The sequence below is a fragment of the Sinohyriopsis cumingii genome, chromosome 14 (genome assembly GCF_028554795.1).
Source record: "Sinohyriopsis cumingii isolate HCF-2022 chromosome 14, ASM2855479v2, whole genome shotgun sequence".
NCBI lineage: Eukaryota > Metazoa > Mollusca > Bivalvia > Unionida > Unionidae > Sinohyriopsis > Sinohyriopsis cumingii.
The window spans coordinates 73,819,652-73,891,740 of record NC_142974.1 but is presented as its reverse complement, the minus strand read 5'-3'; the positions used below and the strand labels follow the sequence as shown (position 1 = coordinate 73,891,740).

General features: G+C 35.6%; 2 long non-coding RNA genes across 3 annotated transcripts; both read left to right on the top strand.

Annotated features, from left to right (window-relative positions):
* Nucleotides 1–6,686: 6,686 nt before the first annotated feature.
* Nucleotides 6,687–10,263, top strand: LOC149784153 (uncharacterized). The gene is made up of 3 exons (XR_016414103.1): nucleotides 6,687–6,947; nucleotides 8,998–9,091; nucleotides 9,800–10,263. It is a non-coding gene; the product is annotated as an uncharacterized LOC149784153 (long non-coding RNA).
* A 16,342-nt stretch (nucleotides 10,264–26,605) lies between these two features.
* On the top strand, nucleotides 26,606–46,456 carry LOC149784152 (uncharacterized). Of its 2 annotated transcripts, none has more exons than XR_016413768.1 (3): nucleotides 26,606–26,778; nucleotides 43,903–44,011; nucleotides 45,235–46,456. It is a non-coding gene; the product is annotated as an uncharacterized LOC149784152 (long non-coding RNA). The 2 variants fall into 2 exon arrangements; XR_016413767.1 differs by lacking the exon at nucleotides 26,606–26,778 and adding an exon at nucleotides 29,770–30,389.
* Nucleotides 46,457–72,089: the final 25,633 nt, after the last annotated feature.

The following is a 72,089-nucleotide window of genomic DNA, read 5'->3' as shown; positions in this document are numbered from 1 at the left end:
ATAGATAAATAGATAGATAGATAAATATGTGTATATATATATATATATATATATATATATATATATATATATATAGACAGATAGATAGATAGATATAGATACATACATGCATGCATATATATATATATAGAGAGAGAGAGAGAAATAGGTATATATACATATATATGAAGTTATGTATGCATACATATGTTTGCATGCATACATACATACATACATACATACATACATACCCCTTATGATGCATTCCTTAACCAGCTCATAGTCGGCACTTTGCTGTACTGGCAGGTATGCCAAGATATCTCGGGCCAAGCCAAAAAGTGCACACTGTAATAATTGCGTCCGATGCTTCCATTGCCGTTTCAGATTTTCAGCAACTTTTCAAAGTAAGGAAAATGTGTCTACTTTTTTCTCTAAAAGAGGGCACTATCGTAAAATTCTTAGTAACATCAGAAAAGCTTTTGCCTTGAGAAAGATCATATTTTCCGGCAAATTCAATTAATTCATATTTTCTCAAACAGGACAACTGCTCATGGGAAGTATTGAAAGAGAGATTCCCACTTTTGATGACATTGTAAAAAGGCATGTTAATTTCACTTAAGATTTAAAGAATGTTTAAAGAAATATTTTTGAAATATGTTAACCAAACTTAATATATCCCTATGACGAGCAACCCAATTTTCTTGTTACGTGGTATGTCTCTTACATAAAGTAACAAGAAAATTGAGAAAACAACAAGCTTTGTAAAAGGAAACGGATACATTAATTCCCTAGAAAAGTAAGGTAAAAATTAGGAAATAAAATTACGATTTTACAAATCAAGTACCAAAATAATCCAAGGGTTAAAGCATATTTATAAAAAAGTCCTAACAGGAGTCTTGATCAAATCCAAAAGGAAGACAATGACGTTAGTTTTAACCCTGTGAAGTGCTGCAGTGTCAACGGTCTCCAGTTTTAGAATCCTGAATAAATTTCGAATAAATGTCAGTCAAACATTTAATTTAGAACACTAGTATTTCCAGGGAAAAGAATCACTTTTCTCTAAAATTATTTGAAGGAAATTATAAAATTAGTCCAAACTGGACACAGCATAAAACAAATGGATCTCTCAAGTGTTAAAGAACTAAAGACAATTCTTTCTCATAACAATATTAATAAATCTAACTACAACGCAAACCCGAATAAAGGTCAAGAGTTTATCATTCTGGGAAAACCAAAATATTGTAACAATATACAAATGGTGTTTTTCACTTACTCCTAGCATGGCATCAATGCTATTTAATTTTTCTTACTCTGAGAAAGAAAAACGAAATAAGTTGTTTACTACAAGTTCTTTATCAAGGTCAGGAACTAGGTCAGCATTAGATACAAAGTTTCTATTAATTGTTATTTACTTTGAAAACTACCCCCAAACATAAGTCAGAACTGAACTATATTCCAGAAAATAATGTTACATTACAATAGCATGTAATGGAATATTTATAAAAAAAGCAACAAAATTAATTTAAATCAAACATAAATTAACACAGTTCACCGTCTCTACATAAGTAAATAATGACCCTTTAAAGATTCCTGTCACGTATTATTGTACAGCTGTTATAAATATTTATTTGCCTGTGAATATGGTATGCTGACATAGATAAAACGATAAATATGATTCATTAATTCTTGATATGTCAGGTATAATGGCAAGCTGCTATTTAAGGATAGTTTAGCTATATTACATATTTTATTACATTGCTTGTTGGAAGTGCTGCTTTTATTTACATGTTAGCAGAAGGGTAAATCCGGTCTTGGTGTTTCGTTAATTTTCATCAGGGAGTTATTCAAATAGATTCACTAGCTATTCTTTGAAAGTAGATGAATTCACACTTTATGCTTTCATAGAGAATATATATTATATGTTGCTAGACTGTATATCAGCCTTGTTTAATGCAGGATATGAGCCCCTAAAGGTCTAAGTTATGAGCGTTTCGTGCGGCGTTAATCATATATTCCGTGCTAAAATGCAACGACCTCTTTATTTCGTGTGGACAGTTAAAGTCTCTTGTTTGGCTTACTTCGATGTTTATGCTTCGTTTTGCTAGTGACCAGTCTCGACGTCCGGCCTTCAGTAGTACATTCGATCGTACAGTTTAGATGCATTCCTGATTTTATTCGTTTCGATCTGAACAGCATTTATGAAAGTGGTCTGAGGTAAAGATCTTACATCCTGAAGTATTTCAGAACGTTTGCGTTTGGAGCTGACCATACTGCCATTTATGGTTTGAAACGAGTTCCTGACTATTTCTGACTGATACAGGTTGATGCACGACTGATCGCATTTGAATGATTTCGGAAAATGACATTATTTCATTTTATATATTTTACTGGCGTTGTTTCTCAAGTACTTTATCTAACATATGACCATATCATCCAACTGTTTGATATGCCTCTCATCCGAAATATGCTCGTTCATGACGGTAATAATTTCGATTATTTCACGGTAGCGCCTAATGATAATCTCTTAGGGTATTTAGATACAGTATAGAATGATGTGAAATAACCAAATGAGAGGTACACCTATAATTATGCATTTGTCGTTTTGCTATTTTGTTCCAGTTGTTTAAGGAGAATCATATTTTTAAATGAAAAGCACAATTTAGGTTTATATCTTACTCTCGGATTTTGTGTGGAAAAAGTGCATTTGATTACAGCGGTGTCCGTACAGATTTTCCACATGACCCGGACGTAAAAAAATGTAGAATGTATTATTAAATGTAAAATAATAGTAAATCTGCAGCAATTATTAATTGTAGACAAGTCAATAATCTGGTACATATTTATCCAGATCAGTTATGCATACGTTCTATCCCTTGTTGACACATATACAAGGACATTTGTATTGAAATTCATGCAACCGCTGTGAAAGGCAAATGGATCAGTGCCCTGTTAAAACCGGTTTTAAGAGCGAAAACATGTAAAACTATATAATGACGCATAAGCGATATTTTCAGTACACCTGCAAAAATGTACCTTGAATTTATTGCACACGGGTCTTATCTTCAACTCAACTCTATCACGAATTACATTTGCAATTGAGCATCTATTTGTGTTCAAAACCCCATATACTATTATAGTTTGTTGCTTGTAAATAACAAAACTGTACCGAAGCCAAATTGCTCTAATCATTATATTATATTACCATACGTTTCAAAAATGACTATCAAGCGAACACAAAATCTGTTTTAGGGCATAATATAGCCGGTATTGTTTAAGTCTTGTTTAAAAGAGTCGAAATCAGGAAAATCGCGATTTCATATTCATAATTGTGCGCTGTTATCTAAGTATATGACATTGAAAGAAGATAGAAAATGGAAGTAGTTCAAACTGTTACTATTTCAATTATGTTCATTATAATTTTTATATTCAAAACGAATATGAGTAGGTTTGTCAGATAATTGGCGTCAGGTAAGCTGTGAAAGTGTTGATGCTATCTTAGTAATCATACATAAAGCAACTGTCTCACTTACATAAAGCTTAGTAAGTTATTGCAAAACGTTGGATATATTGAACAATATGCACATTAGTATCCAAGGTCATATCACTCATGTCAAAAAGCAAACCAAAACTAGTATCCACTGCAAACAGGGTAAACAAGATTCATTGGTTTCTCAGATTTTAATTGCCAAATTCATCTGCATCCCCAAAACGACGGTGTATTTTCTCTATGCGTTACTTGTTTTCAAAAATTACACTCGATGCGACTTTTAGAAAGAATATATTAATAATATCATATTTAAGACAAGACCATGACATCGTGTTGCATTTAAATATGTGTTCCTAATGGGAAAAAAAGTATACAGGCTCTACGAAGCACGTTTGCCGCGTTCCACGACCAACCGCTTAATAAATATACTTACGATTGCTGGTTCGGTCATTTGACGAGATTATATATAATATTATAAACAGGAGGCGTGTGATGAAAATAGAGTAATCACTTAAATAGTTTCTGTAGGGGTTGGAAGCATATGCATACTTTTTAATTCACGGCGATTTTCTTTATTTAGCAAGTACATTAGTTCAATCTACATGACAAATATTGGAAACTACAAGTACCCCAGGTTGTATCTGCAAAGTTTGTGAAGATCTATCATTTTCTGTTTATCATTGACAACTTCATATGCATTATAAGGACATTGATAATAACACAACCACGACGTGTTTCACAGTCCATGTTATAAGTTCAATATTTTCTACACAACCAACTTAACAATAAGGGTGCGCGTTCAGAAGTTAATGTTTCTTTTGAAAACAATAGCGATGCCCAATACCTCCCTGATTAATCATTGTTAAGAATCGTAGATACATACTTCAAAGTAAAGTGTCCCTTCTCGGCTGTTGCTTGATTATAATTTCATGAAAAAGCGACGTAGATAGTTACCTTTTTCATAAACAACACTTCGTCTATTGCATGAACAGCTATTGTTAGACAGCAGACTTCAATGCATTGTAGACGAATTGTCTGCATTAAAAATATCATGCTCTCAAACCGTCAGACATATACTGCAAAATTTAGTTGTTCATCATGGTCATCATACCTTTTGGGAAATTCAAGTTTAACGGCTAGTCTCATATCCAGTAAACTTGCACAACATTATGATGATTGTCAATTTTCAAGTGACAAGTGTCTGTACGTCTGAGTGTATGTGTGTGTACGCTATGCTCTGAAGTGAGGGTCTGGGATCCCCCATACGGCCATGATATTCATTTGTTAATATAATGCTAGGGACCCGTTTTACGCGATAATATGAAAACGTTACATTAAACGTGTACTCGGTCAAGTTACTTAACAACCAACATCTGCTTATTTTATGTTGCGTAATTTTGGAATATTTTTATTCAATATTCAATGTACATCTAAGCGTAACATGTTCATGTTCGAACTGTCCTGAATGATTGATGTTGACTTGATAGAGGAAATTACAGTTAAAGGCTAGGGGCAGATTTCAGACTAAGACACTTCTTAAACCATCTCATAGAGATGCTTGTAGATTTCATGGACAATGTGAATGCAATCATAACTTTGCATTCTTCGTTGGTATTAGTTAGAGTGAAACAGTCAATATTGTGTACATAATTCCGTCCGTTTAATATAAATGTCGTTCTTTCTCATACTGCTTTCAAAGTGTACGTGACAAAGGACAGAAAATACTTTCAATATTATATCTCGTGCATCTCCTTTTTAAATACATGGCATAAACACCATCTTATCATTACAGTATGAACAATGAAAAGATGTATGACATGTTTGTACGCTTGGCGTCGGCATGAAGAGGTTAGTGTTAGGACTGGTCGTTCTGCTGTCAGGATAATGTGACTCGGTGGGACATCATGCTACATGTCCGAGGCATGATCCGCCAGTATAGACATCACTATAAACTGTCACACTGCAGACATCGCAGCGATATGATTGAAACATTGTTAAAGCTACGTTAAAAATCCAAACCCCACACATGCACACGTTTGTTCATGTATGTCATGATGTTCCAGTGTTTGTGATTGTACATGTCCTATATAAATAATGACGTCACTGTCGGTATTGAATATAGCATTGAACTCGAAGAAAGCATATGACAAATTTCTAACTAGCGCATACAAATTAATGAAATGTCATTTATTGAAAATGAAAATGGAATGTAATACTTGATGCAGAATAGTATGCAAATATAACCTGTAACTATGCATTTTCTTGTGCGTACGTTACATAATGGAGAGGGTTGGAAGATATCGATGAAATCCAGATCCTCATGTATCTACGTTGCTCGGGTTTGCCGTTATGTATTCCTAGCTAGACCACTGTGTATAACGAAACGATCCCACTCTATAGTTTCTACAGGTAAAGGTATTAAACTGGAATCAGTCATGGTTTAGGCTCCGCTCTCGGGGTGTCTCCCATTTGTTTTTATAATGTCAACTCGCAAAGAGAATACAATGTAATCAATGAGGAATACAATAAAAGACACTACAGCTTCAATACAACCCATAATGGACTTCTACTTGATTGACTGTATTTCTACTAGATTGGGTGAAATGTATACCAGTATGAGTGGCAGTCCACTACTCACTAAGGGCACATACTCCCCTGCCTCTCTATCCAGGTCCATATGATTGAACTGGGATCAATAAAACAAGATGCTGTACTGTATGCAGTAAATTCGTTTCTTATTTTGAGTGCTTTCATTAGTCAAAAATATAATAATACTGAACATGTAATTTACCGAGTCTTTCTAGCAGTGCCAAATATTGTAGAACTAGCGTTTTATGTAGAAATAGAGGAAAGTACTCAAGACCGTTTTAACGTTTCTAACAACGTCACTTTGCCTCCACCTCAGTTAGAGATTTTATTTCGACACTAGAGTACTGAGATCTGTACTTCTGTCCTTCAATGGTCCTGAGAAGTAATGTGCTCGGCAATGGATGTATTATTATTATAATCAACATAGAATCATCGCAAAAATAAATACGTTCACGTGTTATTGCTGATTTGTCTGTACTCTCCTTGATAAGAAACACTCCTTAAAAATCAATTCGTTTGAAGCTCCTTGATAACTTAAATGTAGCTAGGTTAAAATAGTGTTATCAAGCGCAACTTTACAAGCGCGTGACGCTACAAATAACATATAAATTGCTTTGAATTATAATATTTTTTTCTCCGAGCACAAATCTCGTCAGCCATGCTTCGGTTCAAGTGTTTTGGGGGATGTCGTTTGATTACAATATTTTCGTATTGGTATGCTGTGACAACCAATACCTACAAAACCTGGGAACACGTACAAATAGTGAACTTTTGATCCACCCAACATTTCGAATACAAGCTGCCAACTGGTGGAGAGTCATTTTCCGAAAATGAAGGATCTCACTTTGTTTGCTGCTGCTTCTGGTTCTGTGTGCACTGGCCTTATCTAAAGGTATGTATTTGTTTTATATTGTCATTTTATTTTCTGTATTCCTGTCTTTCTTTCTATCCGTGGCTCATTCTATCTTTCTTTTCTTTCTTTTTCATTTCTTCACAGTTCCAGAATTTTGTTGTTTCTACGTATTTGAGCATACAGGAGAGTTAAAAGTTAGCCTGTGTCGATCTTTTTCGCCCATAGTTATTTTCTTTAAACTTATTTATTGGAAGTATGAAATGCATTCCAATTATTTCGTATTCAAACTATATTCAAAGCCGTCTCCCTGCCTACGCCTTCCGGTAAAAACGTGTGGCTCTTGGACATAATATATTGGTCAAGCTTAGCTATAAATAAACTCAAAAATGTCCAAACAAATGCGAGACATTATGTTTTCTTTGACTTACAATGAAATATTTTCTTAAAGCGAGCTCAATATCTCTATTTCATATTACGTCAGTTTTCAATAAGACGTACATCAGTAAAGTCATTGCCAAACACAGATGTAAATACTACAGAACGACGCCCTTAAACTGAGAATTCATTCTCGTTGAGATTATAGTTGTTTGATCAGATATAGATGTATTTAATGAAACATAGAGACCTATATACCAATTAAAAACTCAATGATTAGTGTGCATTGTTGAGCAAACGATTGAGAACAGTAAGGTACTTAAAATGTTGTTGACAAGGCGCATCATGGTATGTCACATCAGAGTACTAGAGGCACGAATATTTCTTGAAGGATGATGGTCACTGGGTGATAATGAAGGAAACGAAAAGTTAGACATGCAATATGACTTACTTGAGACTAATATCACGTTATTGAATGCAAATGAAGATGATAGACTAAACGTGTATAATTATAACAATATGTATCATTGATATGGGTCTCCTAAGTTAATTATGGGAGAGCACAATGAAGTCAATTATCCATAACGTATATATGCCTAATTATGATCAACGTTTATAGGAACGTTTGGATAAACTCTCTTATGTATGTATGAATGTAAACTCATTGCCATGCCTCGGTGTAAAAGTTACATAACAATGCGTTTAAACCTCGTCCGTGTAAAGAATACAGTTATTTGATAAGATGAGGTATCTTTAAAAAGAATTTAAGACCAATATTCGAAATCAAAATCCACTGATTATTGCAGATTTTGGCGCGAACCATTGGAGAAACTATTGGGTTTTTAAAAAATGAAGATGTGACAACGCGTCATGCTATATATCACATAGCTGTAGTGGCATGGGGATGTCTTGAAAGATTATAGTCGCTCTCGTACAATTATTGCTTTACCGGAAATCCTAGTGGGCTAAATGTTAAAGGTTGTGTGAAGAGACAAACACACATAAATATAGAGACACAATAGCTTGCCCAATTGTAAGAATGAAAGACCCTAAGTAAGAGAAAGAGCTGACTCATTCTTTTTACACGCGCAATTATGATGATAGAAATAAATTAATTTCTAACCTCATCGATGTTAATTTGTTTCCTCTTTTATGAGTTAAGGAATTTTCAAGTCAGATACAATTTATATACAAAGGTTCATAGCTGTTATCATGCACCGAATGCCTCATTTACTTTTCAAACATAATCCTCTCTTCATTAAACATTCTTTTGGAAAATAGTTTTTCTGGCACATTTATTTCCGAAATAAAATGGTACCTGCTATTTATAGTCCGTTTATAATGATGCGGTTTTTCAAATTAGTCTATGTTAGATGATTATGCATAAACTGACACATTCGTATAATTGAGTAAAACATCCTGAGTATGACGTATAATTACGCTTTCGACAAAATAATCAAACCATTGTGAAGTTTAGAAGAAATCGAACCTTATATCAATACAATATTATTTTTATCTTGGAAATCGAATATAAACTATGTAAAGCTGTCATACTCCTATACATAATTAGCTCACTCGCACAAGAAACGGACTTTGGAACTGAAAATTCGAGGCCCATATTTCTTGTTTACATTTTAATCATCCTTTTTTAAAATCAATCTCTATATTAATTATCTAATGCGTGTGGGCACCAATAAATTTGTTTTATCCACAGATCATCGAAAACGGAGAAGTTACTCGGCCGAGGATGCTGATACGTTGGAAGCTCTATTAAGGGCCATTGAGAATGAAGAAGTTGACCTTTATCAGTAAGTCTATGCAAATACTGTACTTTTCTGTAAACTCTTCCATCTTAATATTTTACGGATCTATAAGCAAAAAAAAAACAACAACAGAAAAAAACCAACAGAAAATCAATGGTTGAAATTGCGCATGTTTCACGGTCTCTGAACATAAACATTTTGATCATAAGACGCTCAATGTTCATATTGATTATGCAATACTTCTATACTAGCAATAAATAAAAGAGAGGGAGGAAATTAGCTACAGTATAGGTGATTGACTATCAAACTAGATATATGGGCGGTCGTGAGCATTGAAGACAGGTTGTAGGTGAATTGGTTAGTCGGTTAGTAAGAAGGTACATTCATGTTTTAATAAACTAACTGATTTATAAACAAACATAAAAGTAGGGAGAGAAAAACCAATATAGAAATAATAAAGCTAGACATAAAGAACAATAACTCCGAAGACAGACATGCACACATATATGATATAATAACATTCAGGCATACACACAGATAGATAGATAGATAGATAGATAGATAGATAGATAGATAGACAGATGGATAGATAGCATATATATATATATATAGATAGATAGATAGATAGATAGATAGATAGATAGATAGATAGATAGATATATAGATAGATATATATATAGATAGATGGATAGACCTTAGAGAAATTTATTAGGTTTCAAAATTTCCCTGAATAAAGTTTTCCTTTTCTTACAGAGTCCTCAAAAATGACGCCAGTGAGCCAGGTCGCCAACTCTTGAGCAGATGGAGATGGACTTGGCGATTCGGCAAAAAATGAGCTATTCACAGTAATAACCACTCAGATCTTCTGGTCTAGACATATTGTAGAATTTATTATACACAATTTCGTGAACTCACTTTGGACGACTTCTCTGTAATTTGTTTATAAAATAATTGTTCAACATTTGATCTTGTTTATTATGTTAGTGATGAAAGTCAAATAAATCTGATCTAATGAATATATAAGTGTGTAATCTGCATAGATATCGCACCAACAGAATCAAGATAACCTGCAAAATCAGCCTGCCCAACCCTATTTACTTTACTCTGGTGGTATTCCTTGCCCAGAACAGAGCTTTTGAGGACGATATAGTACTGTCCATAACAAATTGTAGATATATTTTATAACTGTCTAATTTAATAATAATATTCTGAGTGCATACTATGATCATTTGTTTTTCTTCATATTTTATTACATGTAACTAATACCATATCTTACTTATTTAATTATGTTTGTGTATCTATTGCTCAACCTGCAATCAACAAATACATTGATTTGGCAGATCCATCTGTAAGGTATTTACTATTTAGTCAGTTAGGTTTCAGTAATGTGAATATCTTCGTCACACGAACGTTTGAAGTTATTGGTTTATGTACTTCTTAATATACAGTCAATGTTTGGTTTGATTGTGCAGATATTTTCGGTTACACGCTTTTTTGAAACAGGAAACCATTAGTAAAGTGCACAGCTGCCTGACAAAACCTATGTTGATTTGTGGCCATGTATGTTGTCTTCCCTGGAGTTCTAGTCTGCCTTCTAGGTCTGCGATAGAAACAGTAACGCTATATAATATGAAGAATCAAAACCATCTAGTTTTCTGGAACTAAACAAACAATTTAATTATCAACCTTATCAATTTGATATTTAGGAGGCCGTTACAATATTATGATACTAATCCAGTATAATAAAAATAGATATATTAAACTCCTAAAGAACACAATGTGTCGTATAAAGTTTAGGTCATGGAATGTATTGGTCTACCAAAACATTCTAATGTGTAATAATAACTCCATAACTCCTTTTGTATTATTCACCAAAGTCCCGGATATAATTTTAGTCCATTGAACACTTGCAGTTCCACGAGTTGAACACATGTTTATCCTCACAAATACTATCTAAATACAAGCCAAAGTGTTTCTTTGTACTTATAATACACGCATACTATCAGAATAAGGAACGAATTCATTGACCAAACCAAGACAGTGTCAAGTGTAAGATATGAGAACGCCTTTAGCTACTATTCCTAGCTACAATATGCAAATATTCCACATCCTCAGAGAACCTACCTGTCCTAAAGTAATTTTATTCAGAGAATCCACCTTATCGAGCTCCCTATCGGGAAACAAACCTGAACCTCTAAAGAAGTTCAGGTTTTACAATTAATATTATTATCAATAATGTATCACACGTACGTTAACATTTATAGATCCAATATAGTCTTATATTCTTAATGTTTTTCATAGACCATATACCAGTATACAAATTTTAACCAACACACAGGCACTATGATTTATAGTCATGAGTGAAAATACATGTTTTGATTATATATATATATATATATATATATATATATATATATATATATATATATATATATATATATATATGTGTGTGTGTGTGTGTGTGTGTGTGTGTGTGTGTGTGTGTGTAAATTCTTAACGTGATCTATATGAAGACAGTTGCAGAAAAAAACTCAATTGAACATAGCTCATCTCTTCTATACTATATTCTGGCTTTAAAGACTGACTTACTATCTAGACGTTACGGGTAACAACGATTCGATCGTTATATATATATATATATATATATATATATATATATATATATATATATATATATATATATATATATATATATATATATATCAGTTTTCCCTCTTGTCTTGTCGATCAGATATCAAAATGGATATCAACTCTGACATATAAATATATACGATGAATTTGGAATTTTCGCCTCGATTCGGAAACTATACGGTTGCAAAGTCAACGCCAAATGCAGCAATCTTGCGTTGGCGTTGGCGTCCTTTGCATTTTTCAAGTACTTGAGCGGCTAATGGTCCGTTTGTATGGTAAACTCCATTCCAAAAAGGTACGTATGGAATTTTCATACCCCCCCCCCATATTAAGACTAGGCAATCCTTCTCAATCACGGAGTAGTTTTGCTCCATAGAAAGGAATTTACTACTTGCATAAGCAATGGACAATTTCACCCCTTCTCGCTTCTGTAGCAAAACAGACGCAATACCGATATCAGACGTATCAGTCCACATCACAAACGTTTTGTTCAATTCTGGCAACTTTCGGATTGGTGCACTTACCAGTTTCTGTTTTAGAGGCTTAAATGCTTTTTTCCTGTCACACCATGGAACCTTATTAAGTTGCCTTTTCCTAGTCAAATATGTTAATGGGCTGGTAATAGCCGTAAAATTGGGAACAAAAATCGTATCAAACCTAGGAAAGATCTTCTAGTTTGTTAGTTGCTAGACAAGGTGCATCTCTGATTGCTCCTATTTTATATTGACTTTGTATGGCCCTTTCCATTGGAGAAGCAGCTTTCTTTGTCTCCGTAAGGATAAGCACGAACACTTGATCGCTAACATCAAACTTCTTGCTCCGTGTTTCTCGGTTGTAGTATTGCGCGTCCTTACGACCAGATTATGCGATTTCTTCGTTAGCCATTCGACATGTACTCCATAGCCTTTCGCACGAATCTACCACGTATTGGTATGTGGTCTTAACTTCTACGTTCGCTACATCGCCTGACCACAGCTCGCCTAGGATACGCATATGACCACGAACTGTCCCACCGTACAATAGTTCAGACTTGGATAAGCTTAAACTATCGCGAGGAACCTCACGATACGCGAACAGCATTACGTTTAGGTACCTATCCCAATCTATTGTACTTTCCGCTCACATCCGTCTCAACTTTTGCTTCAACGTTCCGTTGAATTTCTCTACCATCCAATTGCATATAGGGTGGTAGGGTGTTGTGCGCAACTGTTAAAGAAACAACAACCTACTTAAAATTTATTGCATGAGAACTGCGCTCCACAATCAGTAAGAACCTCTTCGGGCACTCCGACCCTACTTAACATGTCTACGAGCGCTTAGGCTACACGTTCGGTTTCGATTGATGGGAAAGCTATGGCTTCGTGGTACCTAGTGGCGTAATCAACCAGCGTTATAATGTATCAGATTTCCGTTCTGTATGTGGAAATATAGGTCCTACAATGTCAACGGCCTATCTTTTAAACTTAGTTATAATAAGGGGATCTGATCTAACGGTACTGTAGTTACCCTGTCCTTAGAGACCATCTTCTGGCAAACAGTCCACAAGCTACGAAACCTCGCTACATTACTATTGCCACCAGGCGGATATAATTCGCTTAATACCCTATCTGTTGTTTTCTTCGTATCGAAATATCCCGCCATACTTGATTCGTTCGCCACCTTGAGTACATACGGCCTTAATTGCTCTAAAAACACCAGTTGCAAGAACTTCCTATTACGTGTACATTAATCTTTATCGAGTTAGAAGTTTAAAGGAACACCCGTTGTTATACGCCCTCACGGTACCCGATAATGCTTTCTTCGCTATCGCACGTAAAGACGCGTCACGTTCGTCCTCATTCAGAAATTCTTCGCGGGAGATATCAATAGTGGGTTCCGGTATCTTTAATGTACGTAGCGGTTTCTTATCCCCCTTTACATGAGTTCTGGTTTTGCACTGCTTGGATAATAGAGGATCGGAACTCGTGCATTTTTGAGCGTATAGGTCCCTGTACATTGCTAATCCTAAGTTCACATATCGGGTTGGTATGCACAACACTTCCAAGGTTGACCTGCATTAGAGACCATCAACTGGCAAACATTCCATGAGCTACAAAACCTCGCTACATTACTATTGCCAGCAGCCCATAACCCCTCATATCTAACCTGCATGATATTATTTGTGTTAAAATATTATTTCTGCTTTGTATTATCAAACATGCTTCTATAGGAATCCAGGGTTAGCACTTTCCGTTCTGTCTGGTGTACATTTATAATTCTCTATAATTAGTTATGTATACTTTGATTTATTTCATAGGAATCCGAAATGACTATGTCAATACACGACAATTAATAACTGGGTCGTGATGCGAGTGTGTCTATTTCACAGGAGTGGATATAACGCCGATTGAGTAAGATCATTTTTGGTGATGTGTGGTTAGTGATGAGGGAATATGGGCTCGTGTTTATAGGCAAAGCGATGGGTGCCGTTTAGACGCGGACCTGATTTCGAATCTATGTAGAGTACGAATTAAAATGTCTAAACTGCTTGATATTATTATTTGTATCTCAAATATATATATATATATATATATATATATATATATATATATATGTGTGTGTGTGTGTGTGTGTGTGTGTGTGTGTGTGTGTGTGTGTCAGAGCTGGGATGAGTGTGCTGTGTGGGACATGAGAGACGACAGCATCGTAAACCTGTACAAGAACAAGGGCGGCATAAGCGACTGCAACAACTATAGTGACATATCCCTTCTCAGCATCGTGGGTACAGTTTTCGCACGCGTCATCCTGAACAGACTGGAGATGATTACTGACAAAGTGTATCCAGATTCGCAGTGCGCATTCCGCGCAGAGAGGTCCACAATCGACATGATCAACTCCTTCAAGCAACTGCAGTAAAAATGCAGAGAACAACTAAGACCCCTCTTCCTGGCTGTTGTCGACCTCACCAAGTCGTTCGATCTGGTCAGCAGAGACGGACTCTTCAAAATCCTGGCGAAAATTGGATGACCTACAAAAGCTTCTAACCACGATCCAGTCCTTCCACGACGACATGAAAGGCACAGTGATGTACGATGGCTCACCAACCGACCACATTGGCATCCGCAATGGTGTGAAACAGGGCTGCATCCCTTTCACCACGCTCTTCGGCATCTTCTTCTCAGTACTGCTCAAGCACACCTTTGGGACGGCCACAGAATGGATCTACCTGCACAAGCGATCAGACGGCAGACTGTTCAACCTGACACGACTGAAGGGAAAGAGCAAAGAGCGTGAAGTCACCATCAGGGACATGCTCTTCGCAGTCGATGCTGCTTTAGCCACCCACACAGAAGCTGAGCTAAGCGCCTGATGGACCGCTTTGCTAAAGCAAGCGATGAGTTTGGGTTGATCATAAGCCTAAAGAAAACAAACGTGATGGTTCAGGATGCTGATCACCCAAGCATCATCATCAACAACTGCGAACTTAAGGTTGTCAGTTAGTTCATGTACCTCGGTTTTACCATCAACAACAACCTCTCGCCAATATACACACACACACATACACACACACACACAATTTACTACAGAACACTTTTGATGGTGATACAAATACAATGTTTACTGATTAATGAGAACAGAATAATGATTAATACGTGCGTATAATTTCCAAATATTAAATCAGTTAACATAGTCCGAAAAAAATTAAATAAAAGATACAAATAAATGACTTTACACCATACAATCGCAAAGGGGTGGATGATGCACGGTGATTTCACAATAAAATAATGATGTTTTTGACTCATAACGTAAAAATCTGTATTTTACTCATATAGTAAAAGTGTGCGCACTCAGTGAAACTTATGAAAACAAAGGGACAGATGTACAAAATATATTTTCAGTCCCAAAAACACACTGGGTATTACAAACCCCAAAGAGCAGCCCACGACTATAAGATGACATGTATGGAGTTACTCACTCCATCACCAGCACAATTAGCTACCAGTCACACTGGTCAGTCAAACAGACATTATTCCAAGCTGGTTAATCAAACAATCAGCGCCCACCAATCTTGGTCCTCAACGCCCGATCTATCATCGAGGTTTTCGTGAATATGTGTGCGATTGTGGTGCATTAGTTCTCTTTCGTTGCAGTTATTTTGTTTCTGCGGAGTTGTCTTCTTTTTCTGAGATAATGTGTGTATTCGGTATCAAACTATTTGTTGTGTCTGTTCTTTATGTAGGTAGTATAGCAATCTTAACAACACTATTACGATCTCAAGTCAACGAACAATAACACAGACTAGCATTTTACTTCAAAAAGATGTCGGGATGGTTTGTGATTTTTTTTTTTTTTTTTTTTGAATATCACTGGCAGATCATCTTGGTGAGTTTATGCTTAGGTATCTTGCGTTTTGTTTCCTAATCAAATCGTAATGCGCACAAGAACGTGAGATTTCTGTCTGGTATATTTAAACAGCTTACCTTAATTAGTACTAGGCCTGTTTGTGCGATGCTCTTTTCGTACGCGAAATTAGTTTTGTGTAACATAATAATACTATATTACGTTGACATTCTTCTGGTAGGACCAACGTTTAATTTCGTCTGTTATATTCCTAACGTTTCATTGAAGATGGCTAACTGCGTTTTACTAGAGTCGATATGATCTCAAAATCTTCCTAATTAAATAAACCCTGCCAACGAAATGCATTTTAATTAACTTATTTGCAGCAATGTTGAAGCCGATTGCCACACTTCGTAATACGCCAAAATGTGTTGTGTTAAAGGAACAAACAAATGTGACTAGAGTTCGATCAGACGTTTGTCTGCATCACGCGGCCGAACAATGAGCATGTTAATGTGATGTCGAAAATATAATGGCTCCAAACTTTTCCATAACAAATATGAGAAAAGAGGATGCAGCCATAACTTTATTTTAGTTTGGACTATTATAAAACAATTACAAAGAATAACGTTTTTTTTTTTCGGCCATGATGCAATAGAAAAATAGTCACAGTATAAAAACAAATATTGATGTTTGTTTCATGGTCCAACATACACAGTTACATTTCGGACACCAATGAGTATGTATTCGTCATGGTGCAGCAGATCAATTGTTAGGTTTCAAAACAAATAATTCAAAGTTTCATTTATAGTGCAAGTAAATGCACATGTTAAAAGCAACGTTCGTGTATTTCGTTCGTGATGCAGTAAATCATTATACTTCAGAAACCAATTTTAAATTTCCTTTATTGTTCAGAAAGAAACGAAGCTTTTAAATTTAAAAAATGAAAGTGCACGCTCTCCTTCTTTAATCATTGGCACATTAGGCATTTTGGCATAATTACCAATCTCATGTTTTCAAGTGTCGAATCGAATATGTATCAAATCGCATATGTCATTGGTATTCTTGATATCATGGCCCATAGTGGTAAGTATGGAAAGTAGATGAAGTCGAATGTCGTATTCACACAGGGGTAGATACGTATTATTCATCACTAATCACATCACTATTGGCACACTCACCTCATTTATGTATATATATATATATAGTTCAAATGTAATGTACTGTGTGTGCTGTTCATAATTGTGCTATAAAAATTTGTTGTCAAACGAAATACAAGAAATTCAATCGCAAATATCCGCACAAGATGCAAATCAAAACTTCAAAAGATCTTCAGTAATCAGTTAAGTGTGCGCTTAGTAATCGTTAAATCTTGAATAATGTCATGGACCTTCCTACATGGAATTGTGTTTAACACTGGTGATATAAGTCGTGTCAACATCAAATAATGTGTTCGCCGAAGAGTATTGCCATATCCTGGGATAGTTTATTTTGCCAAATATACTACAGCCGTCTTCATTTTATTGGCTTATAGAATACAGACGACAATTGTTATATTTTGGTCTTCTAAGTAACTTATATTTGCGTTTCACCTATGCAACAATGTGTTGTCAGCTTGTCTTCTCGTCTATGTAGGTATATTATGAAACGGCTTTTCTTAAGTTGACGTTTAAGATAAATGCATTTTATTTATAAGTTTCCATGAAGCTTTAGAGACTTGAAAAAAGCACTTATGTTACAAGTTTTGTTAATCATGTAAGACGTGGAACATTCCTGAACATCCTCATTTGAACTACGTGTATCGCTTCACCATATATGTGTAGGTTGTGACACAGAAAGTCTTACACGATTTGTATAGCCGTTCAATGTCTTCAAGAATTTGAACATTTAGAACATGACTAACATGGGAATACTATTCAAATACCACTGTTTACAATGTGTGAATGCGTGTGTGTGTGGTAAAGGAAGCAATCGTTATTTGTTTTAACTGCCCTTCAGTTGAATCTTGACAAAATTGGTGAAAAGGCATGCTTTCATTTCCGAAGGCAGAATCTCAATGGCTCTCTTCTGAAAATAGACGGGGACTCAAATACTGGATAACAAATCGATAGTACGAAGACCATCTGATCCTTTGAAGCTGAATATTTATGCGTTTATTCATGAATTTTTCATTTCAGACCTAACTGTTATTAGTCTCTTAGACCTGGCTAGAAATATCCGTAAATTGCTATTTATTCAAGAGTAGGTACTTCCATCTTCCTGAATATGTTAAACGATATACTTAACAGTCGTTGGTTGCATTGTTTCACCCAAGTATGGCCCGAAAGTCATTTCCTTCATTATGTAAGAGATTCATACTTCAGTCAGTGTTAACGTTGCTAGAAACTGGTGGTCGGAGTGAATCAAGGAACCTAAGTTGTGCTTGCTTAAACTAGTTTGAAAATCAAAACTGACGGATGCATGCAAACTATCTTTTCCTTTTTCTTCGAACCTATGAATAAAAAACAGCCCATAAACAAGTTAAATCAACTGATATCCTGAAAACAAGCAATAAGAACAACTGCAAATAAATTGTTGACACCTACATGTTTTCATGATAGGGTAAATCTACAAACCATTGAATAAAGATTATATTGTAGTAAGAATATATGTATATTACTATTCCTTAGGTGGACCTAAATCAAAGCCAGCTACAAAATGTACAATCGGAAGTATATTCCGGAAAAGTTATGCCTGTAGGTAAAAAAGGAAACAAATGAAAAGAAGGTTGCATGTGTATAGTTGAAAATACTACTACTACTACTAATACTACTACTAATAATAATAATAACAACAACAATAAAAATAATAATAACAATACTACTACTAATAATATCGTAATACTTACAATGATAAAACGGATAACTATTTACAGAAAATAGACAAAGGCGAATGATTTTGCAAATATTGCATACGTCTGATAAACTGAAGCCCGATTTGATGTTTCATCAGATTGCATACACATGCACGACATTTCAGTTTAGTACCTAATGCACGTGAGATTCTGATATTAAAATTAAGTCTCATTCCTTATGTGTGCGTTCTATATAAGAATCGACACAGCTACCGTTATGGACAAAGATTTACCAAAAGAGCCTTAATTTACCATTATAAAGTTAGCAAGATTCATTCAAAAGCATACTTTAGGAAAGACAGTGGACTACTCCTCCTATCGAGATAATGGTCAAGATACTTGCTATATAACCGCAGAAGGACGTTGGGCCCCAGAATGCCAACAACTTCAAAGCAAATGAGCCACTGGAGAAAACAGACAAAGGTCAAGATACTTGTTATCATGGTCGGGAGATAGGACATTCGTCTTCAAAGTTCTCTTAAAAATTTCAGAACAAACAAACTAAGCAAGATTTATAAGATGAGAGGTATTTAGAAGATAAATACCCCATCCCCGTCTAAAAGTCCAATAAATATAGATTGCGATAAGAAACTCAAGACGACGAAGGTATGTCAGTGGCGAAATTAAAAAAGAGAGAGACAGATAGTGACAGTGGTAAATCGACTTTTGTGTTGTATTGCGAACTTATGATCGTGATTGACAAAGGAAAAATAATAAAGAAGACGTGTATATTTTTCTTGATTTTTAATATTATGTAATTTTATACTGTGTTTTAAACAAAAATGTAATGACGCGTATACATTCAACTATGATGGAGCAAAAGGGTTTGATTAGTGTATACGGGGTATTGATGAGTGTAAGTAGCTTGATGGACTTATACATAACCAATTTTCTACTGCCGGCTCGTGTTTGTACAAATATATGATTTCCCTCAAACACATCTGCAATGGTTTACATCTAGTATAATGTCACACTTTATATGTTACGAAGTCTCCAACTGAAGTAAATTGTTTACACCATATTTGGCAGAAGTACAATGGACTTCAGTTACACGCAGTTGGTTAGCTGGCTTTTCGTACTAAGAAAGACAACTAATGAACTCCGATTGATGTCGCCATGACAAAGCTCTGAAATAGCTGAGCGATCTGCAGAGGTGTAGATAGTGTTAACACAATGGAACTTTGGCTGGCGCAGATGCATAATCCCATCCCCAGATTAAATCTATGTGACTTTTTATCATGTGATATATCGTACTTACCTACAGTGGGAATTATTGAAGTCAGCAGAAACAGTGTTACTAAATCACGGCTATTGAGGAAAAAATCTCAACCATACCTTTTACCCCTGTCACGAGCCTCCTACTCTATTATTTATTACACCGCAGAATGTACACAATTAAGATTTAAATAGGTCCGAACCCCAAGTAAACAAAGTCCGATGGCCTGGGTGTATAAAAGCCTCATGGTGAAGGGTTTAACAATTTAATAAAATATCAACGGTTTCAACTATATCATCAAAAATTTCTCAACCGCACTTTCGTTCGACAAATACAAGCATTAACCTTTTCGCAGTTGCCGATTACTATCCTCGTATGAAATTACAGTCTGAAGAAAGACTGGTTCCCTTCGGATTCTCTTACTAATCTCTCTGCCTTTCCTTTCTCTCTTTTGTTACTTCTTGTTCCCTCGACTCAGTGCTCTCCGTGCACATCAGTGACTCTCTTCCACGCGTCCTTCCCGCACTACGCCTCCACCAAAATCCCTTACGTCACAGTAGATTCGCACGTGTTCTCAACATAACGTTACTCTCTCCGATCACCTCTCACTCCCACCCGGAACGCTTTCTAGGAAATTAGAAGGAACGTATAATCTGGTATATTTGTTCTAATCTCAGGAGAATTAAAATATCGTTAGGTCAACTGATGCACCCGCATCCAAATGTTCCATGCAAGATATATCTTACATTAAATTTGTTATAACAATAACGATATTATCAAGGACTTCTCATACATATATAAACATCCCTAATTCTTAACTTATCGATAGAGTACACTATCATCTTATACACATATCATACGCATTTCGCACCTTACGAGTTATTAAGCACACATAACACTATACAAATACCTAATCAGATGTGAACAAGTCCAACAATGACTAACTTTGCATAATCCATAACATCTATATCTCTCTCTTTAATTATACATTACCGTGAACGGGTCATTGCGTAATGGTTATACAACATAACGGCAGTTGATTTGTCCAGAATCGGGTATATTGTCGAAATCTAGCACAATACATATTAACATTATCTGGGCATTCTTAGCCTCAAACTGGCTAATGAAATATATTTATATACATGAATAATTAGCAAACGTTCCCCACAATGTGACAATGCCTAAGTACCGCCCGCATGTTAAACATAGGGACTAAGATTTCTAGTATGACCCGCTAGTTGCTATATTGACTCTCAAGTGGGTCATTTTACTAACCTCTCTCTCTCTCTCTCTCTCTCTCTCTCTCTCTCTCTCGTTTCCACGTAAATATTTTGAGAACAAGCACAATTTACTCAAGGACAAGTCATATTTTCGAGCCAGTAAGCTTAGTTTCCATTTTTATATCGATATATATATATATATATATATATATATATATATATATATATATATATATATATATATATATATATATATATAAGCTTACATATGAAATATGCAATGTAATTGGTGAAATAGTGTTAATTTCTCTATTTCCACATATGAGAATTATATCTTTATATTTTCACACTTGAAAGCATAAGATTTCCAACCATGCCATGCGATGCTGAATTATGTGTGCCTACAAAATGTGTTCCTCTAACAACAACAAAATAGTACCTTGTGAGCTACAACCATAAGTAGACACTGCGCCTAATTGCAGACATGGAAATTTATCTTTGATAACGAAATTTCGAAATTTCGCTGTTCGCGTCTCTGTCACGTTATATACCCTAATTGTCTTGACAAGGATGAAAAATACCCGCTGTGATGCATTGCTGAATCTGATTTGCACTGTTTACAGATAGGGCCATTTTTGTTTTAATAAGAAAAGACTAATGTAATTTAATGTGACAGATTAGACCCTCCAATCGTATCGCGTTCTTAAGTCACGTATATGTATATGATCAGTCTATGAAAGTGAGGTGAATTTACGAAGTGGAGGTGGAGGTTAGCATTTTATGTCTAAGAGTGAGCTTACTCTTCAAAACGTCGATTCTGGAGTAACTTTGGTATACAATAAATTGATGAGAATTATTTAAATGGTAAATACGTAAAAAAAATAAGATAATAGAGCTTGTCATGTTACGAATTTAATCTAATGGTATCCGATTGAATCATTGATTATAATAAACTGTCAAACAACTAATTTAGTAGAAGTATACAAATGTTCCATCATCATCATCATCATCATCATCATCATCATCAACTGAGCACTACTTTCCTACATATACACATTATAAATGCATTTGATTCATCAGTTAAAGATAAATCACAATTTCATTCTCACGATTGTAACGTTTCTCGACACTTCCGACCCTATGAGTCCGACCCTATGAGTATCGCGCAGTCTGAAACAATTTTTTTAACAGACTATGTGCTGTTATTTACTTCTAATTATAATCGATAAAAGCAACTAAAAATATGCATATATCGAAAACAAAAGACAAATAGAAATAGGCGATACATCTAAACAAGAGCTTAATCTTGAACTTCAACTACTGCATATAATTATACCTAGAAATTCCGCTATAACAAGAACTGTGACTATAACTATATGTTACATCAACTCTAATTATAATCACAGGTACAACACTTATCAGATGTAACTAAATATATACATACAACAATAACATCTGTATCCACCACATGCCACTATATGATAGTAACATGTTGACATTAATCCATAGTAATATGGCACCCATGTGCATTATCCAGGACATACCGACATACAGACAGACAGACATAGCTACGGAAACATAATTCGTTTAAAGCAGTCATTAAATCCATGTCGCTATTAACTCCGATTACACACTAGCTCTAATATATTGTACGATGTTTTCATATTTACACACCCAAGTTGAAAATGAATTTGTAAGTGCCCTAGTGATTAAACACAGGCTGTCGTTGCTCGTTTAATACAATAATTCCATCGAAACTATTGTTACCTGTTATATCACTTGGTCTGGGTGATGTTCGATGTAAAATGTAAACCGCACGTTCAGATGTTGAACACGTCACTAAAGAAACAATATAATAGCGTGTATGAGTTCATATATTTTACGGTTCTTCAGAAAGAATGTACAATTTGTTTGTCTTGATCATGTATGCTCCGATTGAAATATTACAAAATTTAAGATTTAAGAATGTCGATGTCATTGATGAATAATCCCCGTGTTTCCAAATACAACAGGTATACGTTTTCTGTCTGCATCTTGCATCTGATCTATATTTAACATATATGCAACACAAATCGTGATCACGTGTAATATCTTTCTCAAATTACATTTGATTTAGATTAAATGTCAAGGAGAAAATATTCATATCATGTACGTAGGGATACAAACATGCTCACCTATTTGTTTGGTATGCCGATCCCAATATATGATTAAAAATTAAATCGTCTGCTTGTCTTCATAACACAATTAAAAGAGTATAAAACTATGAAGGGCACAACATATGACAAATGGCTATGTTGGAGGCAAAAGTCTACACAGTTCATGTATACATGTATTTCACTAAGCCTCCGAAATATTATGTGTGTGCCCTGGGTGGTGCTTTTTAAATGTGGTTAAAATGTCAACAAAATAGTTTAACACCAAAATGTTGAAAAATGAGTAAAATCTAACGAGGTCATTTGCAACTACGTAGGAATGTCGTTTTCAATTTTTATCTAAGTACCGTTTACATGCTGTGTGCTATCTTGCTGAAACATTATTGAAACGTGCGGATAGACACAGATACATACGAACTGAAGTGCGTGACCTGATCTGGAAACCACTGTTTCAAGGAATGGTAATTGAGAAAACCCATTTGCAAATTATAGTGCACACAGCACACAAAACTATGATTATGTCGTATATTTTCATAGAATTATTACTAACGAATGAATGTAATAATTAGACATAATCATCTCAATATATACATCTTAATATATCCAAGCTAATAAGTTCAACGCTAATGTCCACGGCAAGCACTTTGCCGAGTGTATGTTACAAATATTTGAATATAAACATCTGTATTACTTTTGAACTGATTTTGATGATTTCGAGTAGCCGTGCTTATCATCGTATACAAATGTGTATGCAAATCACAACACCTTCTCCCATCTGACACCGATTCAAAGTAACAGCTGATATGCATGTCCGACTTTGCTCCTTTATCTAAAATGAGTTTGTCTAATGCCTTATATACATGTCTTTATGCGAGTGTGTCTGCTTCAGCGTGAGTGAATATAACACCGATTGACTAAAATCCATTGTTTGTGATGAAGGCTTTGTCGAGAGGGATTATGCCTCGTGTATGCAGGTACGGCAATGGGTGCCGTTTACTCGCGGAACTGTATTAAACTTTCCGCAGATTGTGAATTAAAAAATTATCTAACCTGCATTATAGTATTATTTGTAATAACATTTTAATTCTGCCTACTTTTATTAAGCAATCGTCTTTAGAATCCATGGATATCACTTTTTGTTATGTTTAGCATATATATATATATATATATATATATATATATATATATATATATATATATATATATATACATATATATATATATATATTACAAAGATAATTATAAACAACTATAATAGGAAACAGGAACAGTTATTGTGCAGCTATGTCTGACACATGTTAATATCATAAACATTTGATAAACATTATAGAACGCACTTTGTGCGCCTTGTATGATGTACAACTTGCAAGCCTTCGGTTCTTCATCTAGCTTGATCCTGGCGGTCTTATATTTGTACCAGTCTTTAGACCATTGCAAGATCTGACAAGGTCACACACTCAATAAGTTTTCGTAAGCGTTGGACCATTGTAAGATCCGATAAGTTCATACACTCGATAAGTTTTGTCAAGTATTACACCAATGTACGATTTGACAGGATCACACACTCAGTAAGATATATTAGTGATTTTGTTTCCATTGTTAGCATTTTTTAAAAAAGTCTAACTGCATAAAATCATACACAGATGAAGTGACATAATTACACACGAGATCGAACAGTTCATTAGTGTTTCCTATCTAAGGGAAGTAATAAGTAGAGGGTGATATTATAGACATCGAATTGAAATCGACTTTCAAAAAATGCATGTGACGTGAAACAATTTCTGTGTTCAGCTCTGTAATATCTTGTTATGTATTGAGGAATAGGTGACGGTCTTAATTATCTGTACGTAATTATGTGTAATCGTGGATTGTTATTGTGATGTGTATTTCTATATAATTTATGTATCTATTGACCAGCACGTTATTTAGACTCTGCTGTGAGGGATATATTTATATTTCTTGCAAATACTGGCATTATGCACAAACAATAACCTCATTTTTTAAAAATCACAACCGTACAAGTTTTTTGAACTAATTTCGTTTTTGTTGGAATATAATATTTGAAAGTCACCAGCAAAACATATCGTCAAAAGATGATAAAATTATATCAGTCTGACATGTCGTTGACATTATTTTATGCAATACAATATATAGTTACTATTATCATATGCAGTGTCATACAACGTATATATTTGTCGATGCAAGCACACATATAGTTTATATCTTTTTATGCAATCTCATACATTGTTCATATTAAGCTACGCAACTCCATATATTATAGATTTATTAAATGCATTCAAATAGATCGTTGATATTATGTTACGAAATCTCATTTATTGTTGATTAACGATATGCATTCCTAAATATCGTTGATATTCGTATATGAATCACCTATATCGATTATATTATTCTATGCAAACCCATATATCGTTGATCTTGGGCTTTGCAGGCACAAGTATCGTTGATATGATTCTATGCAAAATCATATATCGTTGACATTATTATATGCACCCCCATATATCGTTATTTTATTATATACATTCATATGCATCGTTCATATTATTCTGTGAAATCCCATATATTATTGACATTATTCTATGCAATCAAATATGTCGTTGACATTAATCTATGCAATAAAGTATATCGTTGATATTCCATTGATCATAATTATAATTAGTTATCATAGCACTAATAATCATAGGCATTCATCTTCATACTTGGAATTTCGTATTGTTCATGATTTAGTTGAATATATGGTTACCGGGCGAGTTTAATAAACACAATAACATAATTAGAATACTGCAAGTAAAGCACAATGACCTAGATTGCATTGCTCAATGTACAATAATAACGTAGGGTCGTTGTTATTAACGGTGGATCTGGTTACAGTCGTGTGCATGATAATCTGTATTAGTTCTGCGTAATGTTAATTTTATCGAACGTTCACATTTGTATTTAAGGTCATGTGGTTGTTGTGAACAAGTAAATCAGATATACGCCCTATGAAAACCAGTTTTAGGAAAGAAAGCATATAACACTAAAATAGAAACAACATGTGACAAGTTTAGTACTCCAAGGTAAAGACATTTTAAATATATGCATACAGAATGCATCAACCTACCCATTACACGAATGACATGTGCAAATACATCGTCTGCTTGTCTTCATAACACAAGATAAACTTAACGTTTGCAAGGTGTGAAAATACAAAGGAACTGGAATGATAATTATGGTGGCCAATGGATTATGTTAAAATAACAAAGACAACAATGACAACACACCAACTATATTAAATCACGGTAAAGTATGAATGCTATATGTTTAGTATAAAGAGATGGAAAAAGGAAACGCACGATTTTGACAGTTGAAATTTGCTCAAATATAGTATTACTATCTCGCACGGAAGTAAGGAAGAAAATGAAATGAATGTAAACTGGTTCTATTTCACTAATATTCATAAGCATCTTTGTATTTAAGGTGTATATGAGTACATGTATATGGTCGTGAGTAGTGTAGGCATGGTTGATTTCCTATTAATATTAGATCATGCATTAATCTTAAACACGTTACGCTTCGTCGGGTTTGCATATCTGTATATATAATTAGCCACATACACTTTTTCATGTAACGTCATATGATTCACGTTAGCAAGCAAATCAGGACCATTCTGTATCAAAAAGGTTAAACAAGGACGGTCGCCATTGTTAGATGTGAATAAAAGCTTAAAAGTAGTAAATGTAGGCTTATATATGCCCTGCATAAAAGAGTTAACACGAGTTACATAACGACCCATATTATCGCTTGCTACCACTACTGTTGGGACGGAAGGATGGACGATAAAATGCATTGGTAACTTGTTTCCTTTATGTAACATCATCATAATATGTTGGATTCAGTATAAAATAGATGCATTTTATTAAAGGGAAGTTTATGGTGGCAATATCCACGAATATTATCCTCAATGTTTCAAAGATTACAACATTGCTAGTTTTCTTAGCCAGTTTAGTTTTTGTTGGAAGGTACACTTTGAAACTCATACTAACAACATGTATCATCAACAATGATAACATGATATGAAGTCTCATATATAGGTGATATTATTATATTCAATCAAATATTTCGTTGATATTATTATATTCAATCAAATATTTCGTTTATATTATTCTATTCAATGCCATATGTCGTTGATATTATTATATTCAATCCTATATATCGTTGATATTATTATATTCAATCCCATATATCGTTGATACTATTATATTCAATCCTATATATCATTGACATTCCTCTATGCAATCACTTATATCGTTGGTATAATTATCTGCAATACAAATATTTCGTACATATTATATTTAATCTCATATATTTGACATTATTCTGTTCAAGCAAAAATATCGTTGATATTCCATTTATCATTTGAGAAGTAATCACCTTCGCACTCATAATCATAAGTACTGATCTTAACATTTGTAACTTGTTAATATTATTTGATCTAGTTGAAGATATGGTTAGTAGGCTATGATAATAAACTTGCCTCTTTCGCAAATGACATGTGCAATGCATGGTCTATTTTTATTCATATTTACGGTTTGTTAGGAGTGAAATTATGTATTGGAAGGAACATCATGGTCACAATTGAAATATGTTAACTTACGTTTATAAAAATGAAAATAAACATAAAGCAACAAATGTTTTAGAACAATATACAGCACATATGATACCACTCTTTTTAAACTAAGCGAAAATAAGAAATTGAAAGATTTCATATTAAAGCTTGCCCTGCTCTGATCCTACTATATGTCACGGAAGGAAGGAAGAAATTCAAGAACTTTAAACTGGTTATATTTCAATAATATCCAGTAGCATTTTGTGTTCACGGCCAATATACACATATGGTCGTGAGCGTCGTGTAGATGATGGTGCTGTCTTATTAATATTAACTATGCATTACTCGTAAACACGTTAAGCTTCGTACCTCTTGCATACATTTGAATATCTTTAGCCAGAGACACATTTGTGTTCAAGGTCATTTGACTCACGCTAGTAAAAAGGGTAAACAAGTTCGGTCGTCATTGTTCAATGTTATATGAAGCTTAAAAAGTGATATAGCTAGACTTGCCTACACTGTGATTTAATACAGTGATCATCACGACACATTTTGTCGTTGTTGTGCTCTATCATTAGTGTTGGGAAGAAAGTAAGTTTGAGACAACGCAACAGTGCTAACTTGGTTTCGTTCTTTTTCAGAATAAAAGAGCAGTATTTTATCAGTAAAGAGAAGAACATGGTGCCGACTATAATTACACAGGTTATCAGGAGCATGCACCTACTCTCAGTGATGTATTCAAACTAGTTTCATGTCAAATGTAAAAAAGAGTCTAGCGTGTTTTTAAAATCGATTGTGCTGCCTCCCATTATGTCGCGGCCATCAACTAGAAAGTGACGCCCCTTTCCCAATGTCATAGTAATTTTAGCGCCGATAAATTTCTTGTCATATTCCCTCTTACAAAAATTGACTTGTTTATAGAAAATATCAAAATGGAGAAACGTAGATTATTCTGATGAAACATCTTCTCAAAGTAGGAACATTTCTTATGTAACTATATTCATCATTTCCACTATTAATTTTGTTTTATAGGTTCGTACGTATTGAAGATTTTACAAATGCATTGAAAAGAAAATGACTAAGACTACAGACAACCATAATTGCTGAATTTGTGTATTTCATTAGAAAACTTAACTCTTAATTAATCTTTTTCATAACGTGTGACAACATACACTATATATATCTCAAGGTTTATATACAATCATCCAACAATCTCCAACAAGGTTTCCTTATAATCTTGAACTCGATAAATAATATGTCAAACCAGGTTTTGCATAATCTAAAGAAACAAACTATTTGCTTTAGTTTGAAGCTCGGCAACAATCACGTTAAATATCCTACAGGACATGATCCTTATTCCTTTACGCTTTATTGGCATGTAATTACATCCACAATGCAGACATATCCGATGTCCGGCGTAACACAAGCACCACAATTTCATCATTGCTGGATTTTTCATCCTTGCTTCACCTTAGTCGTGCGTTCGCCAAAATAGTCTTTTTGGTGTTATGGAAAATATGCAGGAAAGTTTCACTTATTTTGAGTGCTTTTTGGTTATCTGATAAGATAATACTTTACACGGGACTTACCAAGTATCTATATGAGTGCAAACTATTCTAGAAATTAACCTTTTTTGAACGAAATTATTATATATTTTTAAGTGTAAAAATAGTGGTAAGCATGTAAAGCTTTAATGTCTCTAAACAAGTCACTAAGCCCCAACGACAGTTATAAATGTTGTATTTATATTTGAATATATTTAAATATTACCCCAGGACATCGTCAATGATGTTATTCACGAAGGATGTTTACAAGAATCATCCAAGACAATGCATGACTGATTTTTTAACATGACTACAGTATATCCCAATTGATATCAACCTCATTCAAGCATCATATCAGTAAGCAGATTAGCTCATATGTTAATGTTGGCTTTGCCTGCACTCTTGTTACTAAAGAAGAGTCATTATTTATCAGTCAGTCTGAGGCTTCATGATGCATTATTGAAAATGTCTTCGCTCACAAGTGGTAACAAGCACAGCCTTACCAAGAGCGTGACAAATTTACGGATTAAATCAAAGTACTTAGAACCACAAAAAGGTTTCTCGGTGTTACTTCGCATCAGTCTTATTTGCGGGTTTCATTGGACCTTTATGTCCATAAATTAGTATCATATTGGTCTGTTGTGACACTCGATAATTATATCACTTGAAGAACCTGTTCAAATAGCGTGGGTATAGTCAACACAACATTGCGAGGCCAGATAAGGAAGAGTGTAAGATTCCAAATATGAGGTCCTTGGTCGTGAGAATTGCAGTGTTTTCTCAATATATGTATATTTTCCTTTTGCCATCCCTTTCTTCTGTCTTTTAATTGTCCTTTCAATTTGTTCTTTCTTTTCTTGTTTCGTTCAATCATTCGATTTTTACCGTTTTTCACGTTGACACCATTGGTATACGTTCGTAAGTTCTTCAACATGTAGAGGCCCTGAAAGCAGAATAATTAATATGGGGAGAACACCCAATTAGTGTAAACTACCTCTGTTCACCTCATTTTCCGATCTATTTTAAATCATATAAACCTTATTTGTGGTTCAGCAGCAGAACGGCTGACCAGGCAAATATGTAGAAGTACTTCTTAATATAGACCTGATTTGGACAGATGACTTGTATGTATGTATGTATGTATCTATGTATGTATGTATGTTTGTTTGTTTTTAAAGATCATCATTATAACTCATTGCGTTTTGATTTAGCGAGGAATATACAGGTGATATATACCTAAAAACGATTATATCATTTATGTGTTTAGAAAGATATAAGGACTTGCACTTTACTATATATTACTGATTTAACTATTTTACTAACATTACATTTCGGAATACATGAAACCTCGGGCAATATGTTTTATTGGCCGAAACATATTACACCACATGTATTTCCTGTTCTCCCATGCAGAATTAATTTAACAAGAATAATCTTTTGAAGAACTGAAGACTCAAAACGGCCTATTATAAATTTTTAAAAAAATTATGATGAGCTTAAAGGTAAAGGATGTATGGAGAGAGAGAGAGAGAGAGAGAGAGAGAGAGAGAGAGAGGTGATGTAGCCCTAATGTAGAAACAAATATCCCCCAATGGAATGTAAAAATTAGAAAAGAATTTAATATGTTTAACTTTTCTAAAAGTAAATAGATAGTTCTGTCTTTTTGTTGCAACTGAGCAATCAGCATGATACACATACACCTCTTTCTTGCGGTGGAATCCACCTCATCAATGTTTATGTTCTTGCTGTGTTGTTTAAATTTGATAAACAATTGACAAGTCTTTTACAATGAGTATAAATGAGTTAATGACTGTTTTCATTTACGGAATGCTATATTTTCTTCCCAGGTTCAATTTTTCTGCCACATTACTTCCCGGATAAAATGTTACTCGACATGTATAGTTTATATAAAATGCTGCGAGGTGTACATCGACCTTTTTTGTTAATTTTTATTAGGCGTAGATGTATTGATTGCAACACTTATAGTGGTTGTTAAGTTACCATGATATAACGTCCGAAAGGTAAGATTCACCTTAAAACAAAATATTGAAATCGTATTGAAGCTTTGCAAACATTTCTCCACATATCAAAAGGATTTGACCGTTATCTTGAAACTGAAATGGATAATTTACAACGGGTACATTCATGTGCGTAATTAGATAATTTGAACAAAGATGTTTTTGTTTTTGTTTTTCTAAACTGCTAGCTTGAGTTTCTTGTTTATTTACACTGACCTTGCCTTTTGCAAAGTCACACTCAAGAATTTTCTGCCGGATATGAACGAACACCAATATGGTTTCTGTTTTCCCTTGATGATCGAAAACGCATGACCAAATCGGTGGATGAAACGGCTATGTTAGAAGCTGTATTAAAGGATGTTGGAGATGGAAAAGCTAAACTTAACAAGTACGTCTCTTACAACATTGTTCAGTTCCTGTACATTGCTTGATACCTTAACCTTACTAGTCAACAAAACTTGATTTCTGAAATATTAAAATTCCGCATTATCTTTTTTATGGAATTGCAATGATTACAATTGTTCGTTTTTCACGCAATCTGAATAAATATGTTTCTATCTTTCTTCGCTCAACATTTACTCAAGTAACTTTGATTGTGCAATAAACGATAAAAGAAGATTTGCACATTTAAGGTGATTGACAGGCGGGAGTAGTGATGACAAGTTGAAGATGGCGAGTTGATAGTTTGATACATTGATATACAAAAGAAAAACTTACTGAAATAAAAGATGTTGAGGTGAAACCGGGATAAATGCAAACAAAACGTCTTAGACATAATGGTAATTAACTCAAGATATAAAATGACCTACATAGACCCACACATAGATTTGTCTTTCAAAGGATATGCCTTAAAATTATTATTAAGTTTTACAAAAATCACACTGAGCAATTTTTTCCACTTTCAAAGACTGCACAGAGATGATACCAGAGTCATTCAAGTCGGTAGTGGTGTATTCTGTGGATCGGATGGCTTGGCCTTCACCCACAAAATTGGATAGGCTTTTCACCTCATTCTTTATACATCTTTTAAATTTGCAACATATACATATATATATATATATATATATATATATATATATATATATATATATATATATATATGCATGTATTGTGTTTTGAAAAATTCCAGTTGTACAAATACAAGTCGTTGATAAGCAACAGTGAGTTGCGTTCTTAGTTTTGTGTTTACGTAAGTTCACCACGATATGTCTTGTGGTGGTTTTTTAAACTTATAGTCAAGTAGTACTATCTGTAAATACGTCTTCAGTTAAAAATAGCTTAAGTCAAATCAAGCAAAGGAAGTGTTGAGTTATTTAAATCAAATATGAGTACAAGGAGTCGACTATCGAGTAGAGAAAACTCCTTAAAAAGGACAAACTGTTTCACCATAAGAATAAACAAAATTCAGGCATAACAAAATATACAGTTTTAGTACATTGTACGCTGTTGTTCGAAATGTCCTTGCAACATAATCTACGCTGCTGTTATAAATGTTTTGAAAGTTAGCCTGCCTGCACTTTACGTCTGGGAGTAACCTATAGCACCACGTTCAATAAAGTGAGGCGATGACTTTATCATTTTCTTTCTTTCTCTTACCCTGTATTAGCTTTACGGATCCGATCACTTGCTTTTCATTCTCAAATTCATTTGAGCATTATTTCCACCCATTCTTTGAAACAAACCAAAAATGTGGGCTAAATTAACATTTTCTTCCAGAGCTACAGACAAAACAATTTTTATCTTGACAAACACAGACACTTAATGCACGATGCACAATTTCAATTTATTATAGCTTTGTCGTTTGAAAATAAAAAGTATTATCCACGCCGCCATTGATTTAAAAGTACACCAAAACTTACACCAAACCTTATGCAGATCTTGTTTGTTGCTAATTCAATGTAGCTATTGCTTTCTACAAAACAATTGGATGATTGAACCGTTTTCAGGTTAAGAGGAGTATATAAGCAATGCAAAATCCTTTACCTATCAAATATTTTTATCTCTGACGTTGCTTTGAATAAATATTGAATTGGCAAGCGGAGCCTAAGGTAATCTGGGTCCAGCATATCATCAATTACACAACAAAGTATTTCTCCAAATGAGAGCAATGTTTAATGTAAAATTACGTAGCTGCAGATTATATCCCAAATAATTAATGTCTTTCTTAATGGTCATAACACAATAATACCGGTAAGAAATAAGAGAAGAAAAGAAATTAGTGTTGCAGAGTAACGATCAAAATCAGTGATAAGCCTTGTGGCCAATATGAGTTTTACAGATAACAACTCACGGTCAAAATAGCAGACGTTGCACTAAATGTGTGTCAAATAACATTATATATCCGGTATCATTCAATAGGCGATGTTTAGTTCATAATAAATCATTGATCAATAATCTCAGTACGTATTTTAATAAAATCTTTGTGCCTTATTTAGTTCGTAACTGGTATCCCTGTTATATTTAAGAAAATAGTAACAAATGGCCACCATGTTTAGTAGGGTTTGTCTTTCGAGGTTAGTACTATTTGATCAATACCACTATTGCCACATAATGCTAATTGGAAATATAAAATCCGAATTCTGCTGGCGCATAGTTAAATCATGTATGTACAAATATCATTATCCAGCGAGTCCAACCGTAAACCTGGGAATATTTTATTTGATATAATGTATCTGCCAAAACCGGTTTTTTTATTTGCATATCCTGTGTTTTTTACATTTATACATATTTACTTTCTTAATAATTAGGTCCATTGACTTATACAAAACGATATATATGGTTCTTCATGGAAATGGTTCTACTACCAGCGTTCACCCTATGGTCTCTCGTGTTTTCTTTCAACATAGCACTTTTGATCTGTCTTTGCACCATATAATGAAGTTCAAATTTGCTTTTATTGGGAACTTTACGTCATCATCAAGATAATACTAATTCCTTAACTCTTACATGTTTAGCATGATGTAGTGTGGGGACACTACAAAAGGCGTTTTGGGTCATATGTAGTGAGTTTTATGTTATAGGTGTGCATCAATAATTCATTTGTGCGATTTCATCTGCTTTTCCACAACACCCGTATATTCTGTTAGTTGGCATGATATTAAAGATACTGCACAAGGCATTATTTATTTCATTTATGGAGTATTGGCTGGAAGAGGTGGTGTTCTGGATAGCATGTTTGTACGATTTCATCTCCGGCGTTTACACACTACCTTTTTCTATATGAGAAAACTGAAATTACAAATTTAATCCATTTTAATTATTTTAATTGTTTTTTAGTTGAGGGAAAATTAAAGGTTTAATCAACGGTATATCGCGCAACGTTTTTAATTTTAGTAATTTTTTTTTCTTTGGCTAATTAGCAACAAAAAAAAATTCGATTGCTCAGTCGACATTTATATCCGTTATAGGATTGGAATTTTAATGTGGTTGTCAATCGGCCAAACTTTTAGCAGCAGCTCTGGATAACTTAGTCTCCACCAAATTTTGGAATTTTCTGTGCCCCTTTGGTCTCAGCGATTTGAAAGTTAATGTTCCGGTTTTCACAGTCTCAGTCACCGAAAGAGCCTGAAACAGTTCCCCAGAAATGTGAAATACTACTCTATCATTGTCATTTTTGACTTTTCTATGTTGTGTGTATATGTTTGTTGGTCGAGCTACCATTATTCAATCATGTTGACCCGTCAAACACTTTTGATCCCATAAAAACTAATGACACTGTAATTCCTTGTTTTTTCTAGCCAAACATCCTACATTCAGATAGATAGGTTGTTTCAGGTTTGCAAATTTAATTTGATGTGTATGCTGAATGCTGCTAGTAAAAGATCGAGACATGGTATAAACACAGCTGTAATGGACGCATACAGAATCAATTTTCGAAGGGATAAAACTCATCAAATCCGATAGATGTCACGAGAATAAAGCTCTGAAATATTTTAATGACCCGGAAAGGTGTGAATAGTGAATAGGGTTAACATATCTGAAAATTGGCTAGCGAAGATGCATAATACAATCCCCATATCATGCCTATGATTTCCATATCTGAAAAATATATCCAAACATTTGCATATTAAACAACTATATCCTTTAATTTTTACACGTGAAAAAGGTAAAATTTCCCACCATGTCACGCGAAACTTGATTGTGTGTGCCTAAAAATGTTCCACCCGCAACAACAGAACAGGGCACCTTGTGAGCTCAAGAAAATAATTAGAAACTGCCTTACATTGCAGACATGAAAATTATACTTTGATGAGAAATTTGACCAGACGCTTGTCTTGTCTCTTAAAAGCTAGTTACCTGTACTATCTTGACAACCACGGCAAAATGTCGCTATTGATGAGTTGATGAGTCGGACTTGCATTGTTTACAGAAGAGATAAACTATTTTTTAAAAGAAGAATAATGCAATTCATGTATATTAGATAATCAGACTATGCAAATAAAATTAATTAATCCAATGGTGGTGGGAGTGGGCGTCTTGTGCCAAAGATTGAGTCTAGTCTTCTAAACAGGGATCACGTATAAACGTCCTTACTCATGTACAAAAGTCGTATACGCATATATACACATTTATATATACCCGTACACATACAATATATGTGCATCCCTGCCTGCATACACGTACGAGAAAGTGGGCGAGAGAAATAAAGTTATATTTTACACACATATTTCTACCTTGGCGCATAGAGAGAATACTTATGTGCTTTGGTTTTGATAATGTCACTGGATGCGGAGGCACGCCATTGCAGCCAATCAAAATTAAGTTGGTCAACTTTGAATATTATCTCTACGTTATTGAGACAAGGGTAGCACACAACTTGAATTACCTGAAGAAAAAAAAAATCTGTCTACTGCCGGTCAGTTTTTGTACAAATACCATTCACTCAAATTGATCTGAAATGGCTTCCCTCTGCTACATAGACATAATTTCAGTGTTAAAATTACACGGTATCCTTCATAGGTCAATATCTTCCACCATTGTCAGTCGATGTACATTGTTTAGTAGCCACTGCACACTAAAGGAGGCAACTCATGCAATCCCATACATTTCGCTCTGACAAAGCACCATTTTTTAAATTTCAACAAACATTTATATATATATTTTATTGTTATAACTTCTACCCATGCTAAAAAAATGTCCGCTCAAAAACAAACATAGAGTTTTGTATATTATGGGTATTTGCAAATCATTTAATTGAAAACATGTGCCTTAGAACAAATCGTGTCAAACTTCATATCAATAACACCTTCTGCATGTATAGATGACTCATCTCCTAAATGTGAGAAAGTTGAAACAAGATGAAATTCTAAATATGTAAGTATCTGTGTTTGTGAATGTAAACTTCGATTCTGGAGCAACACTGGTAAAAACAAAAATTCATAAAAAAGTCGACAGTTTACTTTTAAATGGGAAGTATGCTTTAAACATATGTTTGTTTCCTAAAGATTTTAGGGCTTAGGAGAATTCGTTTAGTCTTTATTTGCTTAGTTGTTGCAGTATAATATGTCTAGTTATACACTCCGAATTGTAAGGGATAAGAACAACTGTTATATAGAATAAATAAAACTGCCACAGCTACAACATACACATCAAACTTCAAATATAAATAGAATAGCACCAACTGGAAATATCTCATACAACTATATATATATATATATATATATATATATATATATATATATATATATATATATATATAAGCCTACAACAATACCAACCGCAACTACCACATGCGTCTGTATGATAGTACCAGTTTGCTGTTCATCCGTTGTTTATCCATAGCTCAGTTCACTCCTGTGAGATAAACAGGACTTTTCACACTATAACTCGATGTTTTGGTAAATACATACATTCATACGTGCCCACCTACCTACCTACCTGTATGCATGCATGCATACATACATACAGACATATATACATACATACATACATACATACATACATACATACATGCATAACAAACACAACTTAGCATAAAATCGGGCCTTCAAATAATTTTGGTGAGGCTCAAAGATTATCATTTAGTTGTGTTTTGTTTTCCTTTTCTTCGTGTGAGATTGTCACACGATAGATCAATGATCAATATGTCACATTCATGCTGCCGACTGTATATTTATAGTAGTCGTCCTTTGGTATGGAATATCAAGAGTTAACGTTGTACATTTGAATTTATGTGATTATGTTGTATTTTAGATAATGCTCAGTTCAATATGCATTTGCAATGAATATTCACTTGCACCTCTTCAATGAAGCACATTGACTGATCTCCGTATTGAAGTAGACGTTGATTGTTATAGTATGTGTAGCGTTAAAGGTTTATGTTTGGATCTATATGACTATAAACTAATTTAAATATTTCTCAATTCAAGATGCACTGGGTAAGAAAACGTCAGGTGCACTTTTTCAAAAGAAGCAAATTGACTGTTCTAAATATTGACATGTCATGAACCAAACACAATACCTACGAATAATATGATAGAATAACTTTGAATTAACCTGATTTGATTGACTGTTAAGCGAATTCAACTACACGCCTATCTATCTACCTAACTACCTTTATCCATCCATCCATCTATCCATCCATTCTTCCATCCATTCATCCATCCATCCATCCATCCGTCCGTCCATTCTCTCATCCATCCATCAAACTATCAAGCCATCATGCCATCCATCAAGCCATCAATACATCCATCAATCCTTCCATACACAGATACATACATACAAACACACACACACATACATACATACATGCATACATACATACATACATACATACTCACACACACACACACACACAAACATGCATACATACATACATACATACATACATACATACATACATACATACATACATACATATGTGTGGCATGATTTATCGAAACTCCAAACATCCCTCCTCTCGTTGATAGTCAGGAATCATTTATATATATATATATATTGTTTAATGTGTGTAGCTTTCATTCTAAATTCACTTTTTGGGGTTACCTACATATAGTTGAATGTAACATTCCGCTTCCATGGCTGATGAACTATCTTCTATATTTATTTTCTCTTATATTCGGCTTTTGCTCCGGCTATAAACACGGGGGAGCACGGTAGAGTGGACAAGGAAGCTGATACAGCAGTTTGAAGAAAGATTTATGTTCACCTTATACTTATTTTTATAAGTTTGCATAAAATAACTATTTCGTGACATGCGGATGTAAAGAGATTCGTTACGTATAATAATTTGTTTCAATCAGGAATAGAATCCGTGCTGCTAGTAACGCCAACCATTGCATAGGTTTTAGGTTTATATATTGTTAGAACGTCTGACCCGTAATACAAGCGCAGCGCCTTCGAATGCCGATCAGACTAGCTTGGCTTGTCTGGTTCCCTGCTTCGCAAATGTGAAGCAGCAGAGCGGGTAAACAGACAAATTGCTTTAAAGTTCGTTCATGAAAATAAAACCTCATACGAAAATAAATGAAACTAATTAAGGTCTATAACATAAAACCGAAGCCTCTAACCAAAACCGAGAGGTTCTCTAATTGGGTTAGCTCATTGTGTTACTTCATCTTTGTTGTTCGTGTCTTTCTAAATGTGTATGCGTGTTTTGTTTACCTTTCGGACACTCATATTTGGTCGCACCCTCTTTGCTGCTGTTAGGATAAATGATTAAAATTTTGAATTATTAAAATCTCTTAATCCCGAACGTGAATCAGGAAATGAATTTAAAACAATAATAGATGAAGCAAGAGAAAATCGTGTAAGTGATATAATACGACGAGTCGAACATGACTCTAAATCAGAGTTAGAGAGAGCTAAACGGCTTATAAAGATACTGATGATATATTTATGTTGTTGTTGTTGTTGCTGTTGTTGGGTTTAACGCCATTTTTCAGCACACGATAGGCTATACATGGCTACCAGTATTAATGGTGGAGGAATAACCCGGGAAAACCCAGGAAAGAACCACCGACCCTCGAGAAGCTACTGGTAAGCTTTCTCACATATCTACATTGGCTGAATCCGAGACTCGAACCGGCGCAGACAGAGGTGATAAGGCAGTGATCCGTAAAGCAGAGCGCTTTAGACCACTCTGCCACTCGGGGCCCCTGTGAGATATTTAAAAGCAATGGAAAACTAATGTATTTTTCTAGTCAAAGATTTTATCAAGACCTACACGATATCGTGACCGAGGATCATGCATATTTATTGTTATAAATCCTTGTAGGGGTAGCTTGTGCTATTGAAAAGAAGTTTTTGAACTTAATCATGTCCATGTCCGCAGAACACCAAGTCTGATGAATATGTCGTAGAGTATGTGCATCGACTCCATTAAAGACACATACAATATTGCAGTTATCTCTTATCACTTTAGGTATTTGTATATATCGCTTGATAACATATATAGCATCGGTATTTTTGTGTCTGCCTCGACAAAAATGCCCGAGCTGGATTTGATTGCTTCTCCAGCACAATATCATCGTATACTATGAGATTATTAATAAATCCATCGAGGTCATCCACAGTAGGGGGTTTCATCAATATTGGTGAAAATATTAATAATATCATTGCCGTCCTCGTCCAACAATTTTACATTTCCATTAAAATCTTTAAGCACATTGTAGCATTTCTGATCATCTGCGGATGGTGCCAATCAATATAACTTATCCCACTTGAGCTATCTCATTATCAGATTAAGTAATACATGCGTTTTACCAGACCCAGACAGCCTATGATAATTGCTCTGATATAATTTGGTAGCACTGGACGATGTTTTACTGGCTCTTGCTTTCGTTTCGCTGAGAAACCAATGACATTCATGTTGTACAAATATAGTAAATAATATGGATTTATATTGAGTTCGATGCAGAGTATCCACCCCACAAGTGGATCAACAATAATAATAACAAAAAATAAAAAGCGTGCTCTTACAGGTAAGTGTGTAAAATGTGGTACAAGCAAATCCAATTTTGTCTCGCTTGAAAAGCCAGGAAAACAGATGGAGATATAGTCGCTTCATTAAGAAAATTACCAGGACATCGATGGCCTAACTTTCCAGGAGTAAAAACATCTTTCCTGATATAAAAACTGTGGTCCTGGAACTCGACTTGATATCCGACTTGACGAGCGATATCAACCAAGACCTGAGAGTATCCAGTAAATGTAATTGATCAAGCGCGTCACGTACATGATGGCGCGTATAAAAATCCAGATTTCAAACAACGCATATTGCAGATGTGAAGTTGATTCACTCGTTAAATTCCATTGACAATAAAGCTTTCAGAGAATCATTAGTTGATTGATTGGTAAGACCTGCGATGAAAGGTAAACTAGTATTAGGGGCCTGTAATTAATCAACTGATTATTATTGGTATTATCATTATTATTATTATTATTATTATTGTTATTATTATTATTATTATTACTATTATTGAATCGATTTATCATAGCCCATGGGGATATTGGAGTGGTGGAGCCGTGATTAGTAAACTCGCTGATGCAGCAAATGTTTCGCGTTATGTTGATGTAAATTGGTTAGCACGACATGAATTATTGCAAATTTATCTGCCACCACCTAAAAAAATTCAGCATGCACATTTTGATGTCAGCACTCCTAATGAAGTTCATCAAGCGGATATTTATTTGTATCACACGATACTATTCAACTTAATAGACGTCAATCACGTACATACAAATACGCGTTAACTGTCGTTGATGTTGCAAGTAGATATAAATAAGCAGAACCACTATCAACTAAAATATCAGCTGAATTTGTATCTGCTTTTGAACGAATTTATTATTAAGGATCAGGATCACAAGGTGGTATACGGTGGCCACGATTACTACAGGTTGATCCGGCGTGGAATTTCTTGATGCAGTATCATCTCAGATGAAAAATTATAATGTCCAAATTAGACGAGGACATACTTCAATTCACCGTGAACAGGCAACTGTTAAACAATTTAATCGAACACTTGCCGAGCGGTTATTTGCCTGTCAATACGCGAAGGAAATAATTCAGAAAGATATGAGATCCGGAGAATGGGTTACAAGATTACCATGTGTGATAGCTGCATTAAATAAAGAATTTATTCGTGTGATTTATATGAAACCCATCTATGCGATCACAATATATATATATATATATATATATATATATATATATATATATATATATATATATATATATATATATATATATATATCAATACAATGGCATGATTCCTTTCCAACGCAATGAGTACTATGTAATGTGACTGTCATATATTTATATGAATGTTATGAACTTGAAGGTGGTAATTAATGAGCGACTGATCCTATTTTAAGTATTACGACACAATTTCCAGTGTGGTAAGATCCACTGGTAGACCCGCAATGTACAGGTTAGATTCAACAGCTCATCAACGTGGATTTGTAAGTGAACAATTACAAGTAATTCCTGAAGACACACAATTACCACCGCATTCACTTTTGTGTACTATCCCTTCGATGTTGATTACATTCAAAATAGATCATCAACATATTTTCGCGTGTATGAGAAAACTTACTATTAATTCTGTCTACGGTAAACTGTCCCGGATTATTTTTTGAATACTGCCACAACACTACTGTGTTACAGCTTGCACAATGCTTTTATTGCTGTTGTTTCAGCGTCATGATAAATTCCACATCAAGATTAAAGTCACGTTTATATTTTTTGTCACGTTGTTTATAACTCGCTAATTCGTTTCTTACTACATCATTATCAAAAACATTATCGCTAATAATAGCAGTTTATGTAAAGTCTATACTAAACCTCCGCAGCTGAGATATTCTTGTAACTCTAGACACTGCGAGGTAAACTAAATTCGACCATTCGATACGATCATCAACAATCCAAATATTAATATCAGAAATAGTTACTCCCTGAAACGAATTAATAGCTATAGCATACCTAGAGTCCAAGGAGTTTTGTCCTCGAATCCGTCAGGCGTTAACGTGCTCTCAACAATACTGACAGGAACTAAAATAATATCATTTAGTACAAGATTTCGTTTCTCCGGTGGTATCATGGCATATCTCCTTCAATATTTTGTCGTCGCGTATCTGCTTGTCAGTAACACAATGGTACAGGTAGATTTGAAAAATGTTCTTTATGTGACATAAATAATTGCTGTTGAAGTGTATCACGAACTATCTTTGTACTTGCAACCATCAAATAATCGGATCTCCATAAATTCCAAAAATTGTTAATAGGAGTTTCTGAAATTATTTTACGCATTATTTCACACTGAAATTATTTTGGTTGTAGTCTGATTAATTTCTTAAACTCTCTTAATTATGGATCAAGTGCTCTATGATCATCATTTATTTCCTTATAATAATCAACACAGTTCTTTAACTTTATCGTGTGGAGATATTCCAACAAAATTTGTTGGTTGTCCATGATCGCCGCACATAATTACAGCAGTATTTTTTGTCAATAACCAATCAATATTATGTGTATAGTGTTTCTAGCGGCACTGTACTTGTTTCATCCCGGATAATAATCGTTGGAATATAGATTTCACCCATTCGTTCAGAAGTCCATGTATTTCCCTTCCATCGAAAGAAGCTGTGATAAGGTATGAAATTTAACTCCTCATTCGTTCATTTCTCTGGCGAGACTGTGTCTATGGGTTAAAACAACCATATAACCAGAATTTGAAGAATTCTGACGAAATAACTCGATCACACGTGTCGTTTTACCACAAATGTCCGGTCCATTAAGATAAACAGTATTGTGTCTAGCTACAGGATCCTGTACCGATGGTGGTGATGATACTGTTTCTTCAATATTTTCACAATAAGTAATTTTGCACTCGACATCACCGTGTAGTTGTTCTTGTTTTATTCTCCATTCATACCATGATGATCAATTGCTATTATTTAGCTGTTTTAACAAATCTGCATGTTTCTTATGGATATAAAACGAATCTGTCGCTACTCTAACGGCAATTTAGGGAATCTGTTCACCATTGACAATTGATTTATTCAAACATAGGCGAGCATCGAAGATCTTAAATGAATATGCTATGGTGAGTCGCCATCATTTCAGATGTAGTCTGATTATGCAATAATCCCGATATTAATATAGGGACCATTGAAGATCCATCACAGTTTCTTGTCCTAAGGCAAATTAGTTACATATCATTCCAGATGCATGAAATGAGGAGAGCTCGTTTGGCTTACAATCAATTTAAAGATTGTGGACAACGTATTCAAAGAGATTATTTTTATGTCATGCAGGAATATATTCAAATTTGGAGGTGAAATTGAACACAAACGTAGGAATGTATCCTGAGGAAGATATGCAGTGGAACGTTTCTTCTTCTTTTCTTTCTTCCGCTAAATTAAGGTGAGTCTTCCTCGGCCTATTTGCCAACCGTAGTGACTAACGTACTGAACTTAGCTTCTTTATTCCCAATGATTCCAATGCATTCTCGTACTTCGAAGACAAGATGTCCGAGATGAAAAATACATTCACGATTATAATCACCAAAATAATGTTGTTGTTATTTTTGGTATAACAAGATTGATATGAGTAATGTCATGGTTAAGTGCGTTCTGAACCCTGCATTTGTCCACCTTGCTTTAAGCAACATCCCCATTCCATGAACATAACAGTGCTTACTAATTACTGATAATGTACATCAGCTGTGGACATCTTGTTTCAGCTAATAGCTAATTCTCGCATCTTTGTCCAGAAGAAAAAAAAAATGTGTCTCTTTGTCCAAGTTGTCGACTTCAGTCATTCCTTTCCAAGACATTACAATGAAAACCAGAAATGTTAAGGGACAGTTAGACTAATAATAAATAATAAATGAATGTGAATTGTATCTTGATTTTTTTCTATTTTACTCTTTGTATTCACAAAATCCCTGAATTCACATGGTTCATCGCAGTTGTGAAAAACGTATTCAAGAGGCTTTATTGTGTCACTGTCCAAGTTGTATCTCGATTCCAAAAGGACACAACATGGACCATTCTGTTGGGAACGGCAGTTGTCTTGAATTCTTTTTAGTGCAAGTTTCAATAATATCTTTTTTACTTGGAAGTAACCGCCAAATTAATAGATTTATTTGAATACGTTTCATATTAATTGGTTTATTGAGTTACATTACGATTTTGTAGATCCAGATGATGCCTTGCATAGTACGATATTTAAGTGATTTTCCTATTTTTCCTTATACCAGCAATAGATATTACACACATCATGGTGCTATGTAGGGTCTATTATCATATTTGGAAGTGTTTCATATTGTAACAAACATGGGGTGGGTGATGTGCAAATATATATATATATATATATATATATATATATATATATATATATATATATATATATATATATATATATATATATATATATATATAGTCTTCTTAGATTGTAGCGATTCTTTCTTTGATTATATGTTGTCTTTGGAGTTAATATATTTCTGAAAACTACTAATTTGTCATTTGTTAGGAGCATTCGTTATAATGTATATTCTGCGCGAGACCTGACTGTAGCAAATGCATATTCCGTAAAATGAATTATCCTTAATTTCTTAGCATATGTAAGTTCCTTGATATTTTCAGGTACAGATATGTACAGCTTGGAAAAGAGTACTGATGGGCCATGTAATTGTAAAAAGGAGAGACCATGTCAATATGAAATTATGATATATCGAGTGCTTGCGTATAGGTTGATGGGAGGAATTTATATGCTGCACTTGTGCATTAACAATCCTACATCAAAGAACGACTGTTTTCTTGACGTCCATGGAATTAACGGAAACAGTGACATCAAGCCAGACTCACACAATTGTTTCTTGATTCGCTCGGTTGTTACTAGTTACAGTTAATTAATGAGGGTATATATTACACTTGCGCATACATGTAAAACATCTCTGGTCAGTTAGCACTTGCATTTACACAGCATATTCCTAGACACTTCCATATAAAATACGAAGCCTGATACGTGGCTTTTAAACATTACACTATTTGTGTGCATCAGCTTTGTTACAAAATTAATTTCTTACTGAAATTAAAGCAATAACAGTGTTTCGAGCTAACCGAGCGTATGAACGTTTTTTTTCTAAATGTCCCAGCTCTACCGACTCGAAAATCATTTGTTTGTCCCTTGTTCGCGATGACGATTGTGGATGTAAAGTAATTGTAATGCGTATTCTATATAAAATGATCAGCTGCTTGTTTAAAATTACTGTAATACTGAAATGACGGTCACTTAAAGTTTCATCTCAAATGCATTTTGTGCTTTAAATTATTCATAAAATGCATGTTACTGGTCGGGAGTTATACAGTTAATTCGGTATTTTGTGCATCAGCATGACTCCGTAAAACTTGAAACGCCGTGTCATAGTGTCGTTTCAGGAATGCAAATCTTGCATCATATTTCTTGAGCAACATACTAATTCGGGCGACGTTTGTGTCTCTATATATCAATTTCAGTATAATGTTTCTAAAGTTATTGCTACTACGTCCTTACTGTGTGAAAGTGTGAGTAAATCTTAACATGTCTAGACATCGTGACAATGAGGCAATCATTCCTGACATAGCATGATATACAAAGTTTAAACCTATTTATTTAATTTGTCTCAGTTTGCGTAAAATGTATTAAACCTACCAATTTGACCGAATAATTGCTATTTTTGTTCGGAGCGAACAGCTTTGTTTTCTTTATTATCTTCTTGTTATTATTACCAATACATGTGTTTCCGCTTGGTTTGTTGTTCTCTGTTAAATATGGTTCATAATATGTATTATGTCTATAAATGAATTATATACATACAAAACACTAGTTATCCTTTCATAATATATGTTAACCCTATATTGATTTGTAACCTCAGCATTAGGACAATTATGAATGCGGCTTCATTAGATACATCAAGATTTCATAGCGAGAGAAACAACGACTTTCAGAGTAGAATTCATACACTTTGAACTAGCTACGAATATTAATACAAATGCATATTCATTTTATAATCTAATACCAAGATCAACATATTATATTACCGAAACGAAATCAATACAAAATCATTTACACGGACGATTAGGGTAGTGGATCATTGCATTCGTAATGCAAGGATTTGCGAACGATATGAAACATACACAAACTCATCCTTGGAATCCCAAACCATAACCAAGTCTAATTTGGCAAATATAAAGTAGACCTATTCACAAGATAACAAAGCAAATAGACGGATATATTTCTGAATCTATCTAAGTAATATTATACAAGTGTGTGTGTCTTGTTACAAATCTTTTTTAAACCAACACAGCAAATACGTTCTTATTAACAACGGGATATATAATTCAGATGATGCAATGATTTATTTCTAACTTCCATTGAATGCCTGGTATCTTGTGGGTCATGTCAGCAATTGATTCCATTAAAATGTTATTATTTTCAAGAAGCCAATGTGAGAGTAATTTTAAGCGTATCGCCAAAAATATACATACTACTTTTCTTTTATGACTCGGTCTTAAATTATGTAATATTAGCCATTAATACCGCTACAGAGACTTTGCAGACTTTGCAGATGGTATACATATATTTCCAGGGTAGGTAAATCAAACCGGAACATAAGCCGTTCAGTTATGACGCCAACGTACTGGAATTTTATAATTTAATGAAACGGACGATACGAACACAAGTCACTGGATGAGTATAGAGTGGCGTGTCAAAACATATTAACGTATTATGATGCCAGCTGTATGAATAATATTGCAGTGAGTGATTGGGGAATGATGGGGTGAGATGACTATTAGCGTCTTAGAGCACCGGGTAGTTAGGAATGGAAGGGATAAATAACTATTGAGGTGCTATGATGCCAACTGTATATTTGCTAGAACACGGGGTGAATGAGGAATGGCACGGCGAAATAAATATTAGCGTAATGTCTGTTTCGAAAATCACTGGGGAAAGCTAAAAAAAAAGTTCTTGTTCCAGTAGACAATCGTTTATGTTACAGAGAACGTTGTAGACATGTGAACTGTATTGCAGATCGGAACATTTTGGAGGATCTTGACATGTGAATCCTTTGAATGAAAACTGCAGTTCTAATTTGTGTGTATCAATGTTCACCCTAGTTCTATTTCGTAAAGATTTACATGGCAATACATATAATGCACATGTAATTTATCTAGGTCACCTGCCCGATTATGATATACGTATTTTCCGAGTCACCTGGCCGATTGTAATTGATGTATTTTTCGAAGCCATCATACGTAGTCCGATAGAGGCATGATTCAAATACACCTGTCCGGTTCTAATGGATGTATTGTTCGAAATCATCAGACCAGTACTGATAGATGCCTGTTTCAAATTCACCTGGCCGATTATGGTACATACATGTTTCAAATTCATCAGGCCGATTCTGATAGATGCATGTTTCCAGTTCAACAGGCCGGTTCTGATACCGAGTTAAAATGTGACATGAAGCTGTTGCTTGAATGATGTTAAGTAAGTCGTCCATGATATTCATCTACCTGCCAATAATGAGCCCATGTTCAGTGATATCAGTCTAACTTGCAAGATTTAGCCCGTGTTCAATGAAACAAGAATTATGCTTTTAGTTTCAAATCGAGTAAATGTCACATTATCACAGCTTTCTTCCGATGTCTCTGAATAGAGCAATTTATTAATAGTATAGCTTGGAGCAATGCATTAAAAATGTTACGTTCGAGCAGACTGCTACAAGTGTCAAATTAAAGCAGTGCGTTTCTAGATCAGAAATGAAATGCTAGTCAGATTGGAGCAGATTATTGCCAGTGTTCTCATCAGATGAATGCATTGACAATGTCAAATTAGAATAAAGTGTTGCTAGTGTTGGATAGGTGTAGTCTATTGCAATTGTCTGATCAGAGCAATGCATTGTTAGTGTCAGATTGGAACAGAGTGTTGCTAGTGTCGGATATGTGTAGTACATTGCTGGTGCCTGATCAGAGCAATGCATTGTTAGTGTCAGATTGGAACAGACTGTTGTTAGTGGCTGATATTATCAACAAGTCTTCAGTGGCAGGCATCATGGAATGAAGCAATGAAAAACAAACTTTATGCGATCAATCCACCCCTGGAGAATGAGCTCCTTTCTACGGAACAATTCGCAGGGACCATATAGTCATTGCAAGTATTATAAGTATTCTTACTTATATTATCCACTCCTGCATGCTAAAAGGTCAAAAGCCACTGGAGTGCGTTTCGTGCAATGAACGATTCACTGTTAAACACCCCATGATAGATTGTTTCACTCTCCAATCTACGCGCGAGCGGTACTACAATCTGCGCAACATGAAGCAACTTTTTGATACAATAAGCGCCTCTTGCATTTTACAAATCCTGAAAGAAGTAAACGTGTATTCTAAGATATTACTCTAATGCTATTGCCGTACAACTACAATCAGCCAATCAATCAATCAATCAAACAATCAATCAATCAATCAATCAATCAATCAGTTAGTTTATCAGTCAATCAGTCAATCAATCCATCAATCCATCAATCAATCAATTAAACAAACAAACAAAGAAACAAACGAATGAACATATCGATCGATTGATTAATCGATCGATAAACCAATAAATCGATCAATCGAACAATCAATCCAACTATCACTCAAACATTCAAACAATCAATCAACCGATCGATCGATCGATCAATCAAACAATCGACCGATCGATGGATCGATCAATCAATCAATCAATAACACCCTTGCTGTTCAGCATATCCACATTGGCAATAGATTTTTATACCTATTCAAGACTGACGTCATCGATGTTTCTATATCAAGGGTTTATCGGTTTCCGTGAGTATTCAGAGGAAAGATACACACAAAAAATAGCTCTTTTAAAACCCCATCTCTTCCTATTTCAGAACAATTCTAAATCTGTGAATTTCTTCGAGCAATCAATCCAAACCAAGAGTGTATTACCTTGCTCGGCAAGGACTTACACATTATGTTTGTTTCCAATCAGGAAATTACAGGATCACAACGTTTAGTATGAATAGTATAGCTATCAAAACCAGGTATTTAATTTTTTAAGAACAATTTAAACTTTATTTTGCCCTAAGATAGGTCACTGTTTTTTGCGGTATCATACATATAGTTTCTTCATATATATATATATATATATATATATATATATATATATATATATATATATATATATATATATATATATATATATCTTTACAATGAGATTTTTATTCTTTGGGTTTTATAAGGGTTAACGGGGAAAAATACAAGAGAAGAGTATGGAAAACTTTTGTATGCAAACGTATTGGTAACTTAAAGAAAATAGGAAACTGATTTAGTTTTTTAAACATGATACAAAATATTTAGCATATATGTTTCGGTCGGACACCCGAGAGCTAAGCTGAAGACTGAATATACGGACACCTCAGATCAGGAAGTTATCACGGAAACAGATAATACAAAAGGAGTAAACACTTCACATGTTCAGATACAACCTTTTGACAATATAACACATACAAAATAAATACACAATTGTTTATGGACAGTACTAAATGAACCTCAAGAATTCCGTACCGTACTTGTCCAAGCGTAGTGATGAACCGTTTTTCCGCAACATATCTTGATCTGGCTAAAGTAATATGTACACGATTTAAACAGGTACAGTAATATCAGATTAATTTCAATTTCATTACTGACGCACTAGAACTATTATTGAAAATTTAAGCAGGATATAATTAAGAGGAATACATCCAGTACTAATATATATATATATATATATATATATATATATATATATATATATATATATATATATATATATATATATATATATATATATATATATATATATATATATATATAGAACAGATGATCTGGGCGATTATGACTTCATGTCATTTCTGGTGTCACTTCTGAATAGTCTGTGACATTGAAAAAACTTTTGTTCATTGAGAGGACACATTTTAACACGATTATATAAGGTCTATTTGAGAGTTCTATATATATTTCCACCTTCTTATATATATATATATATATATATATATATATATATATATATATATATATATATATATATATATATATATATATATATATATATTGGCATCCGTCCCTCTACGAGAGACGATTGCGTAGCTCCACAGTAAGCTGTTGTCTATCCTTCTTTCTAGCTCTCTTTTCAGCTTGTTTTATTTTTCTCTCTTCCTCTGCGTTTTGAACTCCCTCCCTGACAGCTACACGCCAGCTGGAACGGTTGTTTGCACAGCTCTCCCAGTCGGTGACATTGATTTTTGCCGTCTTCATATCCTTCTTGCAGACATCTTTGTAGTGCAGATGTAGTCGTCCAGTTGGTCGTGCACCTTCTGCTAACTCCCCATATAACAGGTCCTTGGGAATGCGGCCTGGGTCCATTCTCTTGACATGGCCAAGCCAGTGAATGCGTCTCTCGCTGAGAATGGAGAAGATGCTGTTCATGTTGGCGCGTTCTAGAACCTCTGTGTTGGGTACTTTGTCCTGCCACTGGATGTGCAGAATGCGCAGCAGACATCTCAGGTGGAAGCTGTTGAGTTTCCTCTCGTGTCTTGCATAGGTGGTCCATGTTTCGCTGCTGTAGAGAAGTGCTCTGAGCACGCAGGCTTGGTAGACACACAGCTTGGTCTTCTCTGTGATTTTGGGGTTGTTCCAGACCCTCTGGTTAAGTCTGGCCATCACTGCTGGTGCCTTGGCAATCCTGTCATTCACCTTATAATCAATGGAGAGTGAGCTGGAGATGTTAGACCCAAGGTATGTGAAGTTCTCGACAACGTCCAAGTTGTACCCATCAATGGTGATAGAGGGAGGGGAGTCTACATCCTGCGCTATGACGTTCGTCTTCTTCAAACTGATGGTCAGTCCAAAGTCCTTACAAGCATGGGAGAGGCGGCATACCAGCTGCTGAAGTCCATCTTCCGTGTGTGATGTCAAGGCTGCATCGTCGGCGAAGAGCAATTCACGGATGAATACCTCTGTGACTTTCGTCATAGCACGGAGACGGGCGATGTTGAACAGATTGCCATCAGTCCTGGTATGGCTGTACACTCCCTCGCTGCAGTCCTTGAATGCCTACTGGAGAAGCATGGAGAAGAAGATGGCAAAGAGCGTCGGCGCAAGGACACAGCCTTATTTGACTCCGCTGATGACTGGGAATGCTTCAGATGTTGCGCCATTGAAGCACACTGTGCGGTGAATGTTTTCGTGGAACGACATGATGACAGCAAGCAGACGTGGGGGGCAGCCGATCTTCTGCAGGAGTCTGAATAGTCCTCTCCGAATAACCAGGTCAAACGCATTCGTCAGGTCTATGAAGGCAACATAGATGGGCATCTGCTGGGAACGACACTTCTCCTGCAGCTGACGTAATGAGAAGATTATGTCTACAGTTGACCTGCCGGCTGAAAATCCACACTGGGACTCTGGGTAGACGCGGGAGGCTTGGATCTGCCAGCGCGCCAAGGCAACACGGGCGAAAGCCTTTCCGACGATGCTGAGGAGGGAGATGCCCCGAGTTGTTGCAGTCGCTACGGTCTCCTTTGTTTTTGTACAAACTGACGATGTTGGCGTCACGCATGTCCTATGGGATGTATCCCTGTTCCCATCAAAGGCAGATGAGTATGTATAGGGGCTGAAGGGGCGCTGGTTTTCTGCTCTTGAGGACTTCAGACGGAATGCTGTCGCTTCCAGGAACCTTGCCACAGGCAAGGCAATCGATGGCTTTTCCGAGCTCTTCCAGGGTGGGCTGTGTGTCTAGCTCCTCCATGACAGGCAGGTCTGGAATGGCGTCCAGGGCAGTTCCAGTGACATTGTTTTCGGTTGCATATAGCTCGAGATAGTGCTCAACCCATCGCTGCAGTTGTTTCCCCTGGTCTGTGATGACTTCGCCCGTCTTGGACTTGAGGGGGGGGGGGCGGTCTTGTAGCTGGGAGGCCTGTCACCTTTTTGATACCTTCATACATTCCTCTTGTATCCCCGGTGTCGGCAGCTGTCTGTATACTGTTGCAAAGGTTCAGCCAGTAGGTGTTGGCACATCGGCGGGCGGTCTTCTGGACGTTGTTCCTTGCAATCCCGTGGGCTTGTAGTGTTCTGGTGCTAGGTGCAGCCTTGTATGCCAGGAGGGCTTTCCTCTTTGCCTCAGTCACGGGCTCCATTTCCTCCCAGTTTGTCTCATATCAGTCGACATTCTTTCGCTCCCTCTTCCCGTAAGCTGTGATGGCTGAATTGTACACAGAGTCACGGATATGGGACCACATGAAGTCAATGGTGTCCTCACTTTGGTGAGGGTTTCCTTGAGTTTGCTGATGAACTGCTGTGTTTTATCTGGCATGCTTGCACAGCAGGTGTTGATGCGTGGGTGACCCTTCTTCTTGGCATGGTGCAGCTTCTTGGGTAATATTCGCACCTTGCTGGCGACGAGGGATTGGTCCGTGTCGCAATCGGCACTGTGGTAGCTGCGGGTGCGGAGAACACTGGCCAGATCTGCACGCCTGGTGATACGAGGTCTAGCTGGTGCCAGTGGCATGAACGTCGTTGTCTCCTGGTGAATCTCCTTGCATTTGAAGAAAGTGTTGGTCACACATACGAAGTGGGAGCAGTACATAACCAGCAGTCGCTGACCATTCTAGTTGATCTTGCCCCTTCCGTAAAAGCCGAGACAGGTGGACCAGGCCTCATGGTCAGCTCCCACTCTACCATTGAAGTCTCCTAGTAAGTAAAGGCTTTCATTGTTGGAGATACTGTATATCGCCTGATTCAGAGCCTCTTAAGACTTCACTTTTTCATCGTGGGTGGAGCAGAGGGTTGGGGCGTACATGCTGAAGATGTTGACCTGGCCTAAGGATGTTGACAGACGGAGGGCAAGGATTCTCTCATTACCTGTTGATGGAGGTTCAATGAAGGCGATTAGCGTGTTCTTTACGGCAAAGCATACACCATGCTGCCTAGGTTCATCCGAGCTATCCCCTGACAAAAGAACGTGTAATTGGCTTCCCTGATGGTGCCGCTGTCAGCCAGTCGGGTGTCTTGGAGGCAGACAACGTCGATGTTCAGTCGGTAGAGTTCTTTGTCAATGACCGCAGTCTTCCGTGCATCGTCGATCTGCTGTAGGTCAGCGGTCAATCGAGGACACATGGTCCTGATATTCCAGGTTGCAAAACGACGAGTTGGAGGCTTCTTTTTTCTTCTTTTAGTCTTTCCTGGTGCGGAGTTTTGTGGCCCAACTGTCGAGATGGTTCTCTAAGCTCCACGCACACAGTGGAGCAGGCAGGCCATGGCGGGCAGCACCTTACTGAATGGGGACTGCCGAGCTTGAGGCGGGTGGTAGCTGTCCAGTGAGACCTGGTGATCTCTCCCACCGTCAGAAGTAACCCCTGGCGCCAAGCTCTACGCCAATCGAGCTTTGACTTAGAACCGGTAAACTGCTACTTCTCGTGTTGTGCCGACGCCGTACGACGACGGTGGAGTGTCCTCTCCAGTGGAGATATGAAGCCTGGGCAGGGTGGTATGGAGAACCTGCTGTTGTCCATGCAGCAGATCCTCCCTCTCAACACATCTAGTGGACCCAAGGGCCCAAGGCGGGAAACTAGCGCCTTAAAATCAGTTGCTTCGGGTAGATGTGACTCATAAACCTTGGTTGGTAGCTCATTTAGGAGAAGGAAAACTCCGATTCCAAACCTCTGCTGCCTTGTGGCTATACTCACTCATGGGAAAGAGTAAGGGAGTAAACCCCGACAGAAAATCCGGAGATGGAGTCCCTAAGGCGGCCTGACATTGACTTCAACGTCATTCCGGCAACTCCTGCGACGCCGTTGGTGCCAAGCTGTATCGGCATTCGTCGTTCCCTATATACATATGTATATATATATATATATATATATATATATATATATATATATATATATATATATATATATATATATATATATGGAGTGTACATGTGTATGTTTTTGCAAGTCATTATAATTTGTCGTTTATTTGTGTCTGTCTTTTGTGTTATGTGCCTTTATTTTAGCAAGTTGTTGTTTTGGTTATCTTCCCCTACCCAGTTGATTGTATGTGTGTGAATCAGTCTGTTATCTATCAAGGTATCTATTTACCGTTTTACCGATCAGTACACCTACAAACTGTTTTCATTACGTCCTTCTGCCCATCTAATTATCATGCCAGGGAATAAGCTATAATGTAGCTATCTTAGTTTCCCATTATATCTATCGCTTGTAACAAATAATTCATCGCCTCATCAAAGTGACCTTAACGTGCATTGGGATAAGAAAGATTAAAAATGTTTATATTCAAATCATGTGAGAAACTCAGTTTTAATCATTCATAATATATGAAACACTTGCTATTTCGATCATTCAAATTGAAACTAGCAAGATAACAACTGAAGAACATTTCTTCCCACAGACTTACTCATTAAGTTCCACATTTCCATCATCGACGTCAGGTACAAGAGCTTCCAACACAGCCGTATCATCAGTCGAATAGCCTATGCATTTCGAAGATCTAGGGGAAAGAAATAAATATATTGGCGTACATACATAAGATCATACGATCTGGAGTGTGACTTTGAAACGATAATTACACTGTGAATAAGAAGTCTTTGACTCGAACTGCAATTTGAAACAACCCAACTGCATGTTCATAATAGAATTTATATTGTGTTGATATTATGAGCAATTTATTCTAAACTTCAAAACGATTTCAATATTATTTTGTTTAGAATTGAATCGTTTCATTCGACTTTATACTCACGTTATCTTATCCAGTTTTACGACTGTCAATTCATACATAGTCGACAAACAAAAACTATGTAACACGATAACCGGAATGGAGTCGGATTATAATGAACACGTTTGATGGTGACGAAAATACAATGTCTATTTATGGGTGATTTGATGAAAACCACTGTTTGATTCGTGCGCCACATATATCAGAATATTGGATATTCAACAAATTATGCACGAACCTGATAATGTTGAAATGAAATGTGAACTGATATGCAAGACAAAATCAAAAAGAGTAAAAAGAAACAATGATTAAAGATTCAAAGTGATTCCACACAAAAACGGGAAAAAATCAAATGTGTAAACATTGACAGTTTTTTACACGAAAACGATATAGTTCACTTACATAGTGAAAAATAATGAGGTTTCGCTCAAATAGGGAAATATGATATGGAACATTGGGACATATATCTAGAAGAATCGAACACAAATCCGAAAGATCTTTCAAGCCTCAGCTCTATGTCGAATGATTGAGCAGCCACCACGAACGGTCTGCCCCATCCTGGTCTGTCTAAGGATCGGTACAATCTTTTGTTCTCTGCAGAACGATGCTCCGAAAGCCTTGGTTCTTCACCACGTTATGATCTTTATCTTCTTCCTTGACGTCGTCATCCCCGACATCAGGTATAATACAACCCAAATTAGCTCCACGGCAAAACAACACCTACAATACCATGCATGCACGGATATACATTATAACTATCACTCAGTCGCTCCGTCGCTCCTTCAGCACTACACTCTGCATTCACATATATTCAGTCATAGGCTATCAATCAGTCAATCACCGATCAGTCACTTGAAAATAAAATATCCGAATCCGTGTAATATAAATGACACGGTCATGTATAACAAACAGCACGTAATGTACACCAAACACTAAACCCGTGTACGTGTATTTAAAAAATACTTCCGTGACAGACTAACACTAGTTATCGATTTGCACTTTGTAACATAATAAAGTGACTGTAAATAGAGGGTATCATTTTATCCGGGAAATAATGTTGCACAATGATTAGGTCCTGGAACCAATATATCGTTCATTGAATTAAACCAGGGAGTACCTATTTATTTCATCTAGTGTCTGGCTTGTAAATTTTTGAACGCGACAGGAAAGACAAAACAAAACAAAACGAAACAAACATGTTCATTTCATTGTCATATCGCTGGTTAATAGTTGCAACATACGATTTTGGGACACTCTTGTTTTCTGTTTCTGTTTCCTCTCGATTTCCCCTGTATGATAGTTTTTGACACCACAGATGGGCTTAAGACCTGACCAAACCATTTAAGTTTGCTTTTCTTTACGGCGATGAACAGAGCATATGATGCAATTGCACATTGGATTCTAATGCACACATGGAAACCATGAGATTTATATGATCCTTTGATAACACCTTATCTCTAATTCATTGATTAGTCTTGTTATTTCGGCTGCCGGATTCTTCTTCTTAGTTTTACTGCCAGAGTCCATGTCTCACAGAAATATGATCATGATGAAGGTAGCATCAGCTGCCTTGCTTTGCGATCATCATTAAGAGGTTAATGATATGACTAGTCGACCTGGTATCAGGATAATGCGAAGGTTGGGACATGATGCCTAATTTTGTTGCATGATACCCCATGCTATACATCAATTTAAACTGTTACACAGCAGACATAACAGCGATATGACCGCCTTTTTTAAAGCTACGTTAAACAACCAATATCATACATCCGTGCATGCATGCATTGACACACACACACACACACACACACACACACACACAAATGTTTGTCTAAACTTTCCTGCAATACTGAGGATATAACCTAGCAAAATTACTGATATTTGAGCATATGTATAACATACGCTTTTGGTGTTAAAACAACTGTTTCATCTTGTTTATTTATTGTCGATCTGGTATACAATCCTTGAGTGTCTTAATATTATCTTACCAAATCTCTCCCTGAATTAGCTTAGCAGACCAATGACAAAGATCCGTAATGTTACCAATAACAAAAATCCATAATGTTACATCTTTCTTTGCCTCCGCTAAAACTGGTGGTAAGAACAGCTTCCTCGCTAGGCGCTCAGCATTAAGAGATTAGTGTTAGGACTGGTCGGCCTGGTGTCAGGATAACGTAACTGGGTGGAACATCATACATTATGTCTCCGGCATGGAGTCCCAGTGCTAGACATTAATTCAAACTGCTACACAGCGGACATCGTAGCGATATTTCTGAAACATTGTTAAAGCTACGTTAAAAATCTAAATGACACACACACGCGCACACTAAAAAGCAGACGTGTTTGTCCATTGTCGTATTGGGTCTCTAATATCTCATTTATTTCATTGTCACAAAATTGCATTTATCCTTCCGTAAAATGCAGTGCCTCTAGTATTGCGAACTAACATAGCATAATTCGCTTTTCTAAACAGTGGTTCTAATGCTCTTAATTTGCATATATTCTAACGCATATAATTTATTTAAATCTTAATATATATAATTTATGAAGGTAGCGGTTAGTGTAAATTATGTAGGTCCTAATGTATGTAGTTTTTATAGGTCCTATTTAATGCAATTTATACAATCTCTATTGTACACAATTTATCTAGGTGCTAATGGATGTACTTTTATATTATTAGTGTATGTAATTTACATGTACAGAAATCTTACTGTGTGCAGCTTATATAATTCCTAATATGTAATTTGTATAAATCACATTGTATTTCATTTATATAAGTTCTCGTGTATGACATTTTCATAGGTTTTAATGTTGTGTGTATATATATATGTGTGTGTGTGTGTGTGTGTGTGTGTGTGTGCCCTACTCATAAACGACAATCATATAGCTTATAGCACGCGACAACTACCAAACGCAAAACAAAGCAAAGCATAATTAAGAAAATAATGGTTATTATATACATTGTACGTACATTTTTACAATAAAAAACACATTATCTACAAAACGAGCACAGCAAATGTTTTTCTTTTCTTTAAATGTCTTGTATGGTATAAGGGAAATAACTCGATGAAACAACGAAGATATATATTAAAGAATAGTGTTTGCTTGTATTATATTAACAGACCATGCATGAATAATGCGGTTACCGCTTAGAAATGTTGGTCCTTCTTTGCGATTCCAAACGAAGCAGTTGGAGAGCTCTATATAGGAAAAATATGAAAGACAGTTGGAGATTAAACGTGAGTTTACGTAAGTGCCAATAAGAAAAGATGACTTTAAATAAATACTTTTGTCTGACGGTATTCTTACCTATTGCACAAACGCTAATGCAAAAGAACATTTTTAAAAACTGCACAATGCATTTCAAACATGAACATGTAAATGAAGGGGCACTTGTCGCATGATAATGAAACGACGTAAGGGGAAGGGTGATCATATTTATAATACATCAGCTAAATTTACTTATACCAGCAGATCCTATCTACAAGTTATCTAAAACACTTGAAGTGCCTTTATTGCATTCACTTTCCTGCTTTATAAGAACCAGACTTATATTGTTTATATATGACTTATCAGGATATGCAGGTGACGTAGTTAATAAACAGGCCACGTCATGTATGTCAAACTTAGCCTGTTGTCCACACACTCTTTTAGCTAACCCTACTGATACTATTCCGTCAGGCCAAATAAGTCTCTGTTTATCATGGCCAGCATTATATATAAAAAACAGGCCACGTCATGTATGTCAAACTTAGCCTGTTGTCCACACAATCTTTTAGCTAACCCTACTGATACTATTCCGTCAGGCCAAATAAGTCTCTGTTTATCATGGCCAGCATTATATATAAAAAACTCTTTTATATAGCCAACATGTGCTATATCGTATATATATATATATATATATATATATATATATATATATATATATATATATATACTTATCTCATAGTCTATACATTTTACCTACAGTGTGTGCAGTTACATAGTTTTGATATTATACATGTGAAAATATCCGTGTAATGGAATTGGGAAGAAAATGGTCTCGTCTATTTCAATACTGCCCATTTATTCCCACATGGCATTGTTATGTCATGTATAACATATCATAACATTAAAAATGGCAATACCCCCAAGACAGGAGCAATAGCAACAAGCAAAACTACCAGTATTGCTTAGACGCTAACAAGGATGGGGGTGGGGATGGATGGGCGGTATATATGTAGCATAAAATCAACCATATTAACCATCTTGGCTTTGATGTGAACTTTGTGAAGTAAATAAACTTACCTTTGTTCACATAAGAATGTAGACATAAAATTGTCACCCTAACTGACATAACTTTATTCAACCACAGCATATTTATGCGGTAAATATGTGATGCAAGTCCGACTCAAAACGAAATTTGTTTACGTCTTTTGTACAATTTAATATGACAAATCAAACACTGCAACTATTCGGTCACGAATACAATACAATAAATATATGCATCGGTACATGTTCTACCATCTCGATTCTATTCATACTGTGTCTGTTCATACATCTAATAATTAAGTAATAATGTACATTCAAGAAATCCAGCTGCCGAATTCGTTTGCTTATGAATGTCAGATACGCTTGAACGTCTTTGCAAAAGTCTGAGGAATCTTAACTGGTACCTTCCTAAGATCACTCAAAGATTTACGGTGTGGCTCTTTTTCAATTATGTGCCGATTATACATGTTTACATCATGTCATTCTGTTATAGCTGGAATACGTAGGAAAAGAAACTGAATTTCTTTTATCTGATTGTTTGTTCGTTTGTTTCGTATGAAAGATTGCATTTTGATTTACTTAAAAACAAATATGTTCATATGCGTTTATCAAGTATAATCAAAATAAGGAAAGTATAACGCACACACACACACACACACACACACACACACACACACACACATATATATATATATATATATATATATATATATATATATATATATATATATACTAAGATATGAATCATTCTGGCCACAAAATTTAAACGTTTGTCGTATGGTTATTAATTAACAAATGACAACCCTAATAAGTGATTGTTTTAACCACCTGATAATTTTACTTCGGAAGTAGTTTAAGAAAGGTACTTACCTTTCTCTCTATCCGTGTTGATTGTTTCATAAAACTACAGTTCTTGTACCCAGTCGTAAGTGTTGCCAGCTTAAGTTCGGGTTAACCTGACATATGTATCCCTTGTGACCACTCCGGCAACGAGGACAGTGAAATCTGGGTTTACTACCTGCTGTTTTGCCATGTTTTGCTCTAATTGGTAGCCCTACGAATCAACAGATGGCCAGCCTGCTAGAACTATAGGCTTTTCCTCATCAGGTCACATTTTTACTATATAGTTCTTTTCAGCGTTCATTGTTTAGCGATTGGTGTTTTTTTTTTTTTTTTTTTTTTTTTTTTTGTTTTTTTTTTGTAGTTTTGTAGTATTTGTTTACAGCAGACGATTCATGCTCGATATTCCTGTGTGCACACTAGTTTATTTCATTGTATCTTCTGTGGACATTTGTTTCGTTCGACATTTATATTCTTTGAAGCGTCTGAAAGAAATATCGAAAGGAGTCCTAAAACGTATAACGTTCTAAGGTAGGTAACTCGTAAAAACTTGGCAGCACATTACCAGCTGTATCTACCCTGCTCATCTCGCTTTCTTTATTGCGTCACGATTTCGGTTGTTTGAAAACTAACGAATTTCAGGTAAATTCAAAATAATCCTTCATAGCCTGAATGCACCAATATTTTTTGTTGTTTTAAATATTATTTGTGATGGACATATTATCCCTGTATAGCACAATAACGCACACAATTATCAGTGAGTGTGACCGTATTAATTTCGATTACTTAAATACCCATTTAGCGGCATTGAACATTATCATTCTGGCAAACCTCGCATTCGGTGACAAAATATCACGATCTCTTTGACAGGTAATTATAACACAATATAGTTAAGTGTTAATGTTCTCGTATCTATACACACTGTGTAACAACATAAAACGTGTGTGTTGCCTGGCTTTCTAAAACAGTTTTGTAATCATAACAGGTTTTTGTTGGTATAGGTCGTTTTGAATCATAATTGTGAATATATTCGTATATCTGCAAAACATGTTCACCATATAAAATAGATATGGTCTAGGTTTCCCCAAAATGCTAAAATTTCAAAAGGAGAAATTATATTAAGGAATTGGCTCCGGGTTTCTATGGCAAGATGATCATCACGTGTGAAAACATCAAGTAAGGTTCCTACCATATGTGGTGATGTGTATCTAAATATCACCAGCTGGAACTAAATATTTGTTCACGTCGGTATTTCTTGTGTCCGATGACGTTTAACAGTTACAATTTCTGGAAGATCGTGTACGTCGCAGAAAAGTTTAGTCTCTTTTTTATCAGTTTATGTTAGAATTCCTATTATCCCGAATAAACATACTGACAGTGTTTCTAGAGGAAATTCGTCAAGTTCTGTGCAATTGTGCCAAAACAAATCGAGCTTTATTGAGTAGTTTTTTCTGATATTCAATAAAACGTCTCATCAATTAGGGTTCATTGTATGACATTCGTTGTACACAAGCTGACTTATTTGTGTCATACCCTACAATAATATGCAGTGACTTTCTGTACTTGGTACTGGCTCTGTCCAACATATAAGATTTCATTTAAAATAAATGTTGTATGACAGCATTTTTTTAAAAAAAAATCCGATTAAAAGCTAGGACGATGCTTTTACTAAAAGCTGAAGACAAGTTCCATTTCATGGAGTATCTCTCACATACATCAAACATTTCTTGCACATGGATTGGTGTATTTGCAAACAGACTTATATCATAGGCTAACGCTGAGCTCCAGATGGGGTGGATCAAGCAGGTAGCCCTAATTTGAAACGTTTTAGCAAAAATAAGGTTTAAAACCATTACTAGAACCCCATCCCCCATAGCCGAATGTCCCGTTTTATTTGAAAATATTTGGATATATATTGTTTCGTCTCGGCAGATCTTTGTATATTTGTTTACGATTCCTTTAGTACATGTTGACTACTTCCTTGGATGCCAAACTTTCTGTGTTTTAGGAAGAGTACTGTGTATTTCACAGTCTCGAATGCAATACAAATATCAAATAAAACAACAAATAATTTTGACTGTATTTCTAAAGTTGAGACACTAGAGTAGTTAAGTGGGACACCCTAGGGACTAGGGGACTTCCATGCTAAAATGGGTATATCCACTCTGGGGACTATGTAAAATTTAACATAGGAGAAAAAAATGTCCACTCTGGGGACTATGCAATTTAACATGGGAGAAAAAAAATATCCATTCTGGGGACAAGGGGAATTTAACATGGGAATAGAGTGTGGGTCTATCTATGGACAAGGGGAAATGGAACAGGGTCGGGACCCTATTTTAATACGGTACCGACCTGATGGGTCTATGAGTAGTGAATAGGGATACCCTAGGGACAATGGGACTTACCATTAAAAACACCCTTGGATCAATCTGTGGACAATGTAAATTTAACATGGGAACAATTGCTGGGTCACTCTAGGGACACTAGGAATTTAACATGGGGAATAGAGTTTGGGTCTGTCTAGGGACAATGGGAATTTAACATGGGGAATAGATCGTGGGACTGTCTAGGGACAATGAGAAATTTAACATGGGGAATAGATCGTGGGACTGTCTAGGGACAATGGGAACTTTAGCATTACGGAAACCCCTGGGGCGATATAGCCTCAAGGGAATTTAACATATGGAAATTGAACATAGTGGGTCTGTATAGCGTCAAAGGGAATTGAACATGGTGGGACTGTCTAGGGACAATGATAGTAGAGGGTTAAACATAACAGAGACAGAGACATACATACACTAGTACAAGGTTGAGATTTATATATAAAGCATTACCAAGACCTGAAATCTTGCTGGGGTGTTCAAAAATGTGCATAACTGTAATGATGCTATAAATAGCTATAATCAAGGAAATGCTCAACGACAAAATGGATGTGACTAAAAGTAACGCTAAAATGACGAAATTGTCCCAGAATTTAAAGGAAAATAAACATATCCCCGAAAATTAAGTTACAATGGTTTAGACTAAACTGGATAAAATTAGTAACTACTTACATTATCAACTTGTGTGACGATCGTGGATAAGTACCCATGTATCTATTTATGGCTATAATCAACTGAAATTCCTATGAAATCTCACTATCTATTCATACCTACAACTTGTGGGTTATTCCTTTGGAAAATCCCACTATCTTTTTATAGCCTCAGCTTGAGTGGCGTTCCTGTTTATGAAGTCTAGTACATATGCACAGCTACAACCTGTGGAAAAATCCAAGTCCATATTTATAGTCTCAAAATTTCCAGCGTCAGTGACGTCACTGTACTGGAAATTAGGGGATAAATGACAACAGTGTTGCAAGTGGCTGACCTGAATACGCGCTACTGTAGGTAGGTAGGTAGAATGTATTTGATAGGGATAAAGGGAGTTTTATAGGGACAAACATAGACCAATACACACACACACACAAACACACACGCACACACACGCACACTACAGAGGGAAGAAGAAAAAACAAACCCAAAATATACTATTCACACAGGGAAGAGGGAAAAAACCAACAAATATACTATCCAGACGTTCTTAGACTAACACCCACACAAACACACACACACACACACACACACACACACACACACAGATCGAAGAATAAAACCAAAATTAAAATATACTATCAATACAAACGTACGGGAACGCATACAAACCCCAAATATACTATGCATACAAACGTACGCGAAGGCATACAAACCCGAAATATACTATCCACACAAACGTACGCGAACGCATGCAAGCCCCAAATATAATATCCATACAAACTTACGCGAACGTATACAAACCCCAAATATGCTATCCACACAACGTCGCTAACGCGTACAAACCCCAAATATACTATCTATGCAAACGTACGCGAACGCATACAGACTCCAAAGATACTATCCATACAAGCGTACGCAAATGCATACAAACCCCAAATATACTATTAACACAAACGTACGCGAACGCATGCAAACCCCAAATATACTATCCATACAAACTTACGCGAACCAATACAAACCCCAAATATTCTATCCACACAACGTCGCTAACGCGTACAAACCCCAAATATACTATCCATACTAACGTACGCGAACGCATACAAACCCCCAATATACTATCCATACATACATACGCGAACGCATACAAACCCCAATTATACTATGCATACAAACGTACGCGAACGCATACAAACCCCAAATATCCTATCCACACAAACACACCTGAGGCATTTCAAACCAACTAAGAAAAATGAGTGTATGGTGAGACTATTCCCACTCATGTTTAAAGCCTTTCCGTCAGGTTTTAAAGGACCAGTTAGTCCTACACCTTGAGTGGCTAAATTTAAAAGTAGTCTGTGAGTACATAAAAGCCTGGGGGATGAGGCTCTCTTCCCTTCCCCAGGAGTAATTAAAAATCACGCGGTGTGTGAATAAACAAGTGATACATGCTCCTTTGGAGCGAAAATCACTTTAATTCAAGTAAGCAAGCAAGCAAGTTCGGGTACCGTCTTTAGCACTCTTGATGACACCAACTGTCTGGGTTATTTTATTTCTTGCAAGCCCCTATGTTCCACTTCTGTTTGTGATAATAACTTGTGATACTTCACATTTTCTAACGTGGAAATCTTTACAAGCCGTACAAAATACAAAACTTATATGACTTTGGCTTTTGACACTTGCACAGACTCTTCACTTTATAAGTGTCACAAGAAAATTGTATATCCAATTTTTACCATTTTCCAAAACACGCACACACTTGCAGCTTGACCAGAAATATGTACATCTTGTTTTGTGGATAAGTCACAGACAAGTCCAAGCATATATAGGTGATTATGAACGTTAAGAATATCCCCTCATTTTTTCAGAAATAACAAAGCTTTTATGTGCATTTTCCTTTTTCCACTCTATATTAGTGCTTAGATTTGTTCCAAAAAGGAAAACAGAAAGGAAACAATTTTTAAAACAAAAATGAATTTTGAATTCAGATTTCTGTTTATATTTTTTCAAGTTGATGGTGCATGACAGATTACATTCGCCTACCTTTCCAAAGTGAGAGACATTTCTTCACATGTGGTTGCCTTTGTTAAATTCGTTTTCATTGGTTAGTTATCGTTAAACTTTAATTTTTTTATGCATTTCTTTTTGTTTGAAAATTTAAGGCTTTCTGGTGTTGTGACGGCATGTATGTTGTTTAGTCTGTTGATGAAATTATCTATAGCAAAGTGCTTAAGATTTTTCATTTTTTTTTATTTCAGGCGCTACAAAAGGAGACCAAGTTTGTCGTGAAAGAGGATTGAAACTCTAAATTACACGGGCGTGAAGGAAAACATTGTTGCGTTCATTCTAATCATTCTTAGCGTATCTCTGTGCATTAGAGGTCATATTTCTTCTTAAGTAAATACACGCATCAATAGACAGACAGATTGGATCATCATCCTTGAAGTTCACTGTACTTTCGGTTCTTTACTTCATACAAACCCCAAATTTATTAGTTTGAAGAAAAAAAAAAGATAACATGCCCCTCAATACTGTAACACGTCTGTTCTGACTCTACCGATGTGAGTGTGAGTGTTTATGTTAAAAGGTCTAAGGTCTAAGTAAGATATAAAAAAATGGTCAGCTTGAAAACGCGAACCAACACTGTGACGCTCAGTATTTTGATGTGGTAAGAAGAAATGGTACAATACACAAAGAGAACCTGTACGTTCACATTCCAGTCTGTCTGCACTGTAATGTAACAACGCAAGAGCGTAGGGATTATTATGCCACACAGTCCTAGAACAAAACAATGCATCACAATGCATCACCCGTTGTAAGCCATTTCATTGGCTATACTTATTTTCTGACCGCGTTCACTTCGAATTGACTTGAGTAGCTATTCACACAGTGACGAGAATGGCCATGCTTTACTGGGCCTATCCTATAGGCGATTTATGTAAAAAAAAATATTTAAAAAAAATAAACCAATGCACGAACAATGGTACCATGGGCGATCCCATGGAAATTGTGTCCGTCTTCTTGCAAAATACATCAACATTTAATTTAACCGTGCAGATCGCTAGAACAAACCTCTGATAATACACATTTTGAAAAGTGTTGTGTGATCGCCATTGTCGCACTACTTAAACTCATACATTTCACGTTGTAGGTGTAAGCCGTCGTTCTCAGTTTTCTGGAAGTTCGTTTTTGCGTTTCTCAGATGTGATACTATTTTTTATGGACCGAACGAAATTTCTTTTAGCGTGAATCAGGACTCGTGGTTTTGTGGCATAAACGGAGAGCATTGATCAAAGCTCAGTTATGTCGTCTTCGAAATCGCTGACACGGATTTGAGCTAACACTTCAGGTCTTGTGTGTGGCGACACGGCACGTCATTGCCTTTTACTTTCTCAATGAAATCGTTTCATCTTATTGCAAAAATTCATTTGACTAGGTTTCATACGCAGCAGGTCCCTGTATATAAGGAGAGTGTCTTAGCGTCAGAGTATTCATTCCACTCTCTAACGATCAAGAAAATGAAAGAGTCAACACAGATCGACCTGCTGGTCAAATATATGCTAAAAGTCATACGAAAGCGTAATTCATAGGCTAAAGTGGCAACAAAACTTACTGTTTTGGTCGGTGATTTGATGAGAGTCATACGAAAGTGTGTAAGTGCTGATGACGTTTGCTGTATCTGCAAAGGTAAATGGGTATTTGTCTCCAGAATACCTGCTTCGTCTAAGAAAGAGAGACAAAAGTCAAGATACCTAATATCGTTGTCAAGAGAAAGGACACTGGGGTTCAGAGTGTCCTAAGAGAAAAGAGAAGAAACAGAAACAAGACGAAAAAGGGAAGAGGGATTCAGAAGAAAAAGAAATTGAAGATGTGGAAGAATTTGTGCCAGTGAAGACATGTAAATGGAAAAATTGACAATGTGAGCCGATGCGTTGGTCCTGATGTGAAATTTCATACTACCTTCTAAAATAGAATAGACCAGAAAGAAAACGTAAGTGTCTCTTGGTTTTGACATTGCATAATAAGGATGGCGTGTTTTGTTTTTACTCACACTTTATGAAATTGTGCTCTTTCACCTCTCTCTATCCCTCTGGATCATGTTTTAGTTAGAATTGAAATGGAAGGATGTTTTCCTTCACGCACGCTCTTTAGGCATGCAAGTCGGTAAACAATAGTCAGCCTATTCATCCATCATTTTGTCTTGATGTTTCCTAAATCACACACTGATGTCATAAAATAACGGGTTAAATGGGTTTTGTAGTGTTGGGGTGGGGTGGGAGTTGGGGTGTAGGTGTTTGGCAGAGTTGGTCATTGCAGGTGAGGGCTTAGGTGCTTTCAAAAACTTTTTCTTTTTCACTCTGTGTTGCTGGAACATAATGGGTTATTTTCTTCACTCTCTGTTGATAGTATATATAGAGGGTTATTTCTTCACTCCGTGTGGATAGTGTATAATGGTTTTCTTCTTCCTCTCTGTGGTGTGTGTGTGTGTGTCTTTGTCTGTGTATGTGTGTGTGTGTGTTCGCGTACGTTGTGTAGATCGTATATTTGGTTGCTTTATTTCTTCTTCCTCCCAAGTGTGGATTGTATATTTGGGGTTTGTATGCGTTAGCGTACGTTTGTGTGGATAGTATATTTGGGGTTCGTACGCGTTAGCAACGTTGTGTGGATAGTATATTTGGGGTTTGTATGCATTCGTGTACGCTTGTATGGATGGTATATTTGGGGTTCGTATGCGTTCGCGTAAGTTTGTATGGATAGTATATTTGGTGTTTGCATGCGTTCGCGTACGTTTGTGTGGATAGTATAGTTGGTGTTTGTATGCATTCGCGTACGCTTGTATGGATAGTATATTTGGGGTTTGTATGCGTTCGCGTACGTTTGTGTGGATAGTATATATGAGGTTTGCATGCGTTCGCGTATGTTTGTGTGGATAGTATATTTGGGGTTTGTATGCATTAGCGTACGCTTGTATGGATAGTATATTTGGGGTTTGTATGCGTTCTCGTACGTTTGTGTGGATAGTATATATGAGGTTTGCATGCGCTCGCGTACATTTGTGTGAATAGTATATTTGGGGTTTGTATGCGTTCGCGTAAGTTTGTATGGATAGTATATTTAGGGTTTGCATGCGTTCGCGTACGTTTGTGTGGATAGTATATTTGGGGTTTGTATGCGTTCGCGTAAGTTTGTGTGGATAGTATATATGAGGTTTGCATGCGTTCGCGTATGTTTGTGTGGATAGTATATATGAAGTTTGCATGCGTTCGCGTACGTTTGCATGGATAGTATATTTGGGGTTTGTATCCGTTAGCGACGTTGTTTGGATAGTATCTTTGGTGTTTGTATGGGTTCGCGCAAGTTTGTGTGGATAGTATATTTGGGGTTTGTATGCATTCGCGTACGCTTGTATGGATAGTATATTTGGGGTTTGTATGCGTTCGCGTACGTTTGTGTGGATAGTATATTTGGGGTTTGTATGCGTTCGCGTACGCTTATATGGATAGTATATTTGGGGTTTGTATGCGTTCGCGTACGTTTGTATGCATAGCATATTTGGGGTTTGTATGCGTTCGCGTACGTTTGTATGGATAGTTTATTTTTGGTTTGTATAGGTCCGCGTACGTTTGTATGGATAGTATATTTTAATTATGGTTTTATTCTTCGATCTCTCTCACTCTCTCTCTCTGTGTGTGTGTGTGTGTGTGTGTGTGTGTGTGTGTGTGTGTGTCTTAGTGTAAGAACGTCTGGTTAGTATATTTGTGGTTTTTTTTTACTCTTCCCTGTGTGAATAGTATATTTTGGGTTTGTTTTTTCTTCTTCCCTCTGTAGTGTGTGTATGTGTGTGTGTGTGTGTGTATTGGTCTCTGTTTGTCCCTATAAAACTCCCTTTATCCCTATCAAATATATTCTACCTACCTTCCTTCAGTAGCGCGTATTCAGGTCAGCCACTTGCAATACATGGGTATTTATCCACGATCGTCACACAAGTTGATATTGTAAGTAGTTACTAATTTTATCCATTTTAGTCTAATCCATTGTAACTTAATTTTCGGGGATATGTTTATTTTCCTTTAAATTCTGGGACAATTTCGTCATTTTAGCGTTACTTTTAGTCACATCCATTTTGTCGTTGAGCATTTCCTTGATTATAGCTATTTATAGCATCATTACAATTATGCACATTTTTGAACACCCCAGAAATATTTCAGGTCTTGGTAATGCTTTATATATAAAACTCACGCTTGTACTCGTGTATGTATGTCTCTATCTATCTATTCCCCATGTTAAATTTCAAATTTTCCCAATTCACAATTGATTCTTTCCTCCTCATGTCATACTCATTATATATTATCCGACGTGTGGGGATCATTGACTGTGCCAGTTAATATGCAGTCGCTTAATATGAACCAACATGACATATCCATGCACATTTTACATTATTGTAAAGGACCGGTAACATACCCATTACCGCTTTTTCTCGGAAATGACAGAGCAGGCAATTACTTTCCACCAAAGTTTTGCATAATATCACAGTCTGGACAGCAACGTTATCATGCAAGGAATTAAATTAGTAATAAATCTAAATAAACCTAAATATTACGTCAATAAAACTTACTATCAAGGCAATAATTAAAACTTCTCTAATAATTAACACGTTCTCTCGACTCCTTTATTAAAATGTGAAAATTATGGACCATTTTACTTATATACGTTTTCTGGGGAATAGAACGTCTCACCTGCATCTTTGTAATAATGTCTAGGGTATATGACTTCCAAGTTTTGTAAACAAAACCCATATCAAATAAATAAATAAATAAATAAATAAATAAATAAATAAATATTAACAATGAGATACTTGTTGTCGGTGGGATGACATACATACATATCGTTTTATAATCTAATTAATATAATGCTGCACAGGCATGTAGAAGAAAGAAAAACTCAACAGAAACGATAATTAAAACTGATTTTCCTTGCAGATGCTACAAGAGACCACAGAGGAGCAGAAATACATTGCAAAGTCTTGCTGAGACTGTCAAAAAGAGTTATTTGTTAAATTTTTACTGTGTTATTTACTTCAGTGTAGTTTGTTTAGTATTTGTTACACATTTGTCTGTTTGAAGCAATACAAGTGTATACCCGGAACTTGAGATGTTGAACATGTACCGTGCTTCTTAAGTCCCATAAATTTCAATCTTATGAATGTAAATTAAATACGCATGAATTTAATACGCAAAAAAATGGTCCAATATTGAAGAATCTGATTTTTTGTTTTGTCTTAATTAAAATGTTAACATACAAATATTTTGAAATAAGTTTATCAGATATCGTTGAAAAAGTGAATCGTTTACTAGGAATCGAATAATTAACATATTTGTTTTATATTATGAATTTTTTTAGGGTACATTATTGCTATTATCTTGCTAGGGAATGTTGAAAACAGATGTGTAGCTTTGTTTCTTTGTTTTCATCTAGATATCATAAACCTCAGTAAAACTGCACTTAGGGCTATAATCTTAAAATAAAATATCATGGATGGTCCCTTGACTTGCACTCCCTTTGTTTCTACTTAACAATCACTTATGATTATTATTTGGATTCGCATGTTTGCAAGCATGTGCAAATAGAGTGTTCTATGGAACAAGTGCAATTCTGATTTTAAGACATCAATTTAAAGACAAAATGAAGAGGTGTTGTTTGATTTTTTTTATTTTTTTCTAAAAACAGTGTCGGTGCTAATTTTCATAATATCCGTCTATCTATCTATCTATATATATATATATATATATATATATATATATATATATATATATATATATATATATATTGCATAGCTTTTAATTTTAATTTTTTTATGGTGAGTGCCACTAGTTTTTCAAGCATTTCCATTACACTTCGACATTGCTTTTGAATGACCACGGATACCTTGCTATACTTTGGTGGATAAACATTGTGTAAGCTGATCCGTGCTAGTGGTTCTTGTATGTTTCCCTTTTTTATAAACCTATGATATTATTTGTTTTTCCTGTTATATTCATTGATTGGCTATTTGGGATCCGTACTTTGAGTTACTCTCAAATATTTAAAACGGTAAACAAGTTTAAATTCTATCATATGTAGTTGTGTTAAAATATTAGATTTTTCTACCTAGTTATCATAGTTGTTTTAAAATTTACATGTACAAATAAATGCATACTGAGAATGAAACTAATTATGCCTGGTAGGCACGAAGTAAGGTATATAATAGGTTATATATGTCACCAATACATTTAAAACTAGTTGAACAATGAAAACCGGCAATTGGGGTTTAATTCACAAAACAACGTTCTTATATTTAGGACTATGCATATATTCACTCACGTATCTAACAACATAAATAAGCAGACGGTGTATGAAATTTAAAGAGGACCGGAACTAAAGAAAATAGTAAATGAAGAAAAATGCTAGAAATAAAAAACTGGGGGAAAAAGAAAAAAGAAATACCAGAGGATAAGGCAGCAGCACACGTGGCCACAAGCAGCAGCAAAACGGCGATATTCGTCATTATTAGAATTTGACGATGCTCCCTGTTCC